Below are 71047 nucleotides of genomic sequence, written 5' to 3' on the forward strand. Positions count from 1 at the left end.
GACAACAGAATCAACCATTTTGAGATTAGAGAGGAAAAAAGAAATCAAACTGACATTAGAATCAGCCATTTTGAGATTGAAGAAAAAAAAAATCAAACCATTAACCAATCAAAATCGTAATAATTAGCCATTTTGAAATTAAATAAAAAAAAAATCAAATTGAAATTAAAATTAGCCATTTTGAGATTAGAGAAAGAAAAAAAAAAAATAAACTACATTAGAAATAGCATTTTGAGATTAGAGAGAAAAAAAAAAAGATAAAATCAAATTAGATAATATAATCAGCTATTTTGAGATTAGAGAAAATAATAATAATAAAATCAAACGGACATTAGAATTAGCCATTTTGAGATTGGAGAAAGAAAAAAAAAGATAAAATCAAACGGCCAATTTGAAATTAAAAGATAAAATCAAACGTGACATTAGAATCAGCCATTTTGAGATTAGAGAAAAAAAAAAAAAGATAAAATCAAACCGACATTAGAATCAACAATTTTGAGATTAGAGAAAAAAATGATTAGAATCAGCTCTTTTTTTTTTTAAAAAAAAAGAAAGATTAGAATTCGAAATTTTTTAAATTAGAGAAAAAAAAAAGATAAAATGAAATCTATATTAAAATCAGTCTCATTATAATCTCCAAATAAAAAAGGGTGCGAGTACATTTGTGAAAAAAAAGTCAACTTAAAATTTTAGATCAGACAAAATTATAAAAAGAAATAGAGAAAATTTGTATAAAAAGTTAAAGATAAGCTTAGAAGGGATAGTTTGGTGAGATTTTAGATCTCAGCTTATGCACTAGTGGGGAGAGTCGACCTCGACTCAACTTTTATTAGTCGGTTTTCAAATTTTGTAGTTCCTCGATGTTATAGAAAGCCTAATACAATTTTCAAATATTAATAACCACCCATCCTTGTTTCTCTTATAAGGATTATTTATTTATTTTATATTTATAAAGAAAACAACTATGAAATTTGTAAGATCAACACTTTAACCAAAAAGAATTTTGGTTCATTTTATGTCATTATGAAATTCACCCACAAATTCTTTTTTTTTTTTTTTTTTTTTTTTTAAAAAAAGAGAGAAAATAAAATTTAACGGGGGGAAAATCACAGCGGTAAATTGTGAATATTTGCCACCAGACCCCGGTAAAAAGGTAAAAAGGTCAAACGAAAAAAGGAGTTGGATAAGAACGGAAGTTTGTGTCCTTTTTTAGGCCACCTCGAGGGGACACGTCATCTGTCTCTAAATTGGGCCCACTGGATAAGAACCGCCGATCTCGGCCCTCCACACCCTCCCAATATTCATTTTCTATTTATTCCCACCCTTCCCCGTTTCCCCCCTTCCACTTTCACTCTCCCTCTTCCATCGGTTTCTTCTTCCTTCTTCTTCTTAATGGCGTCCGTTGCTACTGCTGGAATCTCCATTGCCCGCACTGGTTCTTCGTCCTCTTCGTCTTCGTTCTGGATCCGCCATAGAAATCGTTCCAACAAGGATCGGAGTTCTAGGAATCGAGTTAGGGTTACTTGTTCTTCTTCTCTGCTGGATCCTTATCAAACTCTTCGGATTCAACCTGGCGCCTCTGAATCTGAGGTCAAAAAGGCCTTCCGACGCCTCGCTCTTCAGGTTCCATTCCTTCCTTCCTTCCTTCCATTTCATCGTTTCTTCCTCACTCTGTTTTCTGATTGTTTCAATTTCGCCGGTTTTTCAGTATCATCCTGACGTTTGTAGAGGAAGTAATTGTGGCGTGCAGTTTCATCAAATCAATGAAGCTTACGATGTACGTGTTCATATTCCTGATTCATTACGTTTTCTTCCTTATATACTATGATTAGGATCAATTATTGGAATTCATTACGTTTGTAGAGGAAGTTATTGATTCTTTTTCCAAACACAATAACTAATTAAATTGAATGAAGAATTTGACTATTTCTTCGCGGTTCTTTTATTTGACCTTACAACATGTGAAATAGAGTGTTTGTTCCATTTTTTTTAATGTACAATTTAGCAGTCTTTTTTACAATAGCGAAATAGATGTAACAATTAACCAAATTAAGTTTCTGGTGAAGCAGATTGTGATGAACAACTTAAGAGGTATATCGACACCAATAGAGACACGTGAATCGTGTGAGGAAGGGGTGGATGAAGCGATGAGAGGAATGGATGATCCTGATTGGGAGTTATGGGAAGAATGGATGGGATGGGAAGGAGCAGGAATCCGGGATTATTCCTCGCATATCAACCCCTACATTTAGAAGAAAATTAAGTAGCATTTGTGAATAGAAAAACCGTCGTTAAATCTGTCAACATCGGCCATTGTAGTGGGAAAGGGCCCAGGGAAGACTGGAAAATCTCTTCCCTGTTTTCAAATGTTTTTGTAAATAAGGTCAATAGAGTGGGCCTTCGGCTTTTTAATAATGTGGAAAGGCTCTCAAGATGCCCTATCATAGTTGTGGTGGGGCATTTGTGTTTCATCTTCTTCGTTGTTTTATCCATACATTTTAATTTCGAAGTTTATTGTCAATCAGTCATATTCGTGTGTACTCGATCAATAACGACTTATACTAGAACATGAAAAGTCATTTACAATCAAAATTGACCATTTAATTAATTCTTTTTTTTTTTTCATAAGGCATACATAACATATATATTAATCTATACATTTTATATATGAAATAAAAATAAATTTTAACAAAAATATTGATTTTAGTTATTATATAAGAATGGTAAAAAATATGCCAAATAAATAGATTAAATCTAAAATTAAAAAAAGTTGAACATTTGTAGAAATATAAGCTGGAGATGAGAAGACGAAGAAGGGAACACTCACAAAAATTCTTGAATTTAGATGTCAGTTAAAGACTCTGGCAGGGAACACTCACAAAAATTCTTGAATTTAGATGTCAGTTAAAGACTCTGGCCCCGATCAACCGACAATAACATATATTATTAGGAATCTACACTGTTGGAATAGTTGACTGACAATAACATATGTTATTAGAATCTACACGGTTGGAATAGTTGACTGACAATAACATATGTTATTAGGAATCTACACAGTTGACTGACAATAACATATGTTATTAGGAATCTACACGGCTAATTTAGGGAATGAGGGAATGATGGTAAGTTTACAATAAGGAATACATCTCCATTGTTATGAAACCTTTTGGGAAGCTCAAAACAAAGTCATGAGAGCTGCTCAAAATAAACAATATCATACCATTGTAGAGATTCATAATTCCCAACATGGTATTGAAGTCATTCTCTTATCTTAGCCATGTCAACAGAATCCTTGAATGTCGAACAAAGAAATTGTGAGCCTCAAAAGTGTAATCAAAAGTAACTCAAGTGTGTCGAACAAAGCTCTATAGTGTACTTTATCTGAGGGGAGAATTGTTGGAAGGTAATCTCACTTTAGCTAATTTAGAGAATGACCATGATTTTATAAATAAAGAGTATATCTAGTTCGAAGTCTTACTCTCAAAACCATTTTGAATGAGTTAGATATTTTAGGAATTTAAGCTTTTGTACAATAAAGGTAACATCAAAATTGTTGGCGAATTTACTCCAATCTTAGCTGTTCTTTGAATTTTTAGTATTAGAAAAATGTTAGTTAATCATAGAAAATTAGATATAAAAATTTGCTTCATAATTTAGGAATTTGTAGGGTTAGAATAGATTGAAATTGGACAAAAGGATGAAAATAGGGCCAAACGATAAAAAAAAACTCAGGAAAAAGGCAATCTATAAAACACGCTACCTACACGTCCCAACTAGGCTTGTATCCAAACCTGGCCAGCCAAACTTTCAAACCTATTGTGACCACCCAACCCAAGTTTGCTTTCCGCAGCCCAAGTCTGTTTCATCTACCCACCCACCCAATGTCACAATCATACTCTTATAGTAGTGGGAAGTGGGATAGCTTGTGCGACACTTGTTCTAATTTGGCGAACAAGTTAGCCGTACAGAATTTGGACTTTGTGGACAACCTTAGCTTATATCGAGCCTTGAGTCACGTTTGAAAGAAATCAATGTTAAGTTAAAAGCAAATAAACAACACCAATGATTTTGATAGCATATAACCTAGTTTGGAAGAATTGACAATTAGTCACCTTCCTTACAACGCATTTTGGGGCATTTTAGCTCTGGTGGTGTAGACATGATTTTGATGACCCGTCATACACCCCATATTGATACAATAAGAAACAGTAAAAACCTATCTAACATGAAAACAAGTGAAAGGGGTTTGAAACGGATATGCGACCATGGACAACATGTCTTGGACAAGCATGACTAGGACATCTGACATGCAACCACAGGCAACATGCCTTAGACAAACATGACCCTGACCATGACATCCTCCTCCATTCAATTGGTTGACGTTTCTGTCAATTGAATCTTCACAAACTTAGTGATGTAGGGCGAGACTAACTTCAGGTCTCTCAACGCACTTCCAGTTGTTCTCAACATTGATAAGTCTTTTCCAATCTACAAGGAACGGTTAAAAACTACTTCTTGGTTCGTTAACTCTTTCCGTCTTCTCTATCAGAGTCTCTTACTTTTTTTGTTGGGAAAATTGTTCTTCTTTACATGAGGTTGTACCACCTTTTGCTTGATGTTTTTTTGGTCGGGATAGTAATGTTTCAAGTTACTGACATGGACAATAGGGCTAGTTTGCATCAATAGAAGCAATTGAGTCCTATATGATGCATTCTTGACTATTTTCACACCAGTTCCTGGTTCTTGTTGTCTTGAAATCGGAGTTGATCTAACCTCAACTTGATCAGAACTCAATATCCATCTTGAAATTTTCATGGACGATGCATTTGACCGACCCTTCTCTTCATTCGTTTTGATGGTATTTCTTCATGAATATAAGTTGCTTAAGAGGTTCGTCTCTGTCTCCCTCCTTCAATGGAGGTGTTGACTTAGTGTCTCTCTAGCATTTGGATAATCACTGACAAGAGTTTTTGTGGGTCTAATGCACCTGACTGTCAACAATTCTTTTAGTTGTTGTTAGAATTTAGCTAGCTCAGGTTGAGTCGTAGTGCACACATCTATGGTAGGTGATCTGACCCCGGACATAACATCGAACTTGTAGTCTATCTGCCTAGGTGGAGATAAATACATTGTCTGACTTTTTGGTCCTATGTCGTAGTGTTCTTGTAGTGGCTGCGAGATTTCTATTGGAGTGAGTATCTTGAGTTCTCCTCTTCAATCATGGCAATGGTAGCGAGTGTGAGTTCAACGTCGATAATATCCCTTCTTAACTGTAGTGTCGACATCATTTTCATCCATTTTGGTTGATGGGTGATTGTCTGAATGATTGTCGAGTTAGACCCCATTACTACTAAACATTTCGCTAGGGGTATGGTTGTCCATCTTGATAATCATAAAACTTGATTTTTTCTGTCCAAGTCCCTATTTTTATCGAAGTTCTCTTTACAATCCCTGAGACAGGTAGGGTTGCTGAATTGACAGCTAAATTGATTTTGGTGACCGGTCATACACTTCGGTATTGACACAACATGAAATAAAAAAAACCTATCTAACATGAAAGCAGGTAAAAGAGGTTCGGAATGGATATACGGCCATAGACAATACGTCCTGGACAAGCATGACCAGGACAACCGACATGCAGACACAGATAACACGCCTTAGACAGGCATTACCGTGAAATTCAGCGCGCGATTCCACCAGCATTCGCAAGCCCATGGCCCAATAAAATCGGCCCAAGACACCCAACCCTGCACTTACGACCCGTTTATCCAACTTGGTTTGAGCGTAGACCCATGCCTCTCCTACTTGCATCTTGGCGGCAGCGCCGGTAGTTTTGGTGGAGCAATCAGTTCGGATTTCACATTTTTGAAGGTATTTGAAACGAGTTTGTTTAGCCGAATTAAAATATTATGAACTATATTAGGAGTTTAGTTGTGAATGTTAGGTAGATAGAATCAAATAATGAGTTCTAGTGTGATGTCATGAATTCATGTAGGTCAATCTGAATTTTAGGGTAACAATCTCTTTATTCAAGCTTTTTCCATGGTGGACTCAGAATGTAGTTCAGTTATCTCTTGAAAAATCGATTAGACCCTGTAGTTATATGGAGCATTTGTCATGACGTGTTGTGAGATTGATAATAGCTCGTTTTTCAGAAGTTGCAGCCTTGTAACGTTCTTCTTTAAAAAAAGTGTCACGAACATATGTCATACTTCTTTTGGTATCTTGTCATCCCGAATGTGCTTCAATATCTCTTCTTCGACTGTGATCTTCAAGGTAAACATCTGTTGAACACAACTCTCTGTGGAAACACTCGCACACTTACATTTTATTAAGATCAATCGAGAAGAGATTTACAAAGACACCATGTAGAAACTACTACTTTGTTTTCGCTTGGGATTTCTTGGGATGATGAACTAAGTAGAATGGAGGGGTATTTATATTATATAGTAGCCAATCTATTCTTAAAATTTATCCATGTTTTTTCTAAAATACGTAAATCATTTTCCTAAATTTATTCTTAAAATCCCTAAATCATTTTCTTAACATAAATATAATTACTCATACGTTGAGCTTAACGCTGTTGGGCTAGTGGCGATATTTTAACATTACTACCCACATGTTCTTGTTGTTGCTCTTGAGTGTCTTGATTCGTCTGACGACTTGGAGGGCACTACCTCTGTAATACCAAACAAGCTTTTATTTATTTTAGTTAATTACTTCAGATAAAATTTCAACCATATATTACGCAGGGGGATAAATGTATAACATTACTTAAAAAAAAAAAAAAAAAAAAAAAAACATAACTTATGCCCTAATTTCATCCAAATACTTTAATTTTAAAATTAAATGTTCTAATCAAGTTAAGATAATCAATTTTTTTTTTAATTATTAATAATGACAATTTTTCCCTTTTATGTTACTTTTATAATCTCGTTTTGGCTCTCTCTCAATAATGATACACAACGATAGATAATGGACTTTTTTATAATAAAAAAATGCTAATATTTTGAATCTCGTTGCTTTGACTTACTCGAGCGATAGAGACTTAGATCGGGTAATGATTTTAAAATAAATTAAATAATATTATGTAATTAAATCGAATTTATAATGGTAAATTTTGTGTTTTCAATAATAGCATAATCTGAAAGAAAGGCATCAATTAAAGGGATTACCTAATTTGGAAAAAAAAAAATTACTGAACAAATTGAAATTTAAATTAGTTGAGTATTTTTTTCTTTTTAAATTCCACGTTTGGTTTAATTTAGATATTAAAATTCTTATTAATAATAAAGAAATTGAATAATTAGGAAAACATTTTTTAGTTCAAGATAATTATAAATATAAAATGATATTTTGGTAATCATCCAAATTTAAATTTAATTTAATTAGGAAGGGAAGTAAAGAGATTTCATTACAATAATATTATTCAAAATTCAATTAATTCACATAACAATTAACAATGTATTTTAAATTCCATTAGAGGTAAGTAATTTAGTTCATTTTTTTTAAAATCTTTTTTTTTTATGTCAGCATATAAAAATATAAAACCTAGAAAATAAATAAATGTATTTAATCATTATAAAAATAAAAATATTTAATTAATTTAGTTACTCATTATAATTATTATGTAAATTATTCCATAAAATTTTATCCATGAAATTATTATTATTATTATTATTATTATTATTATTTTGGCATAATTGAGAATTAAATTTGTTAGTGAAATGATATGGTCAGCATCAGTGAAGCCTGAGATTCCTGAACCTGCTTCGCTTCTTTTCTTGGTTCTTCTTCCTCCATCAATCACTACTCCCATTTTCAATCTCTGTTAATCTTTTCACGTAAGCCAATCGGAGTTCTCATCCTTTCCCGCTGCTTCATTCGATCGCTTCTCCAATCTAGGTTTTCGTTCATCTTTTCTTCTTCAATCCTTAATTTAATCTGTTTTCGTCTGTGAAATCTTTCATTTCAGAGCCCGAGATAAGTGATTATATATATTTCTTCACGCTCTCTGAGGACCGCCGCCTTAGTTCTCCTTTGGAGGTGATTCTCTTTCTCTTTTGCGCTTTCTGTTGTTTCGTTACATGCTTTGATACCTGCGGTTGCCATTTACATCTATAGATTCGGGAGTTATTCCGGTGGGACATAGATGTGGTTGAGAATTATTGGTAGGTAACTTTCATTTCTAGACTGCACGAACATTGCGGATGGACTGGATTATTTAATGACTGTTACATTTAATGTAGCGAAAATGTTTGATATCATGTTACTGATTATTGTTTGTTCGAGCTTGAAGTGCGTGATTGAGGAAATCGATGCGGGCGTTTATATATCTGTACAATATATAATATATATGTTTTTAGCTGATGCATATGGGGTTAATTGGGAATGTGTTTGTTTCCCAACTCTTTTATGTTGTTCCATTTAGATATCTCTGTAAATGGCGGATCTCAAAGAGCGGTTGCTTCCACCGAAACCTTCATCTGCTATTAATCTTAGGGAGACAATTAATAATCGACCATCAGCCTCTGGGAGGGTGCCTTTTCAAGGTGTGGATGTTCTAGGGCTGAAGAAGCGAGGGCAGGGACTTAGATCTTGGATCCGAGTAGATTCCTCTGGGAACTCCCAGATTATTGAGGTTGATAAGTTCACCATGATGCGTCGTTGTGATCTACCTGCGCGTGATTTACGTTTGCTTGATCCTTTGTTTGTTTACCCTTCAACAATTCTTGGTAGAGAGAAGGCTATTGTGGTCAATCTAGAGCAGATTCGATGCATTATAACAGCTGAAGAAGTTTTGCTATTAAATTCCCTTGATAGTTATGTACTGCAGTATGTGGTAGAGCTACAGAGGCGATTGAAAACCACCGGGGTTGATGAGGTTTGGCAGAATGACACAAATCATGGAGCTGACTTAAATCGAAGAAGAGGAAGCAGGAATTTCGATAACGTATTTGGAAACACCTCTCCTGATTATTTGCCCTTTGAATTCAGAGCTTTAGAAGTTGCTCTGGAAGCAGCTTGTACATTTCTTGATTCCCAGGTGCGTAGAAATAGAAATTTGAGCTCTTTCTTTTCATTTGTTTAATTCATGTTAATCGTGGTGTCTAGGAATGTTATGTTTATTTTTTAGATGCATATGAATATATCAGTATTGCATTCTTGCTTGGTTCTTAGTTTGGCAAAAGTGAGGATGAAGAAAAAGTGTACTAATGCCCTACAAATGAAACCATCTTTGATTGTTTATCATCATATTTTTACTAGCTAATGATTGGTTCATCTAATATGATAATATCTACATTTGCCCATTTCCTCGAAGGCTGCAGAGTTAGAAATCGAAGCATACCCGTTGCTAGATGAACTTACATCCAAAATCAGTACATTAAATTTGGAGCGGGTCCGCCGCTTGAAAAGTAGACTTGTTGCCCTGACTCGTAGGGTTCAGAAGGTATTCTGCATTAACTCTAGTGATCCTGATTTTGGCATGTGAATGGTAGCTGCACATTTCCTGTCTTTGTTCTCTATTTGAGCTGCATCTTTTTAGGTTAGGGATGAAATAGAGCAGCTCATGGATGACGATGGAGATATGGCAGAAATGTATCTGACTGAGAAGAAAATGAGAATGGAATCCTTTGTTTATGGCGATCAATCTGTTACTGGATACAGATCAATTGATGGAGCATCCTTTTCTGCTCCTGTTTCTCCTGTATCTTCACCACCCGAATCTCGCAAGCTCGAGAAGAGCCTGAGCATTGCCAGGAGCCGGCATGAGAGTACGAAAAGTTCAGAAAGTTCAACTGAAAATATAGAGGAGCTTGAGATGCTTCTTGAAGCATATTTTGTTGTCATTGATAGCACCCTGAATAAGTTGACATCGGTATGCATTGCACCTAAATAAGTTTCTTCTCTCCTTTACCTATGTGTGATGAAGTTGACGTTCTTATTTCATTTCCCCCCTTTTAGTTGAAGGAATACATCGATGACACAGAAGATTTCATCAACATCCAGCTGGTATGCGCACGTTCTCTCTCTTTTTCTTTTGTCAGTCCATACTTCATTCTATCTGCTGAACTGTTGGGTTTTGGAAAACATAATACCTTAGAGTATGGTCCATGCTTTAACACAGCCTATAGCGTAGAGGCATTTGATCCGCGTCTAAACTAAATTAAATATCCTCCCTGTTTTCTACGAATAGTTATATCTGTAAATTGTCATATGTGTTGAGGATTGTTGGAAGGGAGTCCCACATTGGCTAATTTAGGGAATGATCATGGGTTTATAAATAAGGAATATATCTTCATTGGTATGAGGCCATTTGGGGAAGCCCAAAGCAAAGCCATGAGAGCTTATGCTCAAGTGGACAATATCATACTATCGTGGAGTGTTGTGATTCTTAACAATAGGTCCTTCCTGCTGCTATTTCAGTGGATAAGCATAAAAAACCTAAAAAACCAGACCCATGTTGAAAACTGCTTATGAAAAATTCAAAACTTGGTGGTCATACTGTCGTATCTTTCTTTATTTGTCTTCAATTACTCTAAAGTTTATCATGTGCAGGATAATGTACGTAACCAGTTGATCCAGTTTGAGCTGCTACTCACTACTGCAACATTTGTCGTTGCCATTTTTGGGGTGGTAGCTGGAATTTTTGGCATGAATTTTGAAATACCAATGTTTGGGAATCCTGATGCATTCAAATGGGTTCTTCTAATAACAGGAGTAAGTGGAATTATCATATTTTCTGCATTTGTTTGGTTTTTCAGATACAAAAGACTGATGCCACTCTAAAGAGAGAATTGCTGGAGGTAACCAAACGGAATGCCATTGATTGTATTAATTATTTTTTTTTTCTTCCTCTTAATTAATGTTAACATTAAGTGTAAGTAGATGTAGGAGAAACTTGGCTGAGCTCGAGAAATTCATCCAACTCAATTTTGGAGCCTTTGTTCTCTCTACTTACTGTGATTTAGTTTGTTGGAATGATCTTATATTTGTCAGTTAATAAATGATACGAAATCAGATACAGATTGAAATTCTTTTCTGGAGTGACAACTTTTAACAAATTTTTGGTTACAGAACACCTGTTAATGGGAGTGTTTGGCTGGTTAAATTTGTGTAACTAGAAGTTAGGAAGTTGATTTGTATTCCATGTTTTCAGTAATTAGATCATTAATTTTTAAATTGTTCAAATTGCTTTAGGGTGTCAATTTAAACGTTGTTTAAGATGGTATGTTAATATATTTATTATATTTATAAAATATAAAAATAGTTTAAAGTTAAATATCAATTTTATCTTTAAACTTTCAATTTCATCCATCTAAACCTTATAAACTTTAATAAGTGTATCAATTTACGGGTTGTTTCAATTACCATTACAAATTCTTCCTCTTCCCCCACAGGTTCAAAGCTAAGTGTTGCTCTAGGTACTTGTTTGTTATTTTTTTTTTTAAATTATGTGAGTACATTTTAGGTGAGGTAATCACTATCATGAATACAATAAACACGACTCTCAAAAGTATGACCAAAATGAAAGACAAACGAACTCTTGTGTTCCCCTTCGCCTTAAGGGTTGTTCAAGGTATAGTGAGTTGGTGGTGAGTAGTTTGAACTTGGCTAAAAGAGTAGAACTCACATGAAAATAAGCTAACTCATGTTCCCTCTTGCCTTCAGTGTTCTTGAAGTCGATGGTAACCATAGCGATTTTTGTGATTTTTGTGACGTCGGTGGTGAGCTCAACTAAACTACAAACAATAATAAGGAAAAGACGACAAAAAAAAAAAAAAAAAAAAAAAAAAAAAAAAAAAAAAAAAAAAAATTATATTTATGAAGATTTATTTATAATGTAAATTTGCATTTTAAAATTTTAAATTCAAAAAGTGTGATACACTAAAAACTAAAAACATAAAAATTGTGTTTAATTAATCCTCCCACGATTTGGGAGCAAACAGGAAGGAATTGAAACAACCTGAATGTGATTGTCATTACAAATTAGAACAAACCAAGCATTCACAACCAGCCTACAAATTTGAAAACAATCAAACAAATGTCCCCTCACAAGTTTGGGAATTGGGAGACAATTCTGCTACCAAATTTAGAAATCTCTAAAGAACCATTCCAAAACTAAAACTAGTTACCAACAAAGACCTCTACATAGATACCCCAGCCATGGCTCAACAACTAAATCCAGTCAGATCCAAACCAAATCAAAGCCAAAGAGACGAGCAGAGCACGAATCTGCCATTGTCGAGAACCTGTCCGGGGTGTGGCGGAGGAGGGCGAGGAATCCTTGGAGGCAAGGGGAGAAGATGGAGGAGGAGGAAGAGGATGAACAAGAATGGTCACCTTCATGCCATTAAAACACTGCCCATTGCCACAAATGAAGTAGTACCTTTGGGCCTTGTTGAGAGGGATGAAGTCCTTGCCACTGCTCCAATTCCCAAAGGCCCCCTCTGTGGTGCAGTTGTCATACCCTGATTGGTTAACCTCAAACACATTGTATTGGTTCTTCTGATACCTAAATGCTGCCAAATTTTTAGTTTGCAAGGCGTTAGGACTTGGGGTAATGTAATACTAATTATATTTCAACTTCAAAAGAGTGGAGACATGTCTTTCTCAAATCCCCTATGAACTAACTTCCACAAATTATACCTAAATTTGCAGTCTTAACAAACCATCAACAATATCAAACAATCGTCTTACTACGAGTATCGCTTGACTCTATTGTATTTGAAGTAATTAGTAAGATACTTGTGAGATCTTACATCAATTGGGGAGGAGAACAAAATCTCCCTAACAGATACGTTTTAAAGACCTTGAGGAGAAGCTTGAAAGAAAAAGTCCAAAGAGGACAATATCTACTAGCGATGAGCTTGAGCTGTAACAAATGGTATCAAAGCCAGACACCGAGCGATGAGCCAGCGAGGAGATTGAGCCCCGAAGGAGGTGGACACGAGGCGATGTGTCAGCAAGGATGTTGGGTCCCGAAGGGGGTGGATGGGGAGGGGGTCCCGCATCGATTGGAGAAAGTGACGACGTTGGACCCAAAGTAAAGTGGATTGTGAGATCCCACATTAGTTGGGGAGGAGAACGAAGCTCCTATTATAAGGCTGTGGAAACATCTCCCTAGCAAAACACGTTTTAAAAATCTAGTAGAAAAACACAAAAATGACTTCCATTTTTGTTTAGTGAACCAACATGGCCGCACCACTAACACCTAAACCCAGGACACAATTGGTGAGATGACTTAAACTTGTTGTCTCAAAATCATTCATTATTTACACTGACATTTAGTGTGCAATGTAATCCTATTAATACTCTTAACACAGGGGTGAGGCAGAGAAGGAAGGGAGCGGACAAACACCGACTCGGCTGCTCCTTTTTCTTCGAAGAATACAGCATTGCAATCGTGGGAAGGTTATTCTAACTTTTGACCTTCTTTTGATTAATGAGAAGGATGTCGCACCTCAACACGGAAATCATACTCAGAACTTTTCTTGAATTCAAAAGATCATAAAAACAAGTAAAACGAAACTAAAACTTCCCCTTCAATGTCCAAAGATCTATACAAGAGAGAGAGAGAGAGAGAGAGGATTTACTACTTACAGATGAGGTCGCCGACGAAGAAGGTGTGATTGTTAGCCCAGAGAGTGTAGTTGATGCCGGGGTTCCAGCCGCGGTTAGCGCCGACGATGTGGTCGGTAGCGGAGACGGGGAAGACAGAGGCGGCGGTGCAGAGGAGGAGGAAGAAGGCAAGGAGGTGCGGCGAGGCCGGCATTGTGAGAGGGGAGCCCCTAATTCTTCTGCCCTAGATTAGCGTGGAAGAGGGGGGCGAGGATTTGGTTGTTGATATCCAATGGCGTTGGGACAGAGACAGCTGTTGAAGGACCCAGTGTGGGAGACCATTGTTTACCAATAAATGGATGAGATCTGCTGACACACCAACTTTATGGGGGTAATTTTAAATTTTAAAATTTAAATTTTAGTCCCCCAAAAAGTTTGTATTTAGAGAAAAGGGCTCCTTTCCAAAACAATATTTTTTGGGCCCCTAGATAATGTTTGTGATGGAAAGAAATTTTGAACCTTAAATAAGTATAACATTTTTACACGTTTCTTTCGATGTCTAAGTTTAGTAACGAGGCTAAACTCTATCTATTTTAACAACATTTCTGTCTAGTAAGGTTAAAAATGATTACGAAAATGATTACGTGTCTCTTACTCTCATTCATCGCTCGATGAAGAAAGAATATAATGTATTAATGGTCCATTTTCGAGAGGGGTCCTTTCTCCAAAATCAAAACACTTCGGCTATTTTTTTAAAAAATTACTCAAATGGAGGTTTTGGGGTTTTAATTAATTAATTAATTAATTTAATTTCTTTTTCCCACTGCAGCCATGTGAAGGCTGATGGGAATGTTGGTCGTAATTGATGGAATGTTGGGGGTAGAGTTTATGATGAAGACAATTCTCTTTTTAATTATTTTAATTATTTTAATTTTGGTGGATCTTGGAAGGTAGTGGATCACGCCTATATCCTGATCTAAAATTATTTGTGTGAGCAATTATTCACTGTATAAGGTACCAATTATTGTTCTAAAACCAACGTGAGTACTATTCATCGATAATTGATATGTACTCCTTTTTTTTTTTTTTTAAGACTAAAGTTTCGAATCTTCGTGCTTTATGTTTGTTGACATCATACACCATATTTTTTATCTCAACTAGTGTGAGTGATTAATGCATTTATAGTGAAGTTAGAAGCGTAGTTGTCATATTTGTCTCTAGAAAATATATAATAAATTCATGAACTTCCAAATTTATTCTATTTCCATCTATGAACTTTCAACAGGTTTGTTTTGATCCTTTAAACTTTTAAATTTATTCTATTTTGGCTATTAAATTTTTAACGTTTTCACAGGTGTGTCAATTTTTCTTACCTAAAATCTACTTTTGTTCATGAAATCATGAACGTATTAACCTATTGAACTAAAATGGAACAAATTTGAAGGATAGAGAATAAAATAAACATTTTAAAAAGTTAGGACCAAAATGAATCAAATTTAAAAGTTTAGGGATAAAATTAGATTTAAACATTTTTTAAAATTAATGAATCTATTAAACATAAAAATAAAAATAAAATTTGTGTTTAATAAGACATTACACTTCCAATTTTATCTAGGTTGAATTTAGACAAAATGTAAAGTTAAGGACTAATATTTAGAGACTAAATGTAACAATATCTTTGGGATTTCTCTTTCGGATGTTTCGATACCCTTGTAAAGAATGCAATCCACCTCTTTGGGAGCCCAACGTTTTTAGTGACACACTGCTCGGTGCCTGACTTTGATACTATTTGTAACCGTTCAAGCTCACTGCTAGCAGATATTGTTATCTTTGGACTTTTCCTTTTGAGCTTCCCCTCGTGGTTTTAAAATGTGTCTACTAAAGAGAGATTTCCACACCCTTATAAAGAATGTTTCGTTTCCCACTCCAACCAATGTCCCTTTCGAACTTCTCCTCAAGGTTTGGTCTACTAAGAAGAGGTTTCACATCCTTATATAAGGAATGTTTCGTTTCCCTCTACGACCGATGTACAATCTCACACTAAATTTTTAGTTTAATTTTAAAAAAGAAAATACTAACCTTTTTTATAGAAAGTTTAGAAATTTGAAAAAAAAAAAAAAAATAGAAATTTAGAAACTAAATAAAAAAAATTATTAATGCTATTTTTTTTAAAAAAATATATATATATATATATATATTTGCCTCGAGACTTTATGATTGGAAAATACTTAGAAATTGATTATGAAAATCTACTAGATGAATTCATTCTGTTTTGACCATGGAGGACTGAAAATCAGGACTACATGCAGAAACAGACTAACCATTGACAATTGAAGTATCGAAGACACTTTTCTCATCATTTTTCTTGGAGAAACTAAGAATTTGGTTTGTTCTTCAAAGAAACTAGATACTAACCGACTATGCAATGCAATTATTAAAGACAATGAAAAACTACATGTCCATATACTTGATTTGTTCTTCAAAGAGGGAACGAGAAGTGGGATACAAAATATGTATATGATATGGCAATCTACAAACAATTTGGACACGGTAAATGTTCTAAGTCGACACCTCTTTATAGTTGCAGAGCTCCCAAATACCCCCTTTGCCTTGATCAGCAGCATCAATTACCTAAAAAAACAAATGTAGGAAGGGGTGGGTATAAAATTATATTCGGTAAACAACTTACTTGTAGGCTTTTATCACATTTTGGACCTATCAAGAGAACACTGACTTTACTCTTCGCTCCTAGGTCAATCAATATCTTGGATTTAGGCTCTACCCCACATAACTCACTCTCTAGTGGGGATAGTTTGGTGGAGCTAGCTTACTTGTTATCCGTAAAAGGTTAGCTAGTGATCACGTCCCATTGGACCATATAGTCACTCAAAGTTTTGAGCACGACCCCCTGTATGTACTAGTTCCAATGACTACCCATGTGATCTTTGCCCTCCCATAGGACAGATTTGCCAGGTAAGGTAACTAACAAAACTATTAAGTCACACAATCCTTAACCGGCCCCATGCCTAGCTCGACAATACTCATAATGGAGTGAAAAAGGAAAGTGGATGCTTCGCAGACACTGTACTTGCTACTATCGACCTAGGAGGCTACCTTTATCTTCTAGGGTTGTCGTGGTGGTCCTCTAGGTCCCTAGGGTAGCTTGGTGACTTTGACTTGGACTCATGTCTCTAGGTTTCTCTATTTGGGCTCCTTAAATCTAGTTCGGTTGAGAGCACTAGGGATTGGACTCGCTAGTCTTCGCTCACATTTCTAAGGTTCTTTGACAACCGGAGGCATTTCATCCTAGATCATAGTCTAGACAAACTAACTCTTAACATCCTAATCTTACCCGTTAATACTACTTGTACTCTATAGGGAGATCACAAATTTAATCACTTGGAGTTTATGTACATTGAATCGTCATATAAACACACATGCTCCGTTTTAGTATAAAATTTTACATCCTTCTTTTCAACATAATTATGTACCAGCAATAAACAATCCAAACATCATTTAAGGTACCATTCTAATATACCAATATTAAGTGTGACTAAACATAAAAATAATTAATTAAATTATACCATTACTAACCCATAACCCATAGTAACATTTAATGAATCAATTTAGTTAAAAAAAAATTGAGTTGAATCAAATGAACCTTTAATACTTTTAAACTCTCTTCCTAGCTTTCTCTTTAATCCTTTGTAAATTTTCTTTCAATAAACTCCCATAAACTTTAACTCTATGTTTAAATTATAGCGAGTAAGGTTTGATGAAGAAAATTGAACTTTTGGATGAGCTGGAATTAAAACATTAGTTACGTCATAATTTTATTCATAAGTTTGTTTAACTTTTAGTTTTGATTACTTACAAATAAAATTAAAGTCGATTCCAACGTTTCTTCTGGGTAGTGAATGTTAAGATCGCACAACAACGCACACACTCTAGACACAAAAGATAGGATAGAGAAAATGCAAAGAGAACTATAAATAAAGGATTTATATTGATGACTCCAATTATGTACCGTAAGTAACCGAGAATACATGAAATATAGAAAGTATATATATATATATAGTTTTAACTAGATATAATCATCTACTATAAATAACTATCTATCATAGGTATCATAGGTAGCTTTACAGATATAATTTTTTTACTATACATCTTCCTAACCTAAGAGTGAAATGCTTATTCCCAACCATGGTTGGGACATGTCATTTGTTGTTATTCCCAAATTATTAGGACCTGAAATTGTAAGACATTTTGGTTAATATTTGTTATAAAATATAATAATGTGGCATACACGTATGAACCCACTACAACCATTTTCATGCGCTCCACCGCCACTATAAAATGAAACCAAATCTTTTTTGCATGCGCTCCAAAACCATCATCATTTGTATAAGGGTGACTTTTATTCGAAAAATCAACCAAATTTGGGCATATTTAAATCATTACAATTTAAATTAACATATAAAAACAAAACCATCCTAGGTTAACTTAATAGTCTTAAATAATTGAGATAAATATCATACGCTAAGGAATGGTGGATATAAAAAATCTCAGTCACACTATTTTTCTTGTGTGAATGGAGAGACAAAACACTCTTCTATTACTCTCTCTTTTGTATCTTTTTCTCTCTCGTTCTTCACAATAGAAAGAACAATCTATTCACGTACTCTTTCTAAAACTGAAATAATAAAAATGTAGCCATACAAACCCGACTTTCTCTATAACAATTCTTGGCCTTTCATCTTCCAGACTCTGACTTCCACTCTTTTTTTATAACAATATTTGAAAAATAATATTTAATGTTTATTCAAAACAGTGATGGGTTGGGTTGGGTGGAATGTGGATATTGGGTATTGAGATGTGGATCTTGGATATTGAGTAGATGTGGGGTTGCAGGAAGTTGTGGATATTGGATATTTGGTATTGGGCTTGCTCACCTTTGTGGTGGCTTTGCCTGGATATGTGTTGGCTTTGAGTAATTGGGATTTTCAAGAGTGCACACAACACAACAACACAACAACACAACAACACAACAACAGTGGCCTTTTCTAGTATAACCTCCAACGTTGTTTTTGTCAATTTTATATCAATTACAGGTCCCTTACTTTAGTTTCATACCAATTTCCAACTAAATAATACATGTGGCCCATATTCTACCAATTTCCAACTAACAAATGTGTTTCACCGTATCACCTCTAATGTTTCTCATGTAAAAGGGAGTATACTTTAACAATCTAGTCCATTAGCTATGTCAGTAGTAAGGATCACACACGTCTTAATTGTAATTAAAAGGGAGTTTCATCTTTCACATAGACAGACTTAATGCCACAGAGGGCAATGCAACAGAACCTCGTCAAAGGATATTGGATTCTATGCTATTTTTGTTAGTTGTCCATTTGTTGAGGCATTCAAAATGGTTTTTACATTATGATGGTAATAGATCCAACTGAGATATCGTTCCCTAAGAATATATGTATAACTTGATTTTGTGAGTGTTTTGTGGAGGGGACCAACCCCACACTGATTTCTATTATTTCCATATCTGTAGCAGTAAATTACTTAGGGATGCCTGAACTAAAAAGCCTATTCTATAGCCTCTAGCAAGCTTCTGATTCTGTCAATGCTCCATATTCTTTCCATAATTGCCACTTGCCAATTCCCCCGCCTCTGCTTTAATCAGCTAAGTGGGTCTGGAATCCCAAGCAGAGATGTGCTTAAATCTGTTATAAGACTATATCTAGTAAACTGAAACCATATATATATATACTCCATATTGATCGAATGTGTGCGTTGTCGTGCGATTTTAACCGGAGACACCGAGTGAAAGAGCATTGAAAAGAAAAAAGAGAAAGGAAAAGGAGAGTAAGCTAGAGATTTATGAACATTCCTTTTATGATTTTGTGTACTGATGTGGGAGAAAGAAAGATATAGTTAGATGTCTCTAGGATCAACAAATATCCCTGCTGATGAAGGTGGAGATTTGATCCAATTACACTCATCCCCTTCCAAATCTCTCAGCTTCTTGATGCACCATAAATCTTCACTCCATGAAAATCTTCTCCAATGGGGTATGGCGGCTCTCACAGGATCCTGTTGGCCTACCTCTGCTACCACCGCCCCACATCCCACATCATCCTTAGCCATGTTATGCACGAATCTACATAGAAACTTCATCAGCCGTGGCCCATCACTTCCTCTCATGGATAGTCCATACAAGAAATACACCCCAAATTGACTGAACACATCTGGAAATGAAGGTAATCTAAGCCATGGTACCCATGAATCCAACACTCTACTCCCCATGCAACATGCATAAGTTAGCTTAGACACTCCCTTAACCTGCAACTTGAAAACTTCTTTAGTGTTCCACACACTCAACACTGCAAAGCTCTGAGGAAGAATCCCAGTTTCAGGGTTCCAATTAGGAAGCAGCTTCTTAGGAACTGCCATGAAAGTGCCCAAATTAAGCTTGTTGGACAAAATGGCATCAATGTCCATGGGGAAGAGCTCCGCATTTGCAAAGAGTTGGCGATAAATTTTAACTACAACGTGCGGGGGAATGCGCACAATGGCAACCCCTGAGCTTATTGGCTTGTAGTGAGCATGGACAGGCTGCACCAACACTGTGGGTGATCTGAATTTTGTGTATGAAAACTTGTGTGTAAACATGTTGATGCAGGGCTGGTTAGCGCATTCTGTTGCTATATATGCATAGTCTGCACCCTTTTGCTTGCACCATTTCTCTAGATGTTGAACTAATTTTGTGCCAACTCCTAGCCTCCTGCATTGCATAACGTTTAACAATATCATACAATTGTAAAGATTCGTGATTCCAAATAGTAAGAAACATCGACAGACCTGTGAGTAGTAGAGACCCTTAAGCCCAAAATATAAGCGAGGTCGAGGGGATGATGAGAATGGCCTGTTGTGACATGTTTGATACATCCTCTTATAACACCAACGATATCTCTAGCATCTCCATACTCTGCAACCTGTGACACAATTCCCAAAAAAGCTTCCTATTTAAAAGGTACCACTTTAAAAACACATACAAATAAATGAGCATTTACCAGCATGAGGTGCAAAGGGAAGTGGCGAATGCGGCAAATAGGATCACCCAGAAGATCAGTGAAAATAGAAGCCTTCCCTTTCTGTCCGACATCACACTGCCTCTCCAGCTTCTCCACCGACACCTTATCCCTCTCTTCACAGTATTCTCTCACTACAATCAAATTATTACTATTTTGCTCTGTAATGATTTGCAGCCTATATTCATCAGCTATCTTCTTCTGCACCATAGCTCTGTTTGACAGAGGAGGAAAGCTCTAGTTTTAGGGGATTGTGTTTGGAGCTTCAACCCCACCATTTCCCTTATTTATACACCATTTTAGAAACTCTAATTAAGTGGGTCTCACCTTAATCCACGTTTTAAGATGGATTGAATTCATTAATCATGTTCTCCTAATGACTATGAATCATTTAATTATTTCTTCAATTATTGTTTCATTACCTCCTTTATATTCAACAAGAATATAAGGTTATAAAACAGAGAGATACTTCAAAAAGCCCCTCGCATTTATATATTTTAACCCCACATGGTGCCTAGGATGAGACCTTCATGATGCCCATGGTGATGCCAATTATGATCCGCTCAATCTCGTTTGGGTGCTGTTTCATTCCGCAATCGTGTCGAAGGAATGAATCATGGGTCTCCACAGTGAATATGTATTATGATCAAACTCTTAATTGGCCGACGTGGGACTCCCTCTCAACATAAACAACTAGATTTGTTGCGTTGAGATAAGTTCGTGGAAATTAAGGCGGTGTATGGGAAGACGAGTTGTGAAAAACATTTCTTTTTAGGGGAAAAGAGAATTTGATTTGAAATTTTGGTGGATTCGGGTCTGTGTCACCAACTTTGTTTCACAGACATGTCTTCAAAGACAAAGAAACAAAACATGGTTAATATAAGAAACCTGAAAGCAAAATTTGGAGAAGGGGATGTTCAGATAAATGTGAATATATTGGCATTATCTAAACTTCTAACACACAAAACAAATGTTTGTTGTGGAGTCAAATCAAATCAACCCAAGAATACGTTAGAATATGAATAAAGTTTCACATCAATTATGGGTCACGAACAGTCGATTTGTCGACTTTTTTACGTAAAGTTATTGATTATATATCAAGTCCAATGTTGTCCACTTTGGCTCGTTACATATCATCTCACGTTTTTTAAATTTGTCTACTAGAGAGATGTTTTTACACTCTTGTAAGGAATGTTTGGTTTCGTTACCTCGTAACAACTCTTGCTTAATTTTGTTTATGAGTGATTTCTAGCCATATCTATTATAACCTTCTTCTTTTTCATAATGGATACCGAGAATTCTTTGATTAAAAAAACTATCTTACTAGATCACTCTTTGATAGAGCGGGAATTCTTTAATATATGTTAAAGGTACTAATTTGATTAAAATAGATATATATATATATATTCTTTTATGAAATTCTCTTTGGCTTTATTAATTTATCAGGAAAAAGAATGAATGCAACGAGAATGAGAATTTCAATCTACATTAAGGATTTGATAGCTACGTGCGTTCCATTCTTTACCTAATCAACCCTAATCTCGAGAGGTATTTAAATGGATAAATATGCGACATTCTACGAGCCACTAGTGAGAATTCCCCTAGCTTAGGCTAGGGCTTTTAACTTTTTTTTTTAATTTTTTTTATTTTTTTTTTAATTTTTTTTTTTTTTTTGGAAAAGTTAGCCACCTAGCTAGGGTTGATATGGTTGATTAAAGAACATAAAATAAATATAATGAATCAAAAGTAGAGCCGTCACCAACATTATAGACTTATATTATTTTAATCTCAAAAAGAACTGAATTGGTTGTATCTGTATATGAATATCTCCCACCTTTAATTTTAAATATTTCATATATACATTATTCTCTTGCATAAAGTTTTAAAAAATTAAATTTAATTAATTAGATTTATATATTCTTGTTCACACACCACTTTTGGCACATATATTATATTTCATCTTAGAATGTTCGATATATCTTTCCTAATTTTCAATATTTATAAATAAATACACATTCTGATTGGATATCCATGAAAACCATATATTATATGTCAAACAAAATTAATTAAAGAGGGTGACATTATATACTAATCACCTTATTATTATTATTATTATTTTTCCTTTCCTTTTAAATAATTTAATTCTATGGGGGTTATTATTCTTTCGCTTACGTCTTTTTTCATTAAGATGACATGTTAAATATTCGGCTACAAAGATTTTTATATTTTGCAAACAATAATGTTGACTAGCTATGGTATATATTCTTCTTTTAAGGTTCGAGATAGCTCTACTTTCATAACTATTTTTTAGAATTTTGATAGGAAAGGATTTGTACCAAGTTTAGAATCTTATCAATTTGGATTGAGGAATAATTTTATTTGTTTTGAAAAGTTATAAAGGATCTTGTCTAGAAAATTTCGAGATAATTCTACTTTCATAAATGTGCCTGAGAACTTTGATGTATGATTTGTATATATATATATATATATATATATATATATATATATATACTTTTAAAAGGTGGTTAAGTATGAAAACATTTTAGGACAATAGAATGATTTAGTTAATTTGAAACACCTAAACAAAAAAATAGTATAAGTTTAGGATGATAATGGTAATTACAAATGAAGTAAATAATAATATGAATAAAATAGGTAAAAGTGAATTGTTGAGGGTGAAGGAGTGGATTTACCTGTTGAGTTCTTACGCTTCCATGTCTACAACTCAGTTCATCTGATTATTACATAGATGAACTTAATCCAGAATATGAACCATAAAAGAAAATACCGACTAAACCGATCACATAAATACCAATTACAGTACCTATTATCCAAAAAGAATTGTTGCAGTAGTATCGACCAATAAATGAATGATTATTTAAAGTATATAATTGGTAGGCCCATTAAATGTTTTTGGCGTAAACTTTATATTTGGAGCATAGAGAAATTTAATTTGAACTCCAAATAATTAGATCCACGGCTAAAGTAGTGGTGGATTCAATATTAAAACATAGTCCTTAGGCCCATGTACCCTCCATCCATAATTACAAATTTAGAAATTCAATCGTGCCTTTCTCTCTCTTCTTAAAAAATTCACTCACTCATGACGTACTCAAATTAGGATCGTATAGCTCGACTCTCTCCAATACATAGAGATTCTAATCAACCATCGGGTACACATATGATTAGTTTTCAAAAATCATCAACCAATATCAGGTGGTTAAAATCAAAATTCTGGTCCCCTTTCGAAACAAAAAATAAAAATATAGGCTCACACTGTACGATGACCTTAGTGGCTAATACTCAATTCCACACTGTGTAATTACCCCAAAATCAATATATCACATGCAATCAAATCATGTTAAACATAGGTCTTAATAATTTAACAATACAAGATGCATAACCAATCATATATCAATCACTCACATGTATACCTATTTAACAAATTTAAAAACCAAAAGTATTTTTCTTGGAATCTCTTTTGAATGGTTTCATTCATAACTTGGAATAGTTCGAACTTAATAACTTGAGTTCTCCAACCTCATTCAACTCATAGGAGATTAGCCCGTTTTCTTATACACGACCTCAAAAAGTGTCATGACATTCATTGTTTGATAGCATTTATTACATGGGAACTTCATGAGATGCAAATGCATGTCCTAACTATCTGCAAAATCTAACATACAAGCACGTAACATGTCTTTTTGAATTTGGTTCACGTAGTCAATCTTATCATCTCTTATTGAATGAAATGTTGTGTTCGAATTCCAACTACATACTTGATGGTGTCAATCAGGGAAGATACCAAACATAAGAAATAATAAATTATAGTGGAAATTAATAAATTATAGTGGGAATTGTAGCAATGAGGACATAATCAACTTTGGATGCCAAAAGTTAATGGCAGCACATTCCACATTCGAGATAGACATCAACTTCCCATCAACTTGGCTACCCTTACTCTTTCTTATCATTTATTGCTAATATATATATATATATATATTTTAATTCCCATTATAAACTTAAAAAGGGACATCACTTTTTTTTCCTTCTTCTTTTCCATATCTACCTCTTGGAATATTCACAATTAAATATAAGTAGATATTAATAAAATAAATTATATCATAATTCATTAATTTCACTTCCTCAAATATATAAACGACTAAATTTGGATTTTATTAAAGTGAGAAAGATAATATAGAATATTAAGTGTTTGGATTAAAAAATATATAAATATATATATATATATTTGTAGCACATTAAAGTCATTAATCTAAATAGAAAATATCTTTTAATCCAATATTTAAATAAAAATATGTCGAAATTTAATATTACAAAATTGATTTAATTTTTGTTTTAAAAAAATAGCACCATAATGTGTGGAGGAGCATGTGTGAAGTAATTAAAGCCTCCTTAAAGTTTGTAAATCATAATTAATAGAAAAGGCGATGCTTTGGAGATTTTTATTCATTTTTTTTATATTAAATAAATGTTTAAAAAATGTTGAAAGTCGTTTTATTTTGTCAACTGCCGAAAGCTACAGCTGGGTTCCCCACCGCCGAGTCTTTTTTTATTATTATTTATTTATTTATTTTTGGTTAATTAAAGGATTAATAACATAAATAATTATCTAAACATTTTGTGAGGTGTGATGGTTTAATGATCATGTGGCACTAAGTTGATATCCAAATCTTGGTTTTAAATTCATAATCTTTTTTAATGGATAATCTAATTGTGGCCCAACGCGCTCTTTATGGGCCATAACCCAATTATGGCCCAATAACTTTAAACCCGACTCCCACCATTTGGGCCCATGGCCCATACCAGTCAGTCAAAAGGGCTACTCTGCATCTTCTTCTTCTTCCTGGGAATCATTTTCCCGAGAAAGTGGAGAGAATATCCGGCGAGAAAACTATGAGAATGGGTATTTCGACAAAAATTGGTGTGTTGTTGCCATTTCCATACTACTACGTCTTATGGAAATGGCTACCAATTCATGGCTTTCCTCAAGTTGCTTCAGCTCCTCTCCATCTTCCACGTCTCCTACTTCTCAAGTTGCTTCTGGCCTCTCATCACCTTCGGAAAGTTCTTGAACTTCAGGTCTCTCCTTCTCTCCCTCTCTCTCTGCTTCGAATGTAGCAATTTATTGGTGCATTTTGCTTGCTAAGCCATATGACACTGTTCTACGCTGTTAAATCTCGAGAAAGTTGAATTTGGGCGTTTTGTAATTTATAACTATGTCTGTGTACCTGTGCGTGCGTATTTTTAGAATGAATTTAATGATTCAAGTTCCCTTAATACCTTAAACTTATTGGATTGGGAGATATTTGCAGTGTGGAGATAATTGTTAGTTTGGGATGGCTTTTGAGCAGTTTGACGAAAGTAAAATGCATTTGAAGTGAAAGGTTTCTTATAGAATTTTCACAATCACTTTTGATTTTTTAGCCAAAAACAATGAAAAATTGTAGAAAGTACATTTTAGCCTTCCAAATTCAACCCATTCTAAAGTTGGAACCCTTGGCAATCTTTGGAGGTTTAGTTGAGTTTTCTTCTTTCTGAAAGAATGAATGGTTGCGTTGCACCAAAATGCAACTATCGGAGTGAAGCACTAGGTGGAGACCTGCCTGATCAAAAGTTTAGAGAGATCACAAAGAGAAACTATGTAATTAGGTAAACAAACAAAAGATTAAGATAAGTACAAACTTATTTAGTTTTGGGACAGCCTCAAAGAAAGTATAAGGGTAACATTATCTGTTCTCCCAGGATCCATTTGCACCCAACCTTTCTTTTGGAACACTATCCTGTTTCCAACACTGCCAATGAAACACAGAAAATAAGAGACTACTTTCATCAGTATGTAGGAAGCATTTTGAGCCTTTTTGCTTGTCATTCTTGGGCTCCTTAAAATATACTCTGTTCTGGACATTGGGATTCAATTAGAATGCACATTGAATACAAGGAAGATCCTGCAACAAGGGCAAGGCCTCAAAGTTAAATTTGTGAGAAAGTAATCTTGGAAGATCCAAACAATGAATCAATATGTGGGCAGTGAGGGCTGCTTCGAGTATCCATTAGCCTGGTAATGACCCCAAGATCAAAACTCTTGAAAATTTCAATGTTATCTCGGTTTGAGCTATTATTTTGCTAATAATTTGAAGAACTACCAGGAGTAAGAGCTTTTCCACCTTTTTTCCTGAAAAAAAAAAAAAAAGAAGAGGAAAAACTCTTGAAATTTTGGGTTCTCTTCATTATGATACCAGCTCTTGTTCAAGTCTTCTGGGAACTTGAAATCTAGAAAATGAGTATACTTTCTTTACTTGTAATTCACTTTAACAGCTTAGTTGTTGAGATCGTTAAAAGCCAAGCAGGAACTTTATTCTTGTCAACCTTTTGAAATCCTGTGGATTGTGAATCTGAAATGAAATCCTGTGGATTCTGAAAGGGCTAAAAGGAATCCTAGTATATATTTTCAAGGCCATAACATATATACAGTTGAACGCTAGTGGATTCTTGCTGATTGACAGAAAGACATGTCATGTTTTTCAATTCAAGATGTTGAAGATTTGTCTCTGACATTCAAATGTCAAAATTATTGTTAGATTTTATAACTGCACTGCTTGGTATGGTATTTAGTAGATGGGAATGAGAGAGGTATTGTTATAATTTCCCAAGATTACAGTCTGATCATTAAAAGGTAAGACATGGGACATTTCCTTTAAAATTTTGGTTTGATTTGATCAAAACAAAGACAACTGAGGGAGGGGAGATCTAAGCTCAATAAATGGTTGGTTGTTCAAAGATTGTGGCTAAGATTTGGGTCTTCCTTTGGTTGGACAACTTTTTTTCTGTTGATGTTGGTTTTGTTGACTATGTTGGATGTTTGTCTCAGCCCAGTTTGGATGCTTTTGGGATGGTTCATTAGTTGTAGCTTCTTTTCACATTTTTTAGTTTTAGTTCCATAAAGAATATTATAAATTTGATCACTTTACAAAGTCTTTTCAACAAATTTTAATTTGTTTTTAGCTGATTGATTGTTAAAATTTTAAAATTTAAAATTTAGAAACTTATTTAGAACCCTTTAAAGCTATACTAAGAAAAAAAAATGTTAATTAAAGTTTAAAAATCACAATCAAGTTATTCAAAAAAAACTTCAAAGATTCAATTAGACTTATAGTTTGTCAATTTAAGCAGGTTAAGACATCTATTATTAAATAAAAAGTATTCTTTCATCTCTTCTATTCATAATGTAACCAACTAAAAATAATCGAAAATATGTCGGCTCGTTTTAGTCTAAGATAAAACAATGGGTTTTCTTTTCAATCACACGTCACATTCAAATACATAGAAATTTACTAAAAGAAATTGACTTATAGAAGTCTCGTCGAAAGTTCAAATCTAGATTGAAGCAAATTATTCCATTTTAATAACTTTCTATTATCGAGAAACTTATTGAAAGAAATTGACTTATAGAAGTCTAGGGAAAGTTCAAATTTAGATTCAAGCAAATTATTCCATTCTAATAACTTTTTATTTCGGAAAAAAAATGAATTTTCATATAAGAAATTGAAAAGAAAAAAAAGAAATTTTATTTATTTTTGAGTTAGAACAAATAAGTTAGTAGATTTAAATGTGTCTTTTATTTTTAAATATAGAAGATATAGTTTGTGAGGTTGGATCACAAGAATACATATTCAAATTCATTGAATTGATTGAAGAATTTGGGCATTACAAATTGAAACAAGAATTTGGTGGGAGAATTTTTTGTGTTTCTTTCTTTTTCAAAAATCTCATTACTATCTTCCCATCTCCAAAAATCGGTCAAATCTTCTCTTCTTCTGTGTGTATTTACAGATTAATCTCATGGAGAATTCGCCCCATTCTTAAACCCCAATACTCCAATCCAGATTAATTAATGTTGGAAAATCTTTCCCGATATCGCCGCCGCTAGCGCCGCCGTAAAATTGGGATCTTTTGTCAACGAAGAAGCCATCTGTTCGACGAGAAACTGTTGCACTTCCGGCGACTCAAATCTTGGGTTGGAAATCGTTTTAGCTTCTGTCGTCGGTTTGGGCGGCGCAGACAAGGATCTCGGAGCTGCCGTGAGCGGCGCCGGAGCTATGCTGACAGAACGGGCGGAAGTGGGGTCGATCTGAGATGCTTGTGGATGGTTATGTTCGCCTTCATATGTGGCCACCAGAACTGATTGATCTTCTACACTTCTTTGAACCTGCAAAATCCAAATTTCATAATCAAACCATGTCCAAAATTTCAAACAAAACTCAAAGATTTTTAAGTAATATTGTTAAATTTACCTTCTTCTTGACAGGGCAGGTTGGGGCAAAAGAGCATTTGAAATAAGCTCTAGGACAAGGATTATCTCTAGTGACCTTTTGGCCATATTTCCTCCATTGATATCCATCTTTAACAACCTGCAAATTCAAATCAAGAACATGGGTAAGTTCATCTCCCATTTTGAAAAAGTGGGTTTGTTTTGGGGGCGTAAGAACTCACCAGATTTGAATCAGAAGCTCCAATTTTGACTTGAACTGTTGTGATTTTAGCAGATTTGTTAATGGTTTCCTGTTTTGGTTCCTTGAAAGAGTCTTCATCAGTTGAGCTACTCTCAGAACTCTCTGATTTCCTCTTCTTTGAAGAACAACAAATCTCCTTTTCTCCACTTTTGTTCATCTGTTCCATCAAATGCCCTCTCAGAGTGTTGTAATTTTCACACACAACAGACAACATTTCAGTCAATTTCTTGTTCTCTGCATTCACCCTCTTCAATTCCTCCATTAAAGCTCCAGTCTGAAATTGAAAAACAGAAACAACCCCATCACTAAAAACAACACAGACTCTCTGTTTAGGAACCGAGAATTTGAAATGAATCAAACACACCCACCTCTTCTTTCACAGAAACCTTCCTCTCAACCTCCATGTAATTCCTCTCCTTCTGCAGAAACAAAAAGAAAAACAAAACCCCTCAAGAACAGTCCGAGAGAAACAGAGAAGCAAAGGAACAGAGATTGAGGGCTCTCCACTCACCGGAGCCTCGCCGGAGAATCTGAGAGGTTGAAGATTGAGATCTAGAGAAGTGTCAACAGAATCCAACCAAGAAGAATAAGCGGCCATGAGGGGGGGAAGTTTAAAAGAAGAAAAGGTAGGATTTTGGGAAGACCCAGATGGGGTTGGGAGAGGATATATAAGAAGTGGGAGTGGGAATTTGAGAGAAGAGGTTCTGATTTGGTGTCCGGATTTTGGCATATTTGAATGAATGAATGAATGGAAGGAAGGAGGGAAGGAAGGGAAAGAGGGCCATGTCGCCTGTCGGTCGGATTCAAAGTCAATCAACAACTCGTGCTTCATTGTTGAACCTAATTAGTAATAAAGATAGAATGGGCCCTTTACAGGAATCACAAACTCAGTATAAACTACTACATACTTTCCTTTCTTACTTATAAACGCATCATCATTTCCAACAATCTTCAACAAATTTTAAGATAAAAAGTTGTTTCATAACCATTTAATTTTTTAAAATCATGGTTATAAACATTTGTCCTTTTAAGTAATTTTTAATTAGTGTCTTGTAATATTTTCTTGGTTCATTTTCAAAAAACGATTGTATTCAATGTCTTGTTTATGGGTTTCTTTGCTTTTATTGTTTGCTTTTGTAAGATTGTTTTCACATTTGGAAGTCAAATTGAAAAGTAACAAAAAAAAAAAAAAAAAAAAAAAAAAAAAAAAAAAGTACTCAGTCTAGTTTAATAATTTTTTAAAAAACATAAATTTATAAACTATACTCTTTCCTGTAGGCTTTTATGTTTTGTTATTTTCTTTGTACTTGTATTTTGAAAGACCCAAGTCAAGTTTCAAAGTAAAAAAGTAGTTTTTTAATTTTTTTTTTTTTTTTTTTTTTTTTTGTAAACAAAGTAATTTGAGATGTTTTTCTATCATCTAACTCCAATATAAAGAGATTTTTGTTATATATTTGTAATAAAGTTAGAAATTATGATGAAATTAAGTCGTTGGTTAATTAGGATGCCTTTGATTTCATATATTTTAAGGGTTGACATTTGTTTTTTTTTTTTTTAATCATTTGAAGTTGACTAATAATATGGTCAATATTATGATGTTTGGTTCAAACAACTCAATTTTTTAGTTTTTCTTTTTTTTTAAAATTGACATACAAAAAGATCCAATTTTAGTTTTTAAAATAAATCTTAATCAATCTTACTTTTGTTGTATTTGTTTTTGTGGGCTTTTTATGCCTTGAAAATTGACAATAAATATAGCAACAATATTTAGTTTTTTTTTTAAAATATATTTCAGATATGGCTCTAAACAGTATAGTTGTCGGTATTCTGATGTTTTTAGCGTTTGTATTCTTTGTAACAATGAAATTAAGTCCCACGACCATTTATTCTTTAACTACTCTCTTTATCATACTACTTAGAAGAATTTACTCCGATAGGATTGTTAGTGCCATAGAATCGCTCAAGGAAACATAAACTTAAACGGGATTTTGTCTATAATTATCTTAATTAAATATTTTAAAGAAAAAAAAAACTAAAATTTAATATTACTTAATTAACTAATAATAATAAAAAATATATATATATGGTTTACGGCATGGAAAAGAATTAGAATAATAATTGGAGAAAGAAAAAAGATTGAGAAAAATAAAATATGAAATTAAGGAGAGGTCTGTTGACCAGATACTCCGTTCCCAGCTGTTGTCTGGTCTGGAGGTGGAGCCTTTATCCTCTTCCTCACGTTTTATAAGCATTTTCCACGCCTCCTTATTTTATCCATTTTTTTTAATCGCCAATTAAAAATTCTTTTTCTAAAAATAAAATCAATATATATTTTTCTTTATAAAAAAAAAAAATACATATCTCCACACGGCTTTAGGGCACAAGGTATCGCCACGTCACCATATACTTTTATTTTATTTTATTTCATTTTGACATCCACATCTGCAATCGCATTTAACACGAGACTTACACAATATTATTGTTAATTTGAAACTAATTTTAAATTATTGTTAATTGCATATAGATAAATTAAAAGAATAATTTTCTTACCATGTTTTAAAATAAGTTTTATAAATGCTTATTTTGTCCTCTATTAATCTCTTTCCTTTCTTAAATTTGTTTTTTAAGAAACAAAATTGACTTTTATTAATATTCAAATTATTTTATTAAATACATCTTAATTAACTATTTAATACTAATAATCACCGCAAACAAACAAAATTTTGAAAGGGAAGAGAGAAGAGAAGGGTAGGCGAAACTACCCGTCTACCAATGTGGACTTTTTTTTTATAACTTTTAAGAATTTTTATTTTAAAAGTTAAATAAAATATTAGAAAACATCAAAAAAAATATTTTACTCATTTCTTAGGTATGTTATTTGGAAAAAAAAAAAAAAAAATAGATCCATCGAGACTAATAGAGCTTGAACTCATAACTTTTACCTAGACAGAACGATACTTCACGAACTTAAAAGAATCACTAAAGAAATCTCGTATCTAGAAGCTTAGTTATTGAATATGTATATTCTAGATGGCTCCCTTATTATTTGAATATGATTGTACGATGATAGAGAGCTTTAAAAAATGGAATAAGTGTTAAAGGACGATAATAGCCCTAAGGTGGTGTGAGTGGAAAATGGCGAGGTTGATACGGTAAGAAGGAAAAGGAGGACTTGACTTTGACTCACAAGCCCTAATTTTCCATTTCCATCACCGTCAAAATTATTTATTTATTTATTATATTATTCAACACTTTAAAGCATCTAGCCACTTGATTTTGATTACCATTTTTTTTCCATCCTTGAAATTAATTATTAATAAATATCACTTTATTTTATTTATCAAATATATTTTAAACTTTAAATCTTTTTAAATGCACATACAATAATATTTTATTCAACGCTCTACTAGATATAAAATTAAAAATTTTGGAGTGTCCGTCATAAAATCAGTATGATTTTTTTTTTTATTATAAAAAAATAATAATAAATAAAACATGGGTTTGTTAGATTAGGAAAGTGGAAAATGTAGAAAAGTGGGAAGAACTTCCCCCAAAGACTGAAAAATTAGAGAAATTGACCAAATCCAATTAATCCCTCACGCCCACAATTTTTACTTTAAGAATTAAGTCCATTGAACCCTTTCTCACTCTTTTTTTCTTTTTTTTTTTTTCTTTACATTATTTCAATAAAAAAAAATTAAAAGAGTTGAAATGGGATGAAAATCATTTATGAATCTTAGAAATAATAATAATAAGAGAAATGTATACGTGGAATGATGTGATTGGGTGGAAATGGAAGGGGGGTGAGCGTAAATTCTGAATTAGAGTGAAGAGTGAAACACGTGGGATTGAGTTGAGGGGACCCAGGAGACTTATAATTTAAAATAATCGATTTACCAGTCAAAACAAAGCACCACGTAATGATGTCATGCATGAGATAATAATTATTATTTTTTTTAAAAAAAAAAAAAAAGTCTTCCACGTTTGGAATCACAATATTCATCCATATCCATACGCATAATATGACGTGTTCACCCAACTGGACTGTTTCTATGCCACGTCACTCGCTTCATAATTCTTTCCACTTCATTTCCTTCCTTCCTTTTCTTTTAATGAAAATGAAAAAAAAAAAAAAAACTTTTAACTCCAAACTTCAATTTTATTATTTAAACTTTATATTTTGACAAAAAAGAAATTCAATCTCACCACTTTGACTTCAAATTAGAAAGGTTTCTAAAGCATGTGATTGCTATATAATATAAAACTATTTATTATTATTATTATTATTATTATTAATTCTAAATAAATTTGCTCATTAGAGTATTTTTCAATTTTAGAATAGATTTTTTTTTTTTTTTAAATTTCTCATCTCCCATAATTATGTTGTTATTTCCATTAACAATTTCAAGGTATTATCCTATCAATTTTATCGAGTTTTAGTAAATAAAAAAAATTTAATAGAGTATTTTCATTATTGACTTGGTTGTTATATTAGTTTGATGTTATTTTTTATTTGTTATTGGTCTCGAACTCAATTTGTCTAACACAATGGATGAAGGGCTTCCAAAATCATCAATGTCGAAATCTTTGTCTCAGTATCTCTAACATTGGTGTCACCTTTAAATTTCAAAGACGGTCAATGGTCGACAATGTTTATTATGACTTGTTCTTTGTTTTTTTTTTTTTTTTTCGAGCGGGTGGATGTCAGAGGGTTCGCATGTTTCTCCTCCATCTCCGACATCCCCATAAATCTTCTTATGTTTTTGGATCTTCTTCACACTTTTTGTTACTACTAATCATATTAAAGGCGAGAGAAACATAAGAGTTCATTAGGTTTTTTTTTTTAATGATGGTCTAACTTAATTTGAAATGATTCGAAATTTTGATAACTTTTATTTTTTTTATTAAAAAAAAAGTAATAAATAAGTACTAACGTACAAACTTAATTAAGGGTGCAATTAAAATCCATTAAAAAGTCTAAGAGTTAAAATTGAAATGATTTACCAAGGGTTAAAATAGGCGGAAGTCAAATTAGAATTAAATATTTAGAAAAATCAAAGTACACTAGAAGAAGTTAAATTTGGTAACTGGTCAACGTGTTAGAGTGCTTCTAGAAGAACAATTTTTCTGCAAAACTATTCTAATTAACATAAATGAAGTCATCTTGACTTTGGCATTACCACCTTACCCAAAAACATTGTACAATGCATCTTGTCCTCTAGAATATTCTAGAGTACAACACGGATGATATTTTATGCCATAGCAAAGCTAGACATCGAAGCAGGGAACGTGTGCGTGTGATTGGAACTCTAATTCTCTCTCCTAAATTCAACGATACAAAGTTGTCAATTATATCATAAGAGCCTACGTTACAAAGATGATCTAACTTTGGATGAATGATCCTTATATCATAAGAGCCTACGTTACAAAGATGATCTTAACTTTGGATGAATGATCCAACCAATTACGAAGAGAGCACTTAATTAATAAGAAAAAGTCAGCATCATTCTACCCTTATTGACATTTCCAAAGATGATCCTAAGATTTTGACATTTTATAATAAGTGTTTTGGACCTCAAAAGATGCCTTTTATATTCCTTCAAATCCACATAATAATGCCTTTTGTCTTAAACAAACAAACCACACATCAAAAAGACATTTAATAAAATCATTCAATTCCGTACCTTATTTGGATTCCCATACATTTTTTTTAAATAAAAAAAATCTTAAACCCCATCTTATATTGTCTTCATTTGAAACGTTAGGAAATTGAATTCTACTTAAGTACGTGCGTGTTTCCACAGTTGTATGATATTAAGTGTAAATTTTCACAATTTTGTTTTGGGGTTCTCCAAAAAAAACCTCATACCAATGAAGATAGTATTTCTTGATTATAAACTTAGAATCATTCATATTAATAATAATAATAATAAATAAATGAATGTAAATTTAATAAATTAATTTGGAAAAAAAGAAGAAAAGGTTGGAGAAAAGATGTGTGGAAATTGGAAGAATCGGACAGGGAGAGGATAGAGAAAAGTCAAAAGGGAAGGTGGGCGGAGGAGACCCAGGTAAGGGAAGGTAAGGTAAGGTAAGGTAAGGTAAGGTACGTAAAAGGGAATTGAATTGGAGAGGACGGCGTCGTACCGTTCAAAAATCTTGACCATGGGCTTGACCACCACCAAACAAAACAAATAAATTAAACATTTCTTTTTTTAATATTTAATAAATAATTGGGTGGTGGTCCAATCAATTTGCACCTATTTCCACCCAATTCTTCAATAAATGGAAACTGGATTTTGCTTATTTAAATAATTATATTCAATTAAATTAAAAATAGATTATTGAGGGAGACTTTTGGAAACAAAGGGTATGGCTGTAAGCCTACCCATTCCAGTTGGCTAGACTCACCTTCTCAAAACCATATTCTTAAATTTTATTACGTCACGTTTCAAACACTATATCAATAATTTAAATAATTATTTCTCTAATTTAATTGGTTCAATTGTCCTCTTAAATAATGAAATTTGTGTATTATATCTAACCTTTCAAAAAAAAAAAAAAAACAAATTTCCTCCTCCTTTTCACTTTCTCCATAATCCTAAATATTCGATTATTTGGGTGAGAAAATAACTTAATATCAAAGTGAAATACTATCGTATTACACTTTTAAAAAAAAAAAGGTAAAATTTATTGAACTGCCAAGACACTCGAGGACTCCGATGCTCGATGTTTTAACGAGCTTGTAATTTTTTAGTTGAGCATAAATATAACTGAAAATTTGAGGGAGGTGGGACACTTTTAATAAAATAATTTGTTGAAACAACGATCTTGAGAAAAACCCAATGTTCAATCGGCCCATTTACCGAGGGCCCAGTAAGTGTGTAGTTGGGTGAAACACATCGGCCCACTGAATGAATGAGAGCCCAATTGGCCCATATCTTGTGATGCTTAGCCTTGGATGTCGGAAGGAATAACCAAATTTATTTTATTTGTACATTTGGAAAAATGGAAAAATGATGGAAATATTTAAATATTATTTCGAATTTAATAAATGACTAAAATAGCCATTAATATTATTTTGTGCATGACGCGTGTCCCCTCTCGGCTTGGCTCAACTTCGGCTGGAAAAATTCATATTTTGCTTGGGTTTTAGTTTTTAGTACCGATTTCTATGTTTTTTTATCTGACCTTATTTACTCAAAGGTCTTTAATAATGCCTTGGCATAAGTGGAAACGAATTCGATGGACAAAAGCAAAGTTAATTTGAAGTTAGATAGAACTTCGACTAAGGTCATCAAAGTAAGTGACCTTATTATCAACATGGTCGGAAGAGTTTTTTTTGTATGATGACACGTGCTCGGTGGCCCCTGCACGTGTCATGTGTTTGGTATGATATGTTATGATGATGCGATATGTTATGTTATGAGATGTCATATGGTCTATGGCATGAATATGTTTGACAATGAAATGTATGACATGCTACGATGTGTATGGAAATGAGAAGTTTTATTATGTACAATAATGTTATGAATGATACAATTTATGAAAGCTTATGCATGCATGTTGCCTAGGGTATGTGAGGAATTAATTCGGTTGTGGTGCATGATTTGTTTAAAATGAAAAGTATAGGAACCTCATGCATGAAAATACTTTCTTATTATGATGAGTATGAACACGTACACTATGAGAACGAGATGATCATCATGCTTGACATGGTGCACGACTGCCGCTGTACCTCTAAGCATTCGACTACAACCTAGAAGAGCTAGCCCAACGAGTAAATCCAAAGGGTGTGCGAGCCCGCCAAGCGAGCCCATGCTCGAACGTGTAGGTCGTGTTTAGAGAAGTACTACACATCCAATTTGTAACGACCTAAGTTTTCTACTAATCTAAAGTTTCTACCGTTTTCATAACATGATTTCTTATGCAGAATTAATCATTTAAAAATCTTTCTAAAACATTGTCGTGGACATATATGTTTAACATAAAGTCTTTGATACATTCTTAAAGAAATAATAAATTAAAATAAACATAAGAAAAATAAAACAACAATACCTATACTAATCTATAGCCTACTAAATTAAATATAACTATCATATGCATGTGTCATGGTCTTTAAAGTTGCGATGCTGCCGCCAACCATACAGGGGTGCCTTGCCTTTACCAGGAAAATAAAAGTAGCACGTGGTTGAGTATTTTAAGAAATACTCATCAAGTGACCCCACTATTGGGGTTAGATGCAAATACATGCAAGAATTAATGAGACCTATCATTTACAACCTTAGGTGACTATCCTAAGCAATCATTAGATGTGTATTTACTATTCTACACACGAACCATTTGTGCGAATATGGACCCACCAGTCGGTTCGTACACCTTCTATGCCCCTTCCTCGATTGGGCTAGCATTCTCTAGTGCTATTGCCCGTCACCTTGTAGAAAAAGTGACCGTCGTAGCGTCATAATAAACATAATGAACATTTTTCTTTTCGTAATGTATGCATCCGTATCCATCGTAAATGGAAAAATTTCCTGATGCATGAGGTCCCAACATTTTTCATTTACAAAACCATGTAACACAACTCCTTCCATTTTCTTTCCTATCATATCATTTTTATAACATAGCTTCTAAAACATATATCAGGGTTGTATATCATATAAAAACATATGTGTATCATTCACGTCATTCATCATATTATGTAATATCATGTACACAACATGTCCTTCAACATACCATGTTATATCATGCACGTATCATATCACAAATCATATCCTAACATGTATAATATCGTCAAGTATATCATATCATAACATGTATCATATCATTAACATATCATATCATAGTCATTTCATAACACAAACATAACATAAGCATCTTATACATATCAAACACATGACATGTGCAGGACTATAGGGCACGTGTCATTATACAAAACACAACTTCTAACCTACCGATAGTAAGACTACTTACATGGTTGACCTTAGCTGACGGTCTCCTTAAACTTAAATGCTTGATTTCCTCCTTTGAAGTTGTTTTAATTATCGTCGAGGCATTTCATCCTATTAGAATATTTGCTCAATAATCTTAGTAACGTCGGGTTTCTAATTTAATTTAATTCAAACTAAGGAAATAGCCTTATAGAGACCTTAATTGTTTAAATAAGGTCAAAAAGGTCAAATTCAGCTGTAACAGGGTCTATAGTATAGGGAAGCGAGCTAAATTGTCTAGACCGAGCCAGATAGCTTGAATTTTAGCCGCGGAGCCAGCAAGCCGCTAACGGAGCCGACACGCATCAAGCGTTGATAAGGGCTGGAGCGCGCGCGTTTCTCTCGGGTACTGGCGGGTCGCGCTTTGGGATTGCGTGTGTGGGTGGTTAGTCGTTTGTGTGAGTGGGCCGAGGGTCAGGTTGTTGGGTCTTATTTTTTATTTTCTGTCTTATAAATCATTAAAAATTTATAAAGTCTCTAAGGAATTTAAAGATTTATGAAAGGTAAAAGAAATAGATTTTTTCTTTCTTTTTTTAATTTAGGGAGTAAATACACATATTTTTCTCATCTCATTTATTTTTTTATTTTTAATCTATGTTTAGTTTATTATATAAATATCTGAATTTGGCTTCAAAATATCTAATGACACATTTGTCAAATCACACTTTTTCTTTTTTTGTTCTTCTTTTGGCACTAGAAGCAAGAGTTTTTAGGGATGAGGGGATAGGAGTTTCAACTTTATTTTTTTAAAAGAAAAACTTTATTAAAATTTAGGAGAGAAAACAATTTTTTTTTTTCTTCTCATCAATTTTTACCATAAATTTTTTTAATTTAAAAAGAATTGGACTTTAGACTTAAATAATTATTGCAATTTCTATCTTTGTTGAGATAAAAAAAAAAAAAAAAAATACAGTGAAACAATTTGTGAAATTTCTCCTCTTATATTAAGGAGCAATCCAAGGCTATAATAAAAATATATAAAAATTTCTCCTCTTTGTAAATAATACGGAGTAAAGAGAACAAGGAAGGAGAACACAACGTCTGAAATATATGCATAAAACTATTTGTGAAATTTGAAGGTGGAGTGAAAATTATTATTAAAAAAAAAAAAGAATCATTAATTTGTTTAAACTTTTGAAGTGATGGAGACTTTGAAGATCTTTATTACAAAAAAAAAAGTGGTGTCATTTGATTCAAAAGAAGTAATAATAATAATGATAATGATAATAATAATGAAGGATTAATAAGACAAGCATGATTGAGATATACAAACAAAATCCAAAACTTTTAATCTTCAACTTCCACAATTTGCTACACCAATTTGTCAAATTACAATTGGCGCCAAAATGATGTTTTCATAAATAAAGTTTATTTAAATAAAAGTTTTTGTCTCTACGCTTCAAATTTTAAATTTATTTGTCATATTATGTGGATTTTTATACAAATTTTTAAATATATTTTTTTATTATTAATATTTAATTATTTTATATTTTCTCATTGTGTACGAATTAGTTGGTAGCTTGTATCATATTTAAGCTCATGAATATTAATGAGAAGATAATACCTTTCTATTTCTCATTCTAACACTTTAATTTATGGTTATTTATTTATTTAGGTTTTGATATCAAAGTTTTTTTTTATCAAAATTATATTAAGTATATAAATAATTTTGAGGATGGAGATATTTTTAATAAAAAAAAAAAATGGTAAAAGAAATCAAATCTAGACTTATCTAGACTTCTCCCTCTCAATCTCAAACCAAATCTGAACAGATTTTGTTTCAACTTCAGATGGTCCTATTTAACTCATACTCTCTAACATCTTGTATATAAAATTTTATATCCTGCAAACCAAATCCAATAACTAAAAAAGATAAAACAAAGTTCTACACCTCTCCGTCACTCAACAAAGGTATTGTTTTTATTCAAATTACATGCTTTATTTTTATTTTTAATCAAATCAAACAAACATCTAACGTTTCTACTACATCAATTTCTATTATTATTATTATTTTATACATTATAGCATATTACTCCTTATTGTAAGCATAAAGTGCATAGTAATAATTTCAATAATATATATGAAATAGTTATTCGTACCATATTAATATAGGGCTACTTTGTCCTTTGCATTTGTATTGTTGAGGTCCGTCGTTTATTTAGATTAAATTAATAAAAATACATTTAAATTTTATACTCCCTCTAATCTAAACCTGAATTATTGAGAACATATTTTTGGGCCCACGTGTGAAACATGAATTGGAGAAGATATACTCAATTATTGAAATAGCAAAAATGTAGATATTTGTATATGGCGATTGTGATTTGTGTGATAGCCCACTGCTTAAGAGTCCCCCAAAACAAACAAACAAACCAACTTAAACCGTGTTCTTCAATACTCCATCCACTCTTTCAACAATTCTTCTCCTCTTTCTTTATAATCATCCTTTTCATTATCCCATCTCTCCCCACTTCTCGCCCACACCTCACTAACACACCCTTTTTCTCTTCATTTCCCGCCCAAAATGCTCTGTTTTCACACCCCAAATCACTCCCCCTTTCTGTTTTCCTCCAAAATCCTAAGTTTACTCTTCTGGGTCTTCTCTATTTCCCCTCTTTTCCCCTCCAATTCAAACCTCTAATTCCAATCTTTGTTCAACAGAAATTTGAGATGGCGGGTAAGGCGGCGCCCGCGAGGCATGTTCTGTTTGGAAAATACGAAATGGGTCGGCTATTGGGGAAAGGAACCTTTGCGAAGGTCTACCATGGAAGAAACTTGATGACCCACGACACTGTCGCCATTAAAGTCATCCTCAAGGACAGGGTAAAGAAACAGGGACTTCTTGACCAAGTCCGGCGAGAAATTTCTGTCATGGGGTTGGTTCGTCATCCCCATATAGTGGAATTGAAAGAAGTCATGGCCACGAAATCCAAGGTGTATTTTGTGATGGAATACGTTAATGGAGGCGAACTGTTTGTTAAATTGTCTCAACAAGGAAAATTGACTGAAGATGGAGGAAGAAAGTACTTTCAACAGCTTCTCTCCGCCGTGGACTTTTGCCACAGCCGTGGTGTCTCTCACCGTGATTTGAAGCCTGAAAATCTCCTTCTCGACGAGAATGGGAATTTGAAGGTATCTGATTTTGGTCTCTCCGCCCTGCCGGAGCAGCTCCGGATCGACGGATTGCTTCACACACGGTGTGGAACACCGGCGTATGTAGCTCCTGAGGTGCTCAGAAAGAGGGGATACGAGGGCGCTAAGTCGGATCTTTGGTCTTGTGGAGTGATTTTGTTTGTGTTGCTTGCTGGGTCTCTGCCATTTAAAGCTGATAATGTGATGAAGTTGTATAGGAAGATTTTCAAGGCGGAGTTTGAGTTTCCTCCTTGGTTTTCTTCAGAAGCTAAGGAAATGGTGTCCAAGCTTCTGGTTGTTGATCCTGAGAAGAGAGCTTCAATGGATGAGATAATGCAGAGTTCTTGGTTTCAAAAGGGCTTCACAAAGCCACTTTCATTCAATGACAAAGATGAATTCAACAGTGAAATCTCTGAATTGGCGAATCCCAAGTTGTTGTCATCTTCTCCTCCTTTCTACAATGCCTTCGAGTTCATCTCCACAATGTCCTCTGGTTTTGACTTGACTAGTTTGTTTGAAAGCAAGAAGAAACAAGCCTCAATTTTCACTTCAAAATGCTCTGCTTCAGCCATTATAGCCAAGCTTCAGTCTCTAGCGCAGAAGCTGAACTTCAAGGCTACTAACCAGAGGGAGTTCAAGGTGAGACTGCAGGCCAAGGAGGAGGGGAGGAAAGGGAAGCTGGCGGTGACGATGGAGGTTTACGAGGTAGCGCCGGAGCTGGCGGTGGTCGAGTTCTCGAAGTCGGCGGGGGACACATTGGAGTACAATAAGTTTTGTGAGAAGGATGTGAGGCCTGCATTGAAGGACATAGTTTGGAGCTGGCAAGGAGAGAATGAGTGCCTATAATGGTGGATTGTGATGATTGAAGAAGAAAAAGAAAGCATTTTTGTGGATGATGTACAGAACTCTGTCTTTTTGATGTGTTTGGGAGGAGGAAATAATGTATGGTTTTGGTTTAGATTAGAAGACAGTGGGAGGTGATAGCTACATGTGTTGGAATTGGTTAACTTTGTAAATACTTTTATAGGATTTGCTGCTAAACTACTCGGCTTTACCACTTCTAGTTTGTCTTTATGTACCTCCTAACATGATATTGATCCTGATTTTTACGAGTTTAAATGGATTTAAAGTTGAATTGGACTTTGAGTAGCAGATTTAAGCTAGTACTAAGAATAATTAGTAATTTCGACTTAAGTCACATGACTTTACTTTTTGGCTGAATTGAATGAGTTGTTTGAAGTATGAATGATATGTGTCCTACGGCCCTTGCACATACTGTGTCTTGTGATTATTTAATGTGTGTTTATTATGTTGTTGTTATGATGTGAGCATGTTATGTTATAGAACTAGATATGTTATGTTATAGAGGTTGTAATATAAGATATATTATGTTATGAAATGTGATGTTGATACCTTATGTCATATGGAATTGTGCTATGTTATAGAAAGTGTTATACCATGCACTACACTACGAGATGACACGAAATGTATGAAATGAACGACGGTATAACTTGCATCATAGATACATGTCATGATATTAAATTAGGAGGACCTCATGCATATTGTATGTTCACGTCTATCGAGATAGTTTTCCGTTGTAGTTAGTATGCACATACACTACGATGTCAAGTTACGGTATTATGTACACCATAATGTTATGTGTGCTCTCTTCCTATCTTGGTATACCGACAAAGTGAGTGTATTGCTAGTCAAAGGTCAGGTCCATGGAATGCATATACGAACTTGCTTGAGGGTCCATGTACACGCACGTGAGTCGTGTGTAGAGAATTACTACATATCAAATTCTGCAAAAAATGTAAGTGTAGATCAATGTCATGTCATGATGTTTTATGAAATGATATATCCCAACGTGATTGGTTGTGTTGCATTTCTAGACCCTAATAGTAGAGTTACTTACTGAATATTTCTCAAAATACACAAGTCACATGCAACTCTTCATCTTTAGGCATAGTTAAGGTCTCTCTTCACAAGATGACGATGTCACAATGATGACCATGAAACTGAAACTAAGATAGATGCATTCATGTTGTTTATAGTTCTTAGATTAAATCAGTGCATTGTTTGACTTTTATTTAAAATTCATGTTATTTATTTTTTAGTATATTGTTTTAAAAAATTTCATATGAACGTTTAAATCTATGACATCGTTTATAAGATGTTTAAATGAATGTTTTCACATGTAACAGTCATGTCATGCATGTAGTGACGACCTTATTTTAATAGAAAAATAGGTATATAAAAATATTAAAAAGAAATTAAAAGTGGGGCTAGAGTTGATTGTTATCCTTGATTCCAAATTTTAATTGAAGTACTTCAAACATTTGTTTCTTAATCATCTATAAGCTTTTACAAATGTCTACTAAATCTCTATCGTCTTAAAAATGTCTATTAAGACTTTGAATTTTTAATTTTTTTAAATTTTATTTCTCTAAATAGATTTATATCAAAATTTAGGGACTAAATTTAATTTTGAGTTTCTAGAATTTGATGCCCATATATTTTAAAAATCGAGAGAGACTAATTTTTTTATTATAAAAATCAATAATAAATTAGCAATAAAGATTAAATTGAAAATTTATTGAGAGCATATAAATTAAATTTGAAGATTTAAAATTTTATGGACTAAGTAGGAAAACTAAAATAATTTATAACCTTTATTAAAAAAATAAATTTTGATGTATTTGTGGTCTTTTTTTTTTCTGGCAGACGACCAGTTAAACGAAGACACGTGTGATTTTAGTCATAATTCGAGTACCGTTGGAAGGTCAAAATATCTCAAATTGTGTGAACCATCTAAAGAGCAGCTTTGACCTGGGCCTGGCCCATACATATAATGGAATAATCGTCAGATCTTTTTCGTTGGATGGGCCCTCCATAATATTGGGCTTAACCCAGTGGATGCTTAAATTTCATTACAATACATCACCATACCATACAATTATAATCAGGACGGTTCATGACCAACTCGAACTAACTAATCCAAATGATAGACGTTAAGGTTGAGTTAGATTTTTTTCGATTTGAATTGGATTGAGTTTTATAAAAACTGAAAATTCGGTCCAATTGCTTCAACTAACTCAAAAAATAAAGTACAGACTAACCTTACCCTATCTTAATTTTCAAATTATTAAGAAAATTAAAAATAAATCACATTTATAACCTATATTTTTATATTTGAATTTGGTTAGATTTTAGTTATTAATATAATACATATTATGGATAATTAATTTTTTTTTAAAAAAGGAACAAATGGGTTGAGTTAAAAATTAAAAATTATCTAAAATGTTTCTGTGTGACACCAATTCAATCAAAAAAAAAAAAAAAAAAAAAAAAAAAAAAAAAACAGAATTTAATTTAAAATAAATTAATGGAACGAGAAAGAAGATAAGAAGATCCTGGAAGCTCTCCAATCTTGATGGACATATTTGAAAGCTGAAAAGAATTATGAAAGTTGAATTATTAGGATATTATTATTATTGAGATTAATAATTTAAAATATATGATGGATGGTGATAAAAAGCATGAGCATCAAATGAGATGATGAATAAATGCATGACATGAGGGGGTATATATGTGAATTAACCCAATTTAATATAATCTACTAATACCAATAAAATTGTGGAATTTGATTTGATGTAAATAAAAATTAAGAAATTTGTATATAATAAAATTGGGTGAATAAATTTGGATCAATCATTCAAAGTAAAGAAAAGCAAAGAATAATGATAAGAGTATTCAATTTGTTTTCCCCATCTTCCAGACATAGTGAATGATTGATCATCAGCCCTCCATTTGCGAATCACCGAATCAAAAAATTAAAAAGAAAAAAAAAAGATCTCGGTGGGCCCCGCAGAAAGTATAACAATTATTTTTGCCCCAGTTTCCAACAGTCTTTCAACGTCAACATCCGAACTTTGACTTACTTTCTCACTGCTCTGAATTGTACTTGCGAAGAAGTGGCACCCAGTTGGGGTAGCTTTTGGTGACGTGGCGACACGTGGGAGGATAGTGGAGTGCGTGATGCATACGGCCGCCACACGTTAGGAATTATGCTTTTTCAGTGAAATTTAATAGGATAAAGGGCGTGAGAATCAGGTGTTTTCGTTTCCCATATAACAGATGATCTCAGCCGTAGGTTTGTGGGCCCGTGGGTTTGATGCTTACCTCCAATTGGGCGACGGAATCTCCTTCAAAAAGGACACATAAAAAGGGTTCACAAAATGGTTGGGGAAGGGAAAAGAGGATGAATTTTAGACCAAGGGTTCATAAAAAGGGTTCACACCATCGTTGTGGAATCCCACCATTTGCTTCTTTCTTTTTTCACTTTCTTTTGGTATAAAGTCACATATTGGGTTGTTTTCATCTCCCTCCTATTTTGTTACTTACTCACTTGAAATATTTAAAAATATATATAAATTTAAATTTTGAAAATGTGTGTACATTTTAAAAAAAATTCGAGTAAAATAATAGTCAAATCACTCAAATCACATCAAATGACAACTTGCAATGATATGCACTTTTAACGACGAATGCTTTTAATATACATAACAAATGAGTTCATAAAAAATATGAGAAATACAAGACATCAATCTCGTTCGACCTTTATAGCCCTACAATTCATGTGCGCCTTTGCCTCGATTGCTCCATCATACCTCATCGGAAAAGAAAGTTGAAGTAACAGGAATGAATATATAAAACATACTTAACAAGCAGTTTGCTAGTAATTCTTAGTTAGTTTTTCATTGGGAATTCATTCCCAAGTTTAGGTTCTTCCTTGACTACTTTCTAGGTTTATTTGTTCTACTTAAACTCAACTTAGGTTAAAAGAGCGGATACTTTCTAGGTTTATTTGTTCTACTTAAACTCAACTTAGGTTAAAAGAGCGGATGTTATTAGCTTTTGGTTTTTTGGTCCTATTTGCACCCCCAGTCCTTGAAGTTCATCTTGGGTTCTTTAAGATATCTCAAATCATTGTTCTACTAGTCTCTTTCATCATCATCATCATCATTCTAGACCTGAGGCAAACTCTCAACTATCAAGTTCTCATTTACCTATGTGGACCCCACTCTCATTCGAAAAAGATCATGATTAGATGGTAGTTGGAGACCGCCCCTATCTGCACCCACAAGGCATTCATTTCATGAGCATACTTTAGTCATATTATTTCCTAAACGTATCCTAACCATATCGTTTCATGAACGTATCCTCGTCATACCGTTACCAAAACGTATCTTAAACATATCGTTTTGTCAATCTATCATAATCATATCGTGTTCTATACATAACATAACCATATCGTTTTCTATACATAACCTAACCATATCGTTTCATGAACATATCTTAGTTATATCGTTACATTACGTTTATCGCAACCTTCTCGTATCCTATTTCAAACATATCATTGAATACATCATACCGTAAGAGTTATCATACCATTCACATATCATAACATATACTTATCATATCATAGTTATATCGATTCATAAACAATTCACACATATCAAATATATGACATATGTAGAACATCAAATATAACTATGCCAATAGTAAGGTCACTTGCCAATATTGACACAAAATGAAATAGTAAAAACCTATCTAAGATAGAAACATGTAGAAGGGGTTTGAAATGAACATGCGGCTATGGACAACTCGGACAAACATGATTGGGACATCCGACATGCAGCCGCCATAAACAACATACCTTGGACAAGTATGGCTGTAACACTTCTCACGCGTCATTCATGTATTTTTTTAATTAATTAATTTATGTCTCGATTAATGATAGTGACAAAAAAAAAAAAAAAAAAAAAAATTAAACGCACATAAATTAAAAAATGAATTTAATGCATACTTATCTAAAAGTAGAGTAAATTTTGAGGGGGAGAGAAGCTGCTGAGAAGAGAGCTGAAAGGGAGGAGAGAGACATGAAGGTAGGGAGGCTATTTAAGGGGGAGAGAGCTCTGAGAGAGTGAGCAAAGCGGGAGCTCTGGCCACTACCTTATCGAACACACCATCATCCACGCCATATCATATTCTCGATTAAGGTTTCTTCTTCAATTTTATTTTCTTTTCGGATCACTTCCCCCAATTCTCTGTTTTGCTTCTTCGAAAAAATCTCAAAAAATATTTAGCCAACTGAGATCTGTTGCGCCCCCTTTCCCCTTTCTTTGTTTGTTTACCCAAAATGCGTTCAATCCCAGTTCTTCGACTAGATTTTCTCCACCTGATCATATTTCGAGTTTTTGACCTATTCAGCTATGGAATAACCAAACAGGGGATCAGTTTTTTGTTCTGGATATTCGTAATCTGAGCTCACTCTTACTCTATTTTCCTTCAATTTCTGGTTTAATTTGATTTCTGGGATGGAGATAGCGAGTGGATGTGTTTGTTTGTTTCTTTGTTTGTTTCTTTGTTTACTCCGAGCATTCGTTTTAGCTAACTTCAGATTTCATTTCGTTTCAAGAAATGGCGGCTGGAGGGTCTAGTTCTGGGCAGCCACAGTTCATTGCGAGGGCTGGAAATGAGAGTTTTTCACACGCACCATTGATCGAGAATTCGGAAACTGATCAGATTGTTGTTCCTGATGTGAGCCTTAATCTTTGTTGTTCTGATGATGTTGGATAATTAGTCATTTAATTGTACCTTGATTGAGACATTGCTAGAGTTTAACAACTTGTAAGCTATGAAGTAATGGGCATAGACAAAAGTTCTGAAGGAATTTTATTGATTGAGAGCTACTGTTGCGTGTTATGTGCAGAAGAAAAGCTGGAAGAACCTTTTTGCATATATGGGCCCGGGATTTCTTGTATCCATTGCATATATTGATCCTGGGAATTGTAAGATTTGAAGTTCCTCTCATTTGTGGTTTTTTCTTTTATTCCATTATGAACCGATTCTGAAGATTTTATATGGTTATTCTCAGTTGAAACTGACCTTCAATCTGGAGCTCAGTACAAGTATGGGGTACGTAAGTGCTCGTTTCTTGTTTCGATACAGTTCCCTTACTTTTAACAACTAAAAACACATCCATATTTCAATCTATGGATGGATTCGTTTAATAAACTAAGCATGCTGCTATGAAGATAGAGTTTTTATAGAAACATAGAGTTTTTGTCCATGTTTTCAGTTATGTAATGTACTGAGCATTCTGAATTGGGTCCAATTTAACAGAAAGTTCTACCGTGTCATTCGAATTGCACTTGCTCGTTATATTCCTTGTGGACCTTGACACCTAACATCGTTTCTCTTGGTATAGTTGCTTTGGATCATATTAGTGGCTTCCTGTGCTGCCCTCATTATTCAATCCTTAGCAGCAAATCTAGGGGTTGTCACAGGTAAATGACTTCTGCTTAACTTTTTCTTCTTGTCGAAATAGTTTCTAGCGTTTTTAGACATCTTTTCGTTCTTGTTTTTTTGGCACATGTAGGGAAACATTTAGCAGAGCACTGTAAAGCAGAGTACCCCAAGGTGCAAAATTTCATCCTATGGGTTCTTGCTGAGATTGCAATTGTTGCATGTGATATTCCTGAAGGTAAAGTAAAGAAATCATATTCGTTAGTAATCAAATAGTTGAGTGAAAAATAGTCTTGGTCATAGAACAAATGAGAACAACTGTTGCATGGTTAGGCTTTTTCATTTGTACTCATGTAGCTTATGAGTGGAGATTTATATTAGTTGCCGATACGAATGCGTCGTTAAAGCTAGTATTGTTAGCATCAGTAGGTGGAGGAGAAGGGGAATATCATAACTACTCAGCATATGCTGTTAAACGCTGATTACACGTCCATTGACCAACTGTGATGTTTGGCTTGTACACTGAAAAGCATATCTTGAGTTGGGTTAAATTATAATTTTAGTCCATTTGTATCTATTTGGTCTCGAACTTTCAAACTTACAACTTTAGTCCCTAAATTTTAAAATTTAAGATATTCCATTATTAGAATTCTTGTTTGTTGTTGAAGTTATTCTTATGTCTCATCCTTTATGCTTCCAGTTATAGGAACCGCTTTTGCATTGAATATGCTCTTCAGCATTCCTGTATGGTGTGGTGTTCTTCTAACAGGGCTTAGCACACTCTTCCTTCTTGCACTGCAGCAATATGGGGTATTTCCAGATTTACTTTTTTCCTGCATTTTGCTTATGTTGCAGCAATACAGTTTTAGAGATGAGCTTTAGCTACTTTAAATGCTCACCATGACTGCTTTTCTATCAACCATGCAGATTAGAAAGCTTGAATTCTTGATTGCCTTTCTTGTATTGACCATTGCGATTTGCTTCTTCCTGGAGCTGGGCTATGCAAAGCCTGATGTTGGAGAAGTTTTTTATGGATTATTTGTCCCTCAATTAAAAGGAAGTGGTGCTACTGGTCTTGCCATTTCACTTCTTGGTGCTATGGTTATGCCGTACGTCGTTTATATCCCTTAATAACATTCATAGCCTTTGTTTCAATATTCTAAGTCGAACTACCTGCTGCAGACACAATCTGTTTCTTCATTCGGCACTCGTGCTCTCTAGGAAAATACCCCGATCCGTTTCTGGCATCAAGGTGATGTTTCTTACCTCATTGCTTCACAGAAGCATACTTCAAAGCTTTGGTTGCTGCTTTATGATTTAAGTTGCAATTCCACGTTCTATAGTACTAACAGTACACATTTTCATCACAGGAAGCTTGCAGATTTTATATGATCGAGAGTGGATTTGCTCTCATGGTGGCTTTCCTGATTAATGTATCAGTCATTTCAGTTAGTGGTGCAGTTTGCAATTCACCAGATCTAAATATGGAGGACCAGATGAGCTGCAATGATTTGGACTTGAATAAAGCTTCATTTTTATTGAGAGTACGAGTGATCTTAGCAACTTTTTACCATATCCATATTTACCTCATGGGATTTGGTTCCTCCCTCATCAATGTTGTGCCATTTTTTTTACAGAGGTTTTGTGTACTTTTTGCAGAATGTATTGGGTAAATGGAGTTCAAAACTTTTTGCCATTGCTTTATTGGCATCTGGACAGAGTTCTACCATAACAGGGACCTATGCAGGACAGTATGTTATGCAGGTATTATACTGCTGCTCCTTTTGCCATGTTAAAGCTCTTCTTCCTTTCATTCTCTGAGTTATGGCTCTCATCCATTATGTATTGTAGGGGTTTCTCGATTTGAAATTGATGCCATGGGTCCGAAACTTTTTAACCCGATGCTTAGCAATTGTTCCTAGTTTGATTGTTGCAATCATTGGTGGGTCTTCTGGGGCTGGGAAGCTCATCATTATTGCGTCGGTAAGCGATATACTTCCTACGAATGTAATATAGCTTAAGGTTGAAGGCCAAACCATTTGACTCCCTGCAATCATCTGTTTTCTGCAGATGATTTTGTCATTTGAACTTCCTTTTGCTCTCATTCCTCTTCTGAAGTTCACAAGCAGCAGGACCAAGATGGGAACACATGTCAACTCCACTGCGGTAATTTCCAATTGACCCATGTAGCTAACTCTATAACACTTCATTTTTCTTTTCTTAGATGATTCCAGACAAAGGTCGAGTTAAAACATCTTTCAAATCCTTATAACGAAGGCCTGTTTGATAACGAGTTCGTTTTTTAAAATTGTGCTTGTTTCTCATCATTTCCTTCAAATGACTTTCATTTTTCTTAAGAAAATATTTGAGTTGTTAGCCATATTCCAAAAACTAAAATAGGTTCGGTTCTAAACTTAACTTGAATTTTGAAAACATCTCTAAAAAGTAGAAAACAAGACAAAGAACCCCATACGCAAAAGTAGTGTTTATAAGCTTTTATCTTATAAAAAAATAAAAAACTAAAAACTGTATCAAATTAATTCTGTGAGATCCCACATTGGTCAGAAAGGGAAACGAAACTTTCTTTAAAGGGTGTAGAAATCTCTCCCTGCAAGGTTTTAAAAACCTTGAGGTGAAACCTTGAGGTGAACCCCAAAAGGGAAAACCCAAAGATGACAATATATGCGGTGGGTGTGGATTGTTACAAATTCCTATCGTCCACAAACATCAGGAAGAAAATAACACCAACACCGTTCTTTATTTCGGTTCTTATCTTGAATGGTGCTCATTATAGAGTTGAATTTGATGCCTTTTGAAATTTTACCTAGATTATTATACAAAATGTAAATGGTTATTTTAATGTTAGAAAAAGGATCATGACATGTTATATCATACTAATCCTATTACGAAGGAAAGGCTAGATTATTCTGCTTGAAATACATTCTCCTTTTAGTTTTTATCTCAAAGGATGAAGCTGATCATCATAGTTTTCTTTCTGATCACTTGATTAATTTTCATTCGAAATGCAGATTACGGTATTGACATGGATTATTGGGTGCCTGATCATGGCTATAAACATATACTACCTCATGACCCGCTTCATCCACGTTCTCCTTCATAACGACCTCCAACTCGTAGCAGTCGTCTTCATAGGGATACTTGGATTTTCAGGGATGGCAATATATTTAGCAGGAATAACTTATCTGGTTTTCAGAAAGACCAAGGAGAGCACCCATCTGTTAGCACTAACAACAGAAGAAAGCCAACAACTGAGCAACACACCGAGTAAGAGGTCAGGATATGGTCTCCCAAATGAAGATTTAACAAGCATGCAGTTGCCTCAAAGAGTTAGAACTATAAGTGATGATGTAAACTGACAAAATTATGGCTAAAAACTTGAGGCATACAACAAAGGCAGATCCCTTGGGTTTTGGTTTCATTTGTTTGGAAAAACAACACACACATGAAACTCAGAAGCACAGCCAAATGGGTTTATAGTTCAATCTGCTTATAACCCAATTCTACCTATATATCATCATCACCTGCCTTCTGCCTACCTACCTAAAACCTAACTGCTTACAGTTTTGCAGTGTTCATTTCAGATTTTTAGGGTTTTAATTAGCTCAGAAATAATAAATTTCTTACCTTTTTGCTCCTCTTTTTTGGTCCTCTCTCTTACAAATGACACTTTATCACTATTATATTTGGGTGTTAACTTTTAATCTAACATTATCTCGTTGTGTCAAATTAGTTCGTAGGTAAAAAAATGTTCGATTTTTGTTCATGAATTAACGAAATCGTTAGTGTGTAATAATTTAGTTTTTATAGTGATTTAATCTTGATTACTTTTTATCATGCAATAATTGACAACGTATGATACCTTTACGAGCTACGTGAATCCAAACCATGCATTTTACTTGATGCTAACTTATTAAATTATTAAACCCATACACCAAATATCACCTTTATTAATCCACAATGTTGGTTTTTTTTTTAAAAATCCATTTTCTTTTATGGATGCAAAGACAAAAACCCAATAAAATCATGAAGAAACATCTCGAGAACTATTAAATCATTCGAGAAAGGAATATTACAACCCCACCAAAATGAAGGCCACATGGTTTGCTTTCTATGATGGAAACCAGTATGGACCCATTCTATAAGGGTCAAACTCTTGTAATAGTAACTATGTAAATCTTAAATGTTGTATTAATAAAACATTTGAACATATTCCTCAAAATAATAATAATAAAAATAAAAAGTATTTAGATCAATTTCCATTACGAGTCAAGAAAAGTCGATAAAAAAATTTCAAAACTTCTAAGAAGCTATACATATATAAACATCTTATTCAACGTATCATATTCATTAAGGATTTTTTTTTTTTTAAAAGCCAAAAGTTTATATAAGAAAGTTGAAAATAAAATAAAATAAGTTTATGCATAGTACATGCTCTTATAATTTGAAAACACCAATAAAAAACATGGTAAATTTTATAGTGGAGAATAGGTCTAGAAGGTGTATCCAATCCACCCACCCACTCACTATGGGTTAAATAAAAGGGGGCCAATAAAATTGGAACTCGTATGCTTTTGTTCTCATAATGAATGGCGGACTCGGAATAGAATATAATCAAAGTGTGGCCTTTTCATTTAGAGTGCTTTCTATTCCATTCTTTTCAACCCATCTTAATTTCCTCTCTTTATTATTATTTTTTTAACATAATATTTAGATTAATCAATGTAACTATCATTTTATTAAATATTTGATATTCCAAATAGATATAAGAAAAGTCTTCCCCTCAGATCTTATAATTATAAAATTTTGATCATTGAAATTCCACTAATATTTCTTTTTAAATTTGTAAGTAATTTGGACCAATATGTAATTATGATATGTACCATATATCGAGAAAATAAAATTGGTATAATTCTTTGAAAAATAGTGAAGGAGATAACGAATGAGTATGATTCGAGAATTGGTATGCTTCTTAATGACCGAAAGTGTTAGCCTATTCTAGTAAACTTCACAAATAATTTCTTTAGTTTTTTAGTGATTGATTTCTTTTTGTGACCACACAACTCCCACTACTCCCATCTTCGATTAACTACGCGGTTATCATTAAAAAAAAAAAAAAAAGTAAGAATTTGTATAGGTATAAAAATACTCGATAAGTAGTTTATTGATCGACTTAAAATTGCATTTATATCCTAGTTAAGTACAGCGATGTAAGTTCTAGACTCTCAGAATTTAAGTCGAGGTTCTATAAATGATATAAGCTTCTGATAGGTACTAAAGTTCCCAAGTTCTGGTTCTTATACATGAGCTAACCCCATAGTTCATTTATTTTGATGTCGCATCATCTCATGAATAGCCTAACTAGGTTTTAGAGTGAACTATCATCTTACTTACTTGTGATCATGCGTATCTATGAATGGTAAATGTCACAATCTGATTTTTTAGGTTTTGAATATTGGCCTGTGATTAAAAAAACACCAAAGAAAAGCAAATAAAATTAAAGTGAAGTAAAATAAATAAAAAATAAAATAGGTAAAAATTGGGTAAAGTTAAAAATAAACAACAAGAAAAATAATAAATCGAAAATCAATACAAGAATATTTGCAAATCGAGGTTATTTGAGTTTATTACAAACGATGAATGAGTTTGGGATGCAATTTCGAACAAAATACAAAATATTCACAACGTGCAAATGGACTAACGCCCCAGAACGAACCACTATGTGACTAAATAGTTTCTGAACGCTCTCTGACCTCGATCGGGAGTCAGCAAGCACCTGGAAAAGAAATGAGGAATGAGGTGAGTATAAAAATAATCAATAAGCAACATACTTGTAGACTCTCCTAGCATCTTATCCTAATAAGTTACCACAAGATTTTCGGTAGGATTTAGAAAATTCCTGCCTAGTTCTATAGCTAGCTGCGCTTCTGGGAAGACCTCAAAGTTTTGAATGATTCTTTTACTTCTTATGAACCCACCTTAGGTCTAGAGGTAGTTCACCCATTTCTAGCATTGCAAATTTACTGGAGGACGTGTCATAGCTCATGGTGAACTAACTTTACAGTTCTCTTGACTATTCAGCTTGCATGGCCATAACAATGAACGTCCGACATCCTAGGTTGAGATGTGACCTCATAAAATCTATTAAGGTAGTATGACATCTAGCTAGTCTGAACATCATTTATAGAAGGTTAGTTGATGACCCTTCCACATAGCCATAGAGTCACACTGAATGTGGGGTAGACACCCCATACTTAGCCAACTACTAGGTTACTTGCACGGTTCCACTCCACCTCTCATGATGAGTTTACAATGCAAAGGTCCTGTTTAGGAGACCCCATACCTGGCCTCAGCACACTACCCTATCCAGTCTAGGCCTAGCTTGACTGTACCTCTCTTGAGGGCTTACCGCTTGATAGAGACATTATTGAGTTCGACCTAGGTAGTTGATAACGCTACGAGGTGTCGGAGAGAATGGAGGAACAGAAACTCTAATGACACTATTCACAATCCTATTAGGCATATTAAGCCTTCTTAGTCGTCTTTTCCATGTAGGTTTACTCAATTCTTAGGGCTTATAGGCGGTTCATTTTCAGGATGCTCGAGACTAGCTCTTCAAGACTAATTCAATCGCCTGGAGAATTAAAGTCTATACCATTGATCGACATGTTTTCCCGAGCTTGAGTTTCTGCTTGCTAGGAGCTCCATTTTTTTAAAAAAGATTCTTTAGTAAGACATAATTCAAGTCAAAATAAGGTTAGTATCAAAATTGGGGTGAAAAACTAACCCTGGAGAGTCAAAATGGACTAAAATAGCAAACTCAAGCACTGTGTGCCCTTCTAATTATCTTTCATGCACACAACCCACCCACAAATATAGACGCACCTAAGGGGGAAGTAGTCACACTCTTACTATGCCACACATCACTCATTGGATGTCGCTTCCATGTCGGGTCTGGTCAAAGCATGGGTTGTCCGAGTTGGTTTGATCAGTTCTTTTCGGAGCAGGTAGCAGATTGGGTCATGGTTTAGTTATTGGGTTGGGTCACTTCACTAATCGTGCATGCCAACCAAATGTCAAAACCTTCCTCTTTCATTGGCCGCCATGTGTCTTTGCCGATGCTCGACGTGCGTCATCCCCTCTTCTAGAAGCGCGTTCACCTGTGATTCGATTCTTTGTCAGTTTTATAAATTTCAATTGTTTTTTTCCTATTTTCTTTAGAGTTTCATAACATTGTTTAGGTTATTCGAATAAATTTAGTTCCTTCCTTAGAGTTGTTGAGTTAGAATCCATATTTCCAACAAAATAATTTTCATCCTCTTTTGTTAACTACACATAGAAATAATTGCATGCATAGTTGGTCCAAGCCACAAACTTATAGTTCTTGATGATCATCAGAACTCCAACTTCCGGTCCAGTTCGACTCAAGGTTCCTTCACAAAAGTTGTGCGAAATGTCTCCTAGAAGAATATAATATTAAAATTTCAGAACTTATCTTTACTAGACTCTCACGTATTTGAGGAAAAGAAGGTTAAATCTTGAAATACTTCCCTCTGGTTCTTTCTCTATCTTTGATAGATTAGATGAACCAAATGAAGTATAGTTCTTCTTTAGCCTCTAAATAGTTATTGTGAAGAAACCTTGGCCAAATTCAGACTCTCTGCCACTAGTTAGGGTGGATGATGATTTCTCCTTCCTCTTCGTCCAATCCTTTAACTTCTTTTTCTTTACTTATTCGTTAATTGGTCACTTACAAACCCGAGAGTCCAAATGACCATTTTGCCTTTTGGGTTGACTTTTACAGTTTTCCTCTTTTTTGTGAATTTTTTCTCTCTTCTAAGTTATTTTGAAATTCAGTCGTTCAAATTCTTAATTAATTTTAGAAGATAGAACTTTTAAGAAAAAAATTAGTATTTAATTTTCGTTGGGGCTTGGGTGTTATAATAAGACATAATCTTATATAAAGTTCCAACATATGAGGGGCGTTATAAAAACATGAATGGTTAGCGAAAAAGACATGAGTTTAGCTAGCAACTCCTCGATAGGATCACAATGACATACTAAAATCTTGGTGGAGAGGCATCCCAAGCCTCCCAATTATTGAGTACCCATGTATAATGATCCTACTTTTTCATTTAAAAATAAGGCCAAAACTACATGCATGTTATAACTAATAAGTGTGGAAAATCATTTAAAATAGTTTGCTTTTAAATGTTTGCATGGACTTAAATATTCACTTTATTTCAAATTTAAAGGTAAAATCAAAGAAATAGCGTAATTGAAAACAGAGAAAACAACCTCTCCTATCAAAGTTTGAAAGGAATGCAATTGCTCTATCCTAACCCGAGAGTTATGACTTAAATTCAGAAATTCATCTCTATCTTGATTTTATTCCCATTGCCTACATAGGTGACACAATATTGGTACATGAGAGCCTTTACCTCTATCTAAAAAATTAATAAACATGATTTCAGTATTTAAAAATAGTCAATAAGTAACCTCCTTTTTGGGTGAAAAAATGCCATCACAAGCAATCATGATTCATGGTTGGACTTGTCATGTTGTGACCGTTTTTTGGGCTTTACTTTCTTTTTTAGTAGGGTGGACGTGTAATACTTTTTTACATACAGTTCATGCAGCGAGCTCGTCTACGTACTCCTGAGGCTTGATTACGGGCTAGTGCACACTCACGCTTCTGAAAATCAATAATATGAAAGGAGTACATGTCATATCATGGATACATGTCCGTACAAAAATATGTTGGATAAGTATTCCATGCTTATGATATACAACATGCATGAGGTCTTGCATTCTAAATCATACTTCATATTTATGATGCATATCATACTTCCATACTTTTTAACATAATCTTCCTATGAGAAATACATACGTGAACATGGCATATCATTCATTCTTAACATACTTGACTCATCGAATGTCTTATAGGCATAACATGAACATGATATCATAATATACATGACATAACATTCTAGAAGTACATGTGTAACCACCCAAGCCCATCGCTAGTAGATATTTTCCTCTTTAGGCTTTCCCTCTAGGCTTTCCCTCAGGGTTTTTCTTTGGGCTTTCCCTCTGGGCTTCCCCTCTAGGCTTTCCCTCAGGGTTTTTCTTTGGGCTTTCCCTCTGGGCTTCCCCTCAGGGTTTTAAAACACATCTACAAGGGAGAGGTTTCTACACCCTTATAAGGAATATTTCATTCACCTCTCCAACCGATATAGAATCTATGTCCATGCTGGCCCACCATAAGCAGATATTTTTTTGTATAAGCACCAGTCCACCGCTAGCGGATATTATCTTCTTTGGGCTTCCCTTCAAAGTTTTAAAATGCGTCTACTAGGGAGAGGTTACCACACCCTTATAAAGAATGCTTCGTTCTCCTCTCCAACCGATGTGGGATCTCACTTTATGCATCACATGATACTCATAAACATTACATAATCATAAAAACATCACATAACCATAATAAACATCACATAATCATAATAAAATATATCATAACATCAAAAGATGACATGTATAGGCCACTGTATCATTCATACAACACTAAGTCATCCAACCAAGCCCATAGGCATTCCAATAGTGTAATTCTTTTTACTTGGTTGACCTAAAATACCAAAGTCCTAAGACTCAGAAACCCTAGACCTCCCAAGGTACAACAAGTTCATGACTTAGATTGCAATGCGTGGAACATAAAAAGCTCTTGGATGCAGGTTTAGACTATGCCGCTTGGAACGTATGAAGCCTTGGATACATGTATTCAGAGTAAGCTGCTTGGAATGTATGAAACCTTAGCATAGTTTTTAGATTATGTAGCAAGAAATGCATGAAATCCTGGATACAGGTATAGACTACACCACTTCGAATGCATGAAGCCTTGAACGTAGGTTCAGACTGTGTCGCTTGAAACGCATGAAGCCTTGAATATAGGTTGTCAGGTTTATATCTTGTACTGTAAATCCTAGGAGGAGTGTGTTAGGGAACAAAACGAGAAAAAAGAACGAGAGCTAACAAAGAACAAGATTAAGGACAAGAATAAGGACAAGAAATAAAAACCAAGGATGAAGACTAGAACATGGATCTAGATCCAAGTTCTTAAAACTAAGAACCTAGAAACTCATAGCTAAGAGATAAGAGCTCAGAGCTAAGACCCTTAAGATAGAGCCAAGGTTAAGAATTCATAACTCAAGACCAAGGTTCTTGGACTACCCTGATAAGAACTAAGAACTCAAGAACAAAACCCATGAACCCAAGTTCTTAGGTCAAGAACAAGAACAAGACAAGAAATATTGTGGTACCCTAGTACACCTTAATGGCACGATTAAGAGCCTACAAATAGGCTACTTATTGAGTCATTGATCTCACTAAAATTCCAAGGAGCTGGTGGATGATGGACATGGACTTGGATCAGGTGCCATATAAAGCTATACTACTTTCAAATGCTTTAACATTAATTTTTTTTTTTTTTTGTTTACTAGACCCAATGTATTCAAACTTTAGATGTGTATAAAATATATTTGTGTTTTGTTTTAAATGAAATTTTTTTTATCATCAGTTAGTATTTAATGTTTTCTAAGTCAGTTGCGACTTGTGAAAATCTGGGGGTGACATTTAATTGTCTAAATTCCTCTACTAACCTAGTAGGTCTCCATGGCATTCAGGAATGACTAAGGTAGCTTATCAGGTTGCCCGTACTAGAATACCCTACAAGAGAAAATTTTGAGTAATAGAGAGAAAACAGAGGGGGGGGGGGGGGGGTGGTGGGGGAAAGACGAGATGATTTTTGGTTTTCTGATGAGCATGACGACGACAAGACATGATGACTCTCCGGAGTATGCTACAACGAACGATGCATAAGTAGGGAAAAGGTAGTGACAACTTGAGGTAAGTAGAAAGCAAAACGTCGTGTTCTCGTCTCTTCATCGGCAAAGTTCAAATCCATGGAAACTAAAATCAATGGATCTATGTTTTAGACAATTATGAGGTCCTATGATGTCATGAGGATGGAAGGAAGATTGGTACGGTGTCTCACCGGTTAGATATCGGAGAGAAGAACGGTGGAATATGGTCGCCAGGAGAAAGAGAAAGGAGATCTAAAAAACTTGTGAATTCGGGCGAAGAAGACAACAGGTTGGGTCGAACTCGGGTAACTCGTGATCCCACTATTGTTTTGACCGGAGAAAAACAATTGTTTTTTTTACGGAGGAGGAAATCGTTGACGAGGAAAAAGACGAAGAAATTGTTGGGAGAAGAAAATAACGGAAAAACAAAAAGAGACGGTGGGTTGAACGCCCTCATGATGTTATTTCTCTTTCAGTCAGTTTCTATATTTAAATAACAAATTACATCCTAAAAATGGAAAGAAGTGGACAACTTAATTCAATGTTTCCTCCCACTCATTTTAATTGGGTGGGTTTAACAGGAAAATAGTAATGATTTAAAATGATGTATGATGACATTATTTGATGATGATATGATGACGATGACATAATGAGATGATGTATGATATTATAATGACGTTATTTGATGATAACATGATGACATTGTCATAATACGGATGATGTATGATGTTACAACAACATACATGATGATGATATGACGATGACAACATAATAATAATGATTTATGTTAATATGATGACGTAACATTGTATCAAGATGACGTACATATATTAAATGTCATGATGCATTATGACGATGATTCATTTTTTTTTAAAGACAAGCCTAATTGAAGTTAATGATGATGAGCGTATGAAGACCAACACCTACATGTTGCTCAGAGTAATATATGAACGATGTATAGGGTTGTGTCACGAAGATGAAAACTATAGGGACTTCATATATTTTGCGTGTACATATACATCGAGATACTTCCCCATTTATGATGATGAGTACAAACGCGTACACTATGATGATGATGATGAATATGCCTCGCATGACACTCAGGGGTCTGCTGACCTTCGGACGTCGCTACGGGCAGCTAGCTCGACTATGATGAGTCCAGGGGGGTGTGAACTTCCTGGGGATCCACACATGCACGTGTTGGTTGTGTGTAGGGAAGTACTACACATCCAATTTTTGTCTAGATCGGATGCCACCCCTATGATGATTTTTAAATGATAGGTCTCTAGATCATTAGTTGCATGTGTTTTCATTGCTTGGCCCCAATAATGGATTACTTACGGATTATTTCTTAAAATACTAAGTCATGTGCTACATCTTTTTTAGGTAAAGGCAAGACATCCCTGTACAGCTAACGACAACATCGAAATTCGAGACCATGACACATGGATAGGATAGCTATTCTTATTTTCTTAGACTTAGGTTAGAATATGGTCTTTTTAATTATAACGTTATTTATTTCATTTAGTATTTTGTTGTGACATATTAAAGATGTTTTTGAACTCATACGTCCATGATAGTGTTTTAAGATGAAGTTTTTAAATATTTAATTTAGCATATGAGTATACATGAAAATGACAGTAGCGACTCTAGGTAAGTGGAAATTTAGGGTCGTTACAAGAATCTTCATCACTTTTCTCCTCTGGTACACCCTTAGTGCTAGTAGTGCGCTACCAAGTAGTAGTCATTCAAGCATTTTCGAGCTAGGCCTAGGCTGAATTGGGTAGTGTGTCGAGTCGAAGCATTCTTTATAAGGGTGTGGAAACCTCTCCTTAGCAGACACGTTTTAAAAACCTTGAGGGGAAGCCCGAAAGGGAGAGTCTAAAGAGGACAATATCAACTAGCGGGGGACATGGGCTGTTACAATGTACATCATCATATAACATCATCACATCATCATATTAAATCCTCACATCATCATTTAACATCATCACATCTGTGAATGTTTGCTGAATCCACCCCACTTAAATTGTGGTGAGGGTTCTCTTATTTATAATCATTTACAGAATACAGAAATATGGTAAATTACAAATAATATGGAAATAACAATAAAAGAAAAGAATAATAAATGAATACAATATATTTTCCTTTAATAAAAAGGCAAATATGGTAAGCCGTAATGTAAGACAAATATCTAGATATTTGCGTTATAATGAACGGTCAACTATCCTTAACACCTCCCCGCAAGCTGAGCGTCGGATTTGAACGAACGTGAAGCTTGGATCTGAAAAATTCAAAGAGAGGTTGAGAAATACTTTTTGAGAAGATGTCAACAACTTGGAGAAGAGAAGGTACATATTGTGTGCGAAGTTTGCCAATGATAACAAGTTCTCGAAGAAAATGATAATCTAGTTCAACATGTTTGGCCCGCTTGTGAGAAACGGGATTAGAGCTAAAAAAAAATAGCACTTTTATTGTCACATAAGAGTAAGGGCTGCTGTGAAATAGGGACCTTGAGGTCATGCAAAAGATGCGTAACCCAAAGAAGTTCAGCAGCAGTTGTGGCAAGAGCACGATACTTAGATTCACAGCTGGAGCGTGAGACAGTAGGTTGCTTTTTGGCACTCCAAGAAACGAGATTGTTACCAAGATAAATAGAATAGTCAGATGTAGAACGACGAGTATCGGGACAACCAGCCCAATCAACATCTGAATAAGCGACTAGCGTACTAGGAACAGTGGATGGATGAAAGGTAAGACCAAAGTGGAGTGTTCCTTTGACATAGCAAAGAATACGTTTGACAGCAAGAAAGTGATCTGCAGTAGGAGCATGTAAGAATTGACTGACAGAATTGACTGCATATGCAATATCTGGATGCGTAATAGTCAAGTACTGAAGGGCGTCAACAAGAGATCTATAGAGAGTAGGATCAGAGAAAGGAGAACCATCAACAGTCAGGTGTTGAGAAACAACCATGGGAGTGTGGACTGGTTTGCTATCGAGTAACTGAGCACGAGTAAGAATATCTCGAGCATATTTTAACTGACTAATAAAGAGACCATCAGGAGTGAATGAAGCTTCAAGACCAAGAAAGTAACTGAGAGAACCCAAATCTTTGGTAGCAAACTCAGAATGAAGCTTGCGAGTAAAGCTGTCAATAAGAGATGAGTTGTTGCCGGTAACAATAATGTCATCAACATAAAGAAGCAAATAGATAAGGTTAGATTGCTGATGAAAGACAAAAAGGGACGTGTCAGCGCGACTACAAGAAAAACCAAGTGTGAGAAGAAATGAGCTAAAACGCTGAAACCAGGCGCGAGGAGCTTGCTTTAAGCCATAGAGGGCTTTATTTAATAGACAAACATGAGAGGAAATTCGAGGATCAATATACCCAGGAGGTTGTTCCATATGAACACGTTCAGTAAGAGTTCAATTAAGAAAAGCATTCTTGACATCAAGTTGTCGAAGAGACCATTTATTTGTGACTGCAATAGAAAGCACAACATGGACAGTGGTAGCTTTGACAACCGAACTGAAAGTGTCAGTGTAGTCAAGACCAGGAATCTGAGTATAACCTTTGGCAACAAGACGAGCCTTGAAACGCTCGACGGATTCACTGGGCAAATATTTAATACGAAACACCCATTTAGAGCCTACGATGTTGGTGTTGGTAGGGCGAGGAACCAAAGTCCAAGTATCATTTTGTTGTAATGCTCGAATTTCTTCATTCATGGCAGCAACCCAAGTAGGATTCTTAGCTGCAGATTTGAATCCTTTTGGTTCAATGGATGCAAGAAGAGCAGAAAGAAGTCCAGATGAGCCCAAAATACCAAAATTTGCTGGATGACGAGTCTTGAATATACCAGCTTTGGCTCGTGTGATCATAGGATGAGTATCCAAAGAAGAGGAATCAACAGTAGATTCAATAGAGGTCGAATTAGAAGTCGAGGGTGGCAAAGTGGAACCTGCAAGAGAAGTATCAACCTGCACAAACTCATCCACAAGGTCAGAACAAATATCACACGGGGATAAACTGGATCGAGGAATGTGCGATGATGAAACGGTGGGGGGGGGGGGGATGAATCAATATGATAAAGATGTGGTTCCAAAAAATTTGAAATAGGAAGAGAGGAAAGAGGTTGGGCCTGGGAGCTAGGGATAGCAGGAAAGTGAGTTTCATCAAATTGAGCATGGCGGGTGATATATAGCTTAGTGGTGGCGGGATCAAGACAACGGAACCCTTTATGAGCAGGACTATAACCCAAAAAAATACAAAAAAATACAAGGAATGCTGCGAGGAGAAAGCTTGTTAGGCATATAATCACACAAATAAGAATAAACACGACAACCAAAGGGATGAAAATTGTCATAATGTGGAGTGTAGCCATAAAGGAGTTCAAAGGGTGACTTACCTCCAAGAAGTGGAGTAGGCAACCGGTTGATAATATAAGCTGTAGTGCTGAAGGCGTCAACTCAAAAACGAGGAGAAAGATGTGAGTGAAAGAGAACGGCCAAGCCAGTCTCAGTCACATGACGATATCTTCTCTCAGCACGACCATTTTGAGCAGGTGTATATGGACAAGAGAGTTGATGGTGGATGCCAGAATTACGTAAATGAGTTTTGAAACAAGTGCTAGTAAATTCGGTACTTCCATCACTTTGAAATACCTTGATACGAGAAGAATATTGATTTTCCACAAAATTTTGAAATTGAAGAAAAATATCAAAGAAATCAGATTTAAATTTTAAAGGGTAAAGCCAAGTGAATCGAGAATAATCATAAATAAAAATAACATAATAAAGAAAACCCGAATTTGATTTGACGGGGGAAGGACCCCAAAGATCACAATGAATAAGATCTAACACATGAAACGACCTACGTTCATGGCGGGAATAAGGCAATCGATGACTTTTCGCAAGCCGACAAGTATTACATAATGATGAAGAAGGCAATAAAGATGTAAGAGAAAGATGACCTTTTCTATTTAAAAAAGAAATAACAGAATAATTCACATGACCCAGACGAGCATGCCATAAATCATATGAAGCACGTAAAGATTTGTTTCTAAGGACTGAAAAAAAAGCAGAGTTGCCACGCTCCAACACATATAGCCCTCCATCTCTTTTATCGTTGCCATCACCCTTCCTGTTTGACGATTCTGGATAGTAATAAGATTATTAGTAAATATAACGGAGAGAGGAAAATCAGACGTTAATTTACTTATGGAAAGAAGATTTTTAGTGAGATAAGAGACAACCAAGACATCTAATAAGTGAATTTTTGGAATAGGAGAAAGAGTATCGGTGTGGGTAATGGGTAGGGATGCACCGTTTCCTACGATCACCGTTTCCTACTGATCCAAAATAGATGGGTCGACAGTCATATGGGCCGAAGCCCCAGTGTCCAGAAACCAATCGGCAGCATCCGGTCTAGCAATAGAACATGACATGTTAAAGGCTGTAGCAAGGTGAGTATGAGAAGAATCAGGTCGAACATACCGTTGGTTGCAGCGGTCAGCATAATGACCCTCTTTGCGGCATATTTGGCAATAAGGTGGTCGACGACTCTGACCTGAGTGGGTTCGTCCTCGATTGGAAGAGTTGTTTTATGGGAATAAGAACGACCTCGCTGGTTGCTAAAGGAAGCAGGGTGGCTTCCATGGGTGCGACCACGATTAGTGGCTGTGAATGCTGTAGGAGTGGCGTAAGAGGACTCAAAGGAGCGCTGGAACAACTCAAAACTTTCAGCTTTAGAGACTAAATCTGCAAAACAGGGGATAGGGGTGAGAGCCATCTGAGCAGTAGAAAAAGCTGAAAATTCGATGCCGAGTCCACGAAGGAACCAATGTACTTTATCAATGTCATTGACAGGTTTGCCAATGGCCTGAAGTTGGTCACATATTGTTTTGAAGGCACGAACATACTCAACAATAGGTTTGGTGCCACGTTTCATCAGCTGCAAGTCATCCTTGAGTCTTAGTTCACGAGCTTTCGAATGATGGTTGAACGTAGTTTCCAACGCAAGCGAAACATCACATGCAGTAGAGAGACCAACGACAACAACCATGGCTTCCTCGGTGAGAGAGGAGAGCAGGAGACAGAGAAGTCGTTGATCGGCTGCTCTCCACGCAAAATATTTGGGGTTGAGTGTTGAGGAGGTTTCTTGTTCAAAGTGAGGTGGTGGTACCATAGTTTCATCAACATAGCACAGCATGTCTTGACTCTCAAGGAGAGGGAGAAGTTGGCTTTTCCAAAGAAGATAATTGGAGGAAGAAAGTTTGATGGTGATTATATCGATTAGAGTGTTGAAAGGAAGAAGCTGATGAGAGGATTTGGAAGCTAGAGAAGAAAGGATCAAGGTTGTTAAACCGAAAGGGCTCTGATACCATGTGAATGTTTGCTGAATCCACCACACCTGTATGGTAGTGAGAGTTCTCTTATTTATAATTATTTACCGAATAGAGAAATATGGTAAATTACAAATAATATGGAAATAACAATAAAAGGAAAGAATAATAAATGAATACAATATATTTTTCTTATAATGAACTGTCAACTATCCTTAACAACATCATCATATAACATAATTACATCGTCATTTAACGTCATCACGACACATATAGCATCATCACATCATCATATAACACATCACGTCATCCTATAACATCATAACATTATCATATAACGTCATCACATCATCATATAATGTCATCACATCATCATATAACATCATCACATCATCATACAATGTTATCACATCATCATATAACATTATCACATCATCATACAATGTTATCACATCATCACATCATCATATAACGTTATCACATCATCATATAACGTTATCACATCATCATATAACATCATCACATCATCATATAACGTTATCACATCATCATATAACATAAAACATAAATGACAAGTGCAAGGGCCACTGAGCACGTGTCGTCATACATAAGATAAGTCTTCCGACCGAGCCGATAGTAAGACCACTTGCCTGATTAGCTTAAACTGGTGTTACAAATTTATCCTTAATGAAAGTTCGATTTTGTCCTTTGAAATCCAAATCAACCTATGTGAGCGCATGACATCAATTTTAATTTCAAACTTCTGTCAAACTATTTCGCTAAGTTTTACCATGGTTCATGTGTTAGACTTAACATTGAACACTTTGCATGATTAGAGTCTTGGAAGTATATATATATTATTTTTATTAAAAATCTCATTTTCTGCGGTTAGCGTTTAGGGATATAAACCTACTAACAATTTAATATTATCTTTGATCTTCCCTTTGCTTTTCCTTCCATTTTTTATTTTGTTCATAGTTATTTATTTTATTTTATTTATTTATTTATTTATTTTTTTTGCCAATTTTAATAATTCTTACTTTTTCTTTTAATGATTGATTTTCTAAAACTCATAAAAAATTCTTCAAAATGGTTGTTATTTAATTTCTAACATAAAAGGTAACTGATTGCAACCAAATTAATATAATTCCATCAAAGAAAAAAAAGGAAAGGTAAAATATGACGACTAACCTCTTCAAATCTTCAAATGACATCTCTCCTTTTTTTTTTTTTTTTTGTTTTTTTTTTTTTTGTTTTTTTTTGGAATGACTAACATGTGTGTGAGGAGTTTGTTGAGTATTTTATGGGAGGAGTCCGTGTGAGAGTTTAGGAGAGGGATGAAATTAGTTATTATTAATTAATTAATTTTTTTTTTTGTACCATTGTTCGAGGAATGGAACCACAAAGGTTGACATAATATTTAGTCGGCACAAGAGGGTCGTCCAAGACTAGAATGACTTTATAGTTCTATGGAAGGATCTGCCAACTAACCTTCCATGGATGATATTCAAATTTGTAGACAACATACTGTCACCAGGCTATTATAAGGCAGTGCCTCAACCTAAAACGTCGATCATTCATTGCGTAAGCAAAGCAAGCTACCTAAGTCAAATAACAGAAAGGTTGGAAAACCTTTACACACTCCTAGGGGTAAGATTCAACTTAGAGATCTGATTGGAACATCAAGGCCTCCCTACATGCTTAGATAGTAGTAGAGACTAGGCCTAAACTTCTTAGAACATAAAGAAAAGTCTGTGAGTACCTATTAGGTAAAGGATGCAACGAGAGCCTACAAATAGGTTGAGTATTTTTATACTCACTCATTTTCTCATTTGTTTTCACGTGGTGCCAGTTGAAGTGAGGAACATTGGATCATTTCATCAAACTTTTCTAATTTCTTGGCTAAAACTTTATTGAGCAAAGGAGGAAGTTTTCTGGGTAATATGCAATGTAGATTACACAGAAATTGGAAATATTCCCCTAGGTAAAAATACCTTAAAACAAAACTGAATCCTTTGTCAACCCGGATGTGTTATATCCGGATTGTACGAGGATCCAGCTGGTTTATATGGTGTGTTTGTGGACGTAATAAGGTGGGGGTGAGTGTCCAGTTCTAGCTTGACGAAATAAGCTTATTCCTCACTCGCCCTGCATCTTAATCTATACTAAACTCATAAAATTTGAATAACACAAAACTGCTTCCTCCTAGCAAAACTAATATTATTTGTTGAGAAAAAAAAAAAAAAAAAAAAAAACCTCTAACTTCTAATGCAAGAATAAACATATAACTTTTTCTCTTAAAAAAAAATAAAAATAAAAAATAAATAAATAAAAAGTATGGTTAATTCATGTGAATTTGTGTACACTAATCACTTGAAATTAATAATTTATAAACATATAGATATTTTATGGTGGGACAAGAGAGAAGAACAAAACACTTTTTTTAAGGGTGTGGAAACCTTTCCTAATAGACACATTTTAAAGCCTTGAGAGAAAATCCGAGAGGGAAAGCCAAAGAGGACAATATGTGCTAGCGGTGGACCTCGGCTGTTATAAATGGTATCTGGTAGAGCCAGACACCGGACGATATGCCAGCCTTCTGGCTGTTCCTCAAAGGGGGTTGACATGAGGTGGTATGCCAGTAAGGACGTTGGCCCCAAAGGGGGTGGATTTGGTAGCGGTCCCACATCGATTGGAGAAAGGAACGACTGCCAGTAAGGATGCTGGTCCCCGAAGGGAGGTGTATTGTGATGTCCTATATTGGTTGGGGAGGAGAACAAAACACCGTTTATAAGAGTGTGAAAACCTTCCCCTAGCACACGCGTTTTAAAGCTTTGAGGAGAAGTCCGAAAAGAAAAACCCAAAGAAGACAAAATCTTTTAGCGGTGGACCTGGGCCGTTACATTACAGCACTTAAATCCCATCGCTATCTTAATCATTTCTATATAAAAACGCTCTCAATTTAGGTCAGATTTTTCTTAGAGGAAATTATGCAATTTTTATAATAATAATAAAAGAAAGAAGTATTCCAATATTTGTATAATTTTCTAAAAGTCCATTTGTTTACACAACAAAATGTAGGATTTTTCTCCACCAACTCTTTATCGTGGAAACTTGGCCAACCTTAGCTGACTCACCTACCCAAGGACACCTCTTTTAATTTTTAAATGCTTCTATTTTATATTCTCCACTAATTTATTTTCTTAACTTTTTCCCCATAGTTTTTTAAATTGGAAAATAATATTCATTCATATGAAAATATAGAAAAAAAAATGGTATAATTCTATGTTTTAAATAAAATTAATTTTTAATTTAGTCCATAATACACATAGGACCTAATTACCCATTGAATCATTATTTTGACTCAACTCATATCCTTAATTTGGTTTAAGATTATGTATAGTCTCAAGTCAACGATGAATTAAATAATTGATTCATATATAATAAATATTAATTGATTTGACGTAATTTTAAGAGTAGGTTTGAAATTAATATTATATTTGGAGTTGTGAAAGAATGAAAGACTTAATTTTAAAGTCAAATTTCAATTATAAAAAAGCGATGCCATTTTCTTTAGTGGGTAATTGGTGTAATGTGCATTTTCATACACAACTCAAATATGGCGCAACCACAACACATTTCCAAGAAATTGCATTTACTATATTTGGTAAAAAAAAATACATATATTGAATTAATTTCCCATCATATTCTTTTTTTAATGTAAACTAAGATTATTTTAAATGTCACAAATTTTGGATATTAAACTTGTGGTAAAGATCAATGCTGAAGTTGGGAGGGCAGAGGAAGATGACCCTTTTCTTGTAAGCTCTTCACTGTTTCATATATGCATTGTTTGATTGGTGTGAACTCCATTCCCAATGACTTCAATTTCTCAACACTGTATTTATAAGGCTTCTTTCTGGGATTCACCTCATCAGAACACCTACACAAATTTCACCAAATACAACACATTATTCTCAACAATCAAAGCGCCTCCAACATGTGAGTATCTATGAGGAATCGAACTTACTTGGTTGGAAGTGGATATTGAGGGAACAACTTAGCAAGAACATCAACCAATTCTCCACGATGAAGCATGCTCTCAACGCATATATATCTGCCTGAGGCTGACGGAGTTTCATAAACCAACACATGGGCTTTGGCCACATCCTTGACATCAACATATCCTTGAACTGCATTTACATATGTCTTGGCTGACCCTGTCAAGTACTTCATTATATGAACCACGCTCGCATTCACACCCTCTTGCAATAGAGGCCCCAATACCAACATTGGGTTCACCACTACTAAATCCACTCCTTTTTCTTCTGCCACTGCCCATGCTGCCTGCTCTGCTATTGTCTTGGCATAGCAATACCAATTCTGTACATAATTTCCACACTTTAATTTCATGTATTTTTATAAATTTGCCAATTTTTTCTTACTTAATTAAAGGTTTTTTTATTTTTATTTTTATTTTTATTTTTATTTTTATTATTATTATTTTTTTTTTTTTATGTTACCTTGGTGTTCTTGCAAAAGTCAAGATCACTCCAACAAGACTCATCCACCACCGTGTCGAGGCTACGGTTAGGGTTCATGTAGACGGTGCCGATGGACGATGTGAACACTACTCGTCGAACTTTTGCTTCCGCTGCGGCGGTCATGACATTCTTAGTTCCAATTATCGCTTGTTCCACCTTTTCCTGTTAATCGATGGGAGTTATTAATGTTATTCAACATGGACAATGTAACTATCCAAGCCCACAGCAGCCAGTAGATATTGTCTTTTGGACTTTCCAATTTAGGTTTCCTTTTAAAAACGTGTTTAGGGAGAAGTTTCCACCTTCTTTCTTGTCTCCAACTCACATGGAATCTTACCCAAAATAAAATAAGAAACAGAATAATATTAAACCATAAAGAGAGAGAAAATGATGAAGTGCAAGTACTTACGGGGTCATCGGTGACTGGAGAGGCAGTGTGGAAGACACCATCGCAGCCCATAATAGCAGCTTTGAGGCTTTCAAAATCAAGAAGATCAGCGCTATACAAAGAGAGACGCTCATTAGCTCCATCCAATTGCTTCAAATGAGCATTCTTTTGATCATCTGGGTTTCTAACAGTTCCTCGAACAGTGTAGCCCTTCTCAAGAAGAAGCTTTACAAGCCAAGAAGCAATGAAGCCTCCAG

The 71047-nt window shown here is 34.5% G+C and overlaps 7 protein-coding genes and 1 pseudogene across 7 annotated transcripts in view; 4 read left to right on the forward strand and 4 right to left on the reverse strand.

Moving 5' to 3' along the window:
- The first annotated feature begins 1348 nt into the window (after nt 1-1348).
- On the forward strand, nt 1349-2471 carry LOC111789956 (chaperone protein dnaJ 8, chloroplastic). Its single transcript, XM_023670696.2, has 3 exons — nt 1349-1623; nt 1709-1777; nt 2070-2471. The coding sequence occupies exons 1-3, from the start codon at nt 1393-1395 to the stop codon at nt 2250-2252; spliced, it is 483 nt and encodes a 160-aa protein (XP_023526464.1). The 5' UTR covers nt 1349-1392; the 3' UTR covers nt 2253-2471.
- A 5238-nt stretch (nt 2472-7709) lies between these two features.
- On the forward strand, nt 7710-11039 carry LOC111791708 (magnesium transporter MRS2-1). The gene is made up of 7 exons (XM_023673175.2): nt 7710-7844; nt 7976-8046; nt 8432-9046; nt 9323-9451; nt 9548-9880; nt 9967-10014; nt 10561-11039. The coding sequence occupies exons 3-7, from the start codon at nt 8444-8446 to the stop codon at nt 10789-10791; spliced, it is 1344 nt and encodes a 447-aa protein (XP_023528943.1). The 5' UTR covers nt 7710-7844; nt 7976-8046; nt 8432-8443; the 3' UTR covers nt 10792-11039.
- An 858-nt stretch (nt 11040-11897) lies between these two features.
- On the reverse strand, nt 11898-13896 carry LOC111790001 (early nodulin-like protein 17). Its single transcript, XM_023670756.2, has 2 exons — nt 13606-13896; nt 11898-12524 (listed from the first exon to the last, which is right to left on the reverse strand). Exons 1-2 carry the CDS (start codon nt 13775-13777, stop codon nt 12181-12183), a joined length of 516 nt encoding a protein of 171 aa, XP_023526524.1. The 5' UTR covers nt 13778-13896; the 3' UTR covers nt 11898-12180.
- A 5556-nt stretch (nt 13897-19452) lies between these two features.
- On the reverse strand, nt 19453-21267 carry LOC111789909 (putative N-acetyltransferase HLS1). The gene is made up of 3 exons (XM_023670628.2): nt 20649-21267; nt 20437-20570; nt 19453-20359 (listed from the first exon to the last, which is right to left on the reverse strand). The coding sequence occupies exons 1-3, from the start codon at nt 20874-20876 to the stop codon at nt 19510-19512; spliced, it is 1212 nt and encodes a 403-aa protein (XP_023526396.1). The 5' UTR covers nt 20877-21267; the 3' UTR covers nt 19453-19509.
- Nucleotides 21268-28354: 7087 nt separating this feature from the next.
- On the reverse strand, nt 28355-29879 carry LOC111789706 (putative WRKY transcription factor 40). The gene is made up of 5 exons (XM_023670372.2): nt 29709-29879; nt 29566-29616; nt 29178-29471; nt 28979-29095; nt 28355-28893 (listed from the first exon to the last, which is right to left on the reverse strand). Exons 1-5 carry the CDS (start codon nt 29793-29795, stop codon nt 28576-28578), a joined length of 867 nt encoding a protein of 288 aa, XP_023526140.2. The 5' UTR covers nt 29796-29879; the 3' UTR covers nt 28355-28575.
- Nucleotides 29880-40501: 10622 nt separating this feature from the next.
- LOC111791839 (CBL-interacting serine/threonine-protein kinase 25 pseudogene) lies at nt 40502-42376 on the forward strand (annotated as a pseudogene).
- Nucleotides 42377-47220: 4844 nt separating this feature from the next.
- Nucleotides 47221-52289, forward strand: LOC111791400 (metal transporter Nramp1). The gene is made up of 14 exons (XM_023672721.2): nt 47221-47384; nt 47804-47925; nt 48098-48176; nt 48263-48303; nt 48596-48674; nt 48767-48871; nt 49334-49443; nt 49561-49742; nt 49816-49885; nt 50004-50177; nt 50293-50397; nt 50485-50616; nt 50704-50799; nt 51663-52289. Exons 2-14 carry the CDS (start codon nt 47806-47808, stop codon nt 52008-52010), a joined length of 1641 nt encoding a protein of 546 aa, XP_023528489.2. The 5' UTR covers nt 47221-47384; nt 47804-47805; the 3' UTR covers nt 52011-52289.
- A 17207-nt stretch (nt 52290-69496) lies between these two features.
- Nucleotides 69497-71047, reverse strand: part of LOC111790089 (cinnamoyl-CoA reductase 1) — a 1662-nt gene continuing 111 nt past the window's right edge. Inside the window, exons 1-4 of the mRNA XM_023670891.2 lie at nt 70812-71047; nt 70382-70564; nt 69889-70241; nt 69497-69801 (exon numbers count right to left, since the gene is read on the reverse strand). The exon at nt 70812-71047 is cut by the window's right edge and continues 111 nt beyond it. Of these exons, the coding sequence (XP_023526659.1) occupies nt 69636-69801; nt 69889-70241; nt 70382-70564; nt 70812-71047 (938 nt within the window). The 3' untranslated portion in view covers nt 69497-69635. The remainder of the gene's footprint in view (nt 69802-69888; nt 70242-70381; nt 70565-70811) is intronic.

Source organism: Cucurbita pepo, chromosome 3 (assembly GCF_057944985.1).
Source record: "Cucurbita pepo subsp. pepo isolate OVF chromosome 3, ASM5794498v1, whole genome shotgun sequence".
Classification (NCBI taxonomy): domain Eukaryota; kingdom Viridiplantae; phylum Streptophyta; class Magnoliopsida; order Cucurbitales; family Cucurbitaceae; genus Cucurbita; species Cucurbita pepo.

Bases quoted from the DNA above. Each gene is read 5' to 3' on its own strand.
- LOC111789956 (XM_023670696.2), top strand. From the start codon at position 1,393: ATGGCGTCCGTTGCTACTGCTGGAATCTCCATTGCCCGCACTGGTTCT. The intron at 1,624-1,708 runs GTTCCATTCCTT...CCGGTTTTTCAG, and splicing joins TCCGACGCCTCGCTCTTCAG to TATCATCCTGACGTTTGTAG. The intron at 1,778-2,069 runs GTACGTGTTCAT...CTGGTGAAGCAG, and splicing joins AAATCAATGAAGCTTACGAT to ATTGTGATGAACAACTTAAG.
- LOC111791708 (XM_023673175.2), top strand. From the start codon at position 8,444: ATGGCGGATCTCAAAGAGCGGTTGCTTCCACCGAAACCTTCATCTGCT. The intron at 9,452-9,547 runs GTATTCTGCATT...GCATCTTTTTAG, and splicing joins TGACTCGTAGGGTTCAGAAG to GTTAGGGATGAAATAGAGCA. The intron at 9,881-9,966 runs GTATGCATTGCA...CCCCCCTTTTAG, and splicing joins CCCTGAATAAGTTGACATCG to TTGAAGGAATACATCGATGA.
- LOC111790001 (XM_023670756.2), bottom strand. From the start codon at position 13,777: ATGCCGGCCTCGCCGCACCTCCTTGCCTTCTTCCTCCTCCTCTGCACC. The intron at 12,525-13,605 runs GTAAGTAGTAAA...AAAATTTGGCAG, and splicing joins CTTCGTCGGCGACCTCATCT to CATTTAGGTATCAGAAGAAC.
- LOC111789909 (XM_023670628.2), bottom strand. From the start codon at position 20,876: ATGGTGCAGAAGAAGATAGCTGATGAATATAGGCTGCAAATCATTACA. The intron at 20,571-20,648 runs GTAAATGCTCAT...ATTGTGTCACAG, and splicing joins TCCCTTTGCACCTCATGCTG to GTTGCAGAGTATGGAGATGC. The intron at 20,360-20,436 runs GTCTGTCGATGT...TATGCAATGCAG, and splicing joins AGGGTCTCTACTACTCACAG to GAGGCTAGGAGTTGGCACAA.
- LOC111789706 (XM_023670372.2), bottom strand. From the start codon at position 29,795: ATGGCCGCTTATTCTTCTTGGTTGGATTCTGTTGACACTTCTCTAGAT. The intron at 29,617-29,708 runs GTGAGTGGAGAG...TTGTTTCTGCAG, and splicing joins GATTCTCCGGCGAGGCTCCG to AAGGAGAGGAATTACATGGA. The intron at 29,096-29,177 runs GTGAGTTCTTAC...TTGAATTTGCAG, and splicing joins GAGCTTCTGATTCAAATCTG to GTTGTTAAAGATGGATATCA.
- LOC111791400 (XM_023672721.2), top strand. From the start codon at position 47,806: ATGGCGGCTGGAGGGTCTAGTTCTGGGCAGCCACAGTTCATTGCGAGG. The intron at 49,743-49,815 runs GTACGTCGTTTA...TACCTGCTGCAG, and splicing joins CTTGGTGCTATGGTTATGCC to ACACAATCTGTTTCTTCATT. The intron at 49,886-50,003 runs GTGATGTTTCTT...TTTTCATCACAG, and splicing joins GATCCGTTTCTGGCATCAAG to GAAGCTTGCAGATTTTATAT.